Consider the following 60,948-nt stretch of genomic DNA (forward strand, 5'->3'; position numbering starts at 1 on the left):
CAGGCATTGGTCCCGGTAGATCTTCATTCAATAACGATGGGCGAATTCAAAGCAGGTGGAATTAGTCGTAGAAATGTTTGTGAAACGTGCAGTTCAATACTTCTGGGCACATTCAATACAGGGTCAATCTAAAATTTGAACCTCCCTGATTAACCTCCCACAAGGGTCCTTGTCAAAGGCCTTTCTAAAGTCCATGTAGACAACATCCACAGCTTTTCCTTCATCAACTTTCCTGGTAGCCTCCTTGAAAAACTCCATAAGATTGGTTAAACACACCAAAGCTTTAATTTCTCTAACTAAATTAGATATATGCAAGATTGCAGTTGACGTTTTCAGGAGGTCAAATCATGGACAGACTCTTCAGGCACACTTTTGTAAAAAAAATTTATAAATTTACCTTTCCCTAGCACCTTTAAACCACCCTCTCTAATGATACAGCCAATCAATAACCAAAGGACCAACTATAGCATTGCTTCTGACATGAACCTGAGAAAGTTTTGATCAACTTTTAAATGTGCAAAAGTATCTTTAACACATTGCTAACTCTGTTCCTTTCCACGAGTTTCTGGTTTGACTTAAGATTTAAAATAAAGGCAGCATTTTGCTTTTGTATCTAACTGGTTACTTGGTTGAGTCCTTCCAAATTCAACTATTGCATCCAGTGCTCCCATTGTGGTCCCCTCTTCATTGGAGAAACTGGGCACTGTTACGTACACAACAGCAGAGATAAAGATGAACCCAGACGGGGTTATATTTAAAATAATATTTTTAATTATTAATCAAAAATTATAACCATATAACCACTTACAGCACAGAACAGGCCAGTTCGGCCCTACTAGTCCATGCCGTAACAAATCCCTACCCTCCTAGACCCACTGACCATCACCCGGTCCATACCCCTCCAGTCCTCTCCTATCCATGTAACGATCCAGTCTTTCCTTAAATGTAACCAATGATCCCGCCTCGACCACGTCTGCCAGAAGCTCATTCCACATCCCCACCACCCTCTGCGTAAAGAAATTTCCCCTCATGTTCCCCTTATAATTTCCCCCTTCAATCTTAAACCATGCCCTCTAGTTTGAATCTCCCCCACTCTTAATTGAAAAAGCCTATCCACATCTACTCTGTCTGTCCCTTTTAAAATCTTAAACACCTCTATCAAGTCCCCCCTCAATCTTCTACGCTCCAGAGAAAAAAGCCCTAGTCTGCACAACCTTTCCCTGTAACTCAGACCTTGAAATCCTGTCAACATTCTCGTGAACCTTCTCTGCACTCTCTCTATTTTGTTTATATCTTTCCTATAATTTGGTGACCAAAACTGTACACAGTACTCCAAATTTGGCCTCACCAATGCCTTGTACAATTTCATCATAACCTCCCTACTCTTGAATTCAATACTCCGATTTATGAAGGCCAACATTGCAAATGCCTTCTTCACCACACCATCTACCTGAGTATCAGCTTTGAGGGTACTATTTACCATCACTCCTCAATCCCTTTGTTGCTCTGCACATCTCAATAGCCTACCATTTAATGCATATGACCTATTTTGATTTGCCTTTCCAAAATGTAACTCCTCACACTTATCTGTATTAAATTCCATCAGCCAATTCTCAGCCCACACCTCCAGCCTTCCTAAATCACCTTTTAATCTACAGTAATCTTCCTCACTGTCCACAACACTACCAATCTTTGTATCATCCACAAACTTGCTTACCCAACTCTCCACCCCTACTTCCAGATCGTTAATATATATAACAAGCAATAGTGGACCCAGGACCGATCACTGAGGAACTCCACTAGTCACCGGCCTCCAATTGGACAAACAATTTTCTACCACTACTCTCTGACACCTCCCATCCAACCATTGCTGAATCCATTTCACTACCTCCTTATTTATACCTAATGCCTCCACCTTTTTTCCTAACCTCTTGTGGGGAACTTTATCAAAAGCTTTACTAAAGTCTAAATAGACAACATCTACAGCTTTCCCTTCATCAACCTTTTTTGTAACCCCCTCGAAGAACTCAATCAGATTTGTCAAGCATGATCTACCCCTGACAAAACCATGCTGATTACTCCCTATCAATCCCTGTACCTCCAAATATTTGTAAATACCATCCCTCAGAACACATTCCATCAACTTGCCTACCACAGACGTCAGACTCACGGGCCTACAATTCCTAGGTTTACATTTGGACCCTTTCTTAAACAGCGGAACCACATGCGCAACCCTCCAATCCTTTGGCACTACCCCCGTGGCTAGTGACATCCTAAATATCTCTGTTAATGGCCCCACTATCTGTCTACAAGCCTCCCTGAGTGTCCTTGGGAATATTTTGTGCAGTCCCGGAGATTTATCCACCTTTATCTTATTCAACACAACCATCACTACCTCCTTGGTTATCCTTATATGCTTCATGACCTCCCCACTATTTTTCTTTACTTCAACTGGTTCAATATTTTTTTCCCTAGTGAATACCGAGGCAAAGAAATCATTCAAAATTTCCCCCATTTCCTCTGACTTCTCACTCAGCCTACCCTCGCTATCTACAAGGGGTCCAATTTTATCCCTCACTAATCTTTTACTTTTAATGTACCTATAGAAACCCTTTGGATTTATTTTTACTCTGTCTGCCAAAACCTCTTCGTGCCTTTTTTTGGCCTTTCTAATTTCTGTTCTACACTCCTTGTAGTCCTCCTTCAAATTCTCAGCTCCCTGCTCTTTATACCTCTTGTACACCTCCCTTTTTCTCCTAACCAAATTTCCAATATTCTTCAAAAACCAAGCCTCCCTAGGATTTCCAACCTTTCCTTTGATCCTCACTGGGACATATCTGCTCTGTACCCTCAAAATTTCTTTTTTGAATATCCTCCATTTTTCATTTACATCCTTACCTGAAAATATCCTGTCCCACTCAATACTCCCCAAATCCCTTCTTATTCCTTCAAAATTTGCTCTTCTCCAATCCAGAACCTCAACTTTAGGCTCCTCTTTGCTCTTCCCTAAAACTAACCGAAAACTAACAGAGTTATGATCACTAGACCCAAGTTGTTCCCCAACATTAATGTCCCATACCTGACCTAGCTCGTTCCCTAACAGGAGATCCAGTATTACACCGTCCCAAGTCGGTTCTTCTACTAACTGATCCAGAAAACAATCTTGAACACACTTAACGAACTCCAGCCCATCCAGACCTCTAACTGTATGGGTATCCCAATCAATGTAAGGGAAGTTAAAATCTCCCATGAACACTACCTTATGATTCTCACACATACACGTTATCTCCCTACAAATTTGTTCCTCTAATTCTCTTGGCCCATTTGGCGGTCTGTAATACACCCCTATTAGCACCCTCATGCCTCCTTCACCCCTCAATTCCACCCAAACAGCCTCACTGGACGATCCCTCCAGACCATCCTGCCACCTCACGGCAGTAATGTCCTCCTTAACAAGAAGAGCAACTCCTCCCCCTTTTCACCCCCTGATCTATCACATCTGGAATATTAAGTTGCCAGTCCTGCCCCTCCTATAGCCAGGTCTCACTATTTGCCACAATATCATGACCCCAAGTATCTGTCCATGCTCTAAGCTCATCTACCTTATTCACTATGCTTCTTGCATTAAAATATATGCATTTCAGAGAATGAACCCCACATATATTCTCTTTTCTACCTTTTACCCTAATCTCCATCCTACCTATTTTATTGTTATTATTCCTATCTAGGGGGGATTCCATCCATACCTGCTGCTTTGCCACTTTTCAGAGGTCTGGAAGGCTGGCGGCAAAACTCTGCATGCCAAACTGCATGAGTTTTTCAAGCTTTGCTGGGACCAAGGAAAACTGCCTCAGGACCTTCGTGATGCCATCATCATCACCCTGTACAAAAACAAAGGCGAGAAATCAGACTGCTCAAACTACAGGGGAATCACGCTGCTCTCCATTGCAGGCAAAATCTTCGCTGGGATTCTCCTAAATAGAATAATACCTAGCGTCGCCGAGAATGTTCTCCCAGAATCACAGTGCAGCTTTCGCGCAAACAGAGGAACTACTGACATGGTCTTTGCCCTCAGACAGCTCCAAGAAAAGTGCAAAGGACAAAACAAAGGACTCTACATCACCTTTGTTGACCTCACCAAAGCCTTCGACACCGTGAGCAGGAAAGGGCTTTGGCAAATACTAGAGCGCATCGGATGTCCCCCAAAGTTCCTCAACATGGTTATCCAACTGCACGAAAACCAACAAGGTCGGGTCAGATACAGCAATGAGCTCTCTGAACCCTTCTCCATTAACAATGGCGTGAAGCAAGGCTGCGTTCTTGCACCAACCCTCTTTTCAATCTTCTTCAGCATGATGCTGAACCAAGCCATGAAAGACCTCAACAATGAAGACGCTGTTAACATCCGGTACCGCACGGATGGCAGTCTCTTCAATCTGAGGCGCCTGCAAGGTCACACCAAGACACAAGAGCAACTTGTCCGTGAACTACTCTTTGCAGACGATGCCGCTTTAGTTGCCTATTTAGAGCCAGGTATTCAGCGCTTGACGTCCTGTTTTGCAGAAACTGCCAAAATGTTTGGCCTGGAAGTCAGCCTGAAGAAGACTGAGGTCCTCCATCAGCCCCCCACCATGACTATCAGCCCCCCCCCCCCACATCTCCATCGGGCACACAAAACTCAAAACGGTCAACCAGTTTACCTATCTCGGCTACACCATTTCATCAGATGGAAGGATCGACAACGAGATAGACAACAGACTCACCAAGGCAAATAGCGCCTTTGGAAGGCTACACAAAAGAGTCTGGAAAAACAACCAACTGAAAAACCTCACAAAGATAAGCGTATACAGAGCCGTTGTCATACCCACACTCCTGTTCGGCTCCGAATCATGGGTCCTCTACCGGCATCACCTACGGCTCCTAGAACGCTGCCACCAGCGTTGTCTCCACTCCATCCTCAACATTCATTGGAGCGACTTCATCCCTAACATCGAAGTACTCGAGATGGCAGAGTCCGACAGCATCGAATCCACGCTGTTGAAGATCCAACTGCGCTGGGTGGGTCACGTCTCCAGAATGGAGGACCATCGCCTTCCCAAGATCGTGTTATATGGCGAGCTCTCCACTGGCCATCGTGTCAGAGGTGCACCAAAGAAGAGGTACAAGGACTGCCTAAAGAAATCTCTTGGTGCCTGCCACATTGACCACCACCAGTCGGCTGATATTGCCTCAAACCATACATCTTGGCGCCTTACAGTCCGGCAGGCAGCAACCTCCTTTGAAGAAGACCTCAGAGCCCACCTCACTGACAAAAGACAAAGGAGGAAAAACCCAACACCCAACCCCAACCAACAAATTTTCCCCTGCAACCGCTGCAACCGTGTCTGCCTGTCCCGCATTGGACTTGTCAGCCACAAACGAGCCTGCAGCTGACGTGGACATTTACCCCTCCAAAAATCTTCGTCCGTGAAGCCAAGCCAAAGATTCCTATCTAGGTGGCCATGTTCCCTTGACACTGCTCTCACACTCTGATCCCCACCCCCCTGCCAAACTAGTTTAAACCTTCCCCCACAGCTCTAGCAAATCTGCTTGCCAGCACATTGGTCCCCCTCCAGTTCAAGTGGAGTCCGTCCCTTTTGTACAGGTCCAACCTTCCCCAGAAGAGATCCCAATGATCCAGAAATCTTATCCCTTGCCCCCTGCACCATCTCTTTAGCCACACATTCATCCTCCACATCCTCCTATTTCTACCCTCTCTAGTGCGTGGCACCGGCAGCAATCCAGAGATTACTACCTTGGAGGTCCTGTTTTTTAACTTCCTTCCTAATTCCACATAATCCTGTTTCAGGACCTCATCCCCACTTCTAACTAAGTCATTAGTCCCTACATGGACCACGACTTCTGGCTGTTCTCCTTCCCCTTGCAGAATGCCATGAACTCGATCAGAGATATCCCTGACCCTGGCACCAGGGAGGCAACAGACCAACCTGGATCCCCGATCTCATCCCACAAACCTTCTATCTGTCCCTCTGACTAATGAGTCCCCAACTACATATCCTGTTCTTATCCCTTCTTCCCTTCTGAACCTCAGGGGCAGCCCCTGTGCCAGAGATCTGACCCCCACAACTCCTCCCCATTAGGCTGTTCCCCCCCAGCAGTATCCAATGCCGAATACATGTTGCTGAGCGGCACTTCCACAGGGGTACACTGCACAGGCACTCTCCCTCCTTTCCTCACAGTCACCCAATTCCCTGACTCCTGCCTTCTAGGGGTGACTGTCTCCCTGTAACTCCTTTCTATCAGTGCCTCTGCTTCCCTTATGATCCTCAGTTCATCCAACTGCAGCTCAAACTCCCTAACACGGCCACTCATTATATGCAATTGGATGCACCTTTTGCAGGTGTAGTCATCAGAAACAGCTGTGCTACATCCCACAACTGGAGCACTTGACTACCCCAACTGACTCCATTTCCTCCTTTCTTACTAATATATAACACCTAATCTAATTTAACTAACTTATCTAAACTAAATTTAAATACAGTTATCTAACTTAAACTCTAACTGTACACAAAAATATTGGTGTGTGTGGAATACCCACTACATCTTAAGGCTCAATTCTTAAAAGGCAGTTCAAAGTTCAGAAATTCAGTGATGACACATGGGCTTGAGATTGATGCGACACGCAGGATTTAAATGGTTGAGACACATCAGCCTTACATGGTGAGACATGCAGGCTTTAAATGGTGAGGTACACAGGCCTTAGATGGTGAGACGTGCGGGCTTTAAATGGTGAGGTACACAGGCCTTAGATGGTGAGACGTGCGGGCTTTAAATGGTGAGGTACACAGGCCTTAGATGGTGAGACGTGCGGGCTTTAAATGGTGAGGTACACAGGCCTTAGATGGTGAGACGTTCGGGATTTAAATGGTGAGGTACACAGGCCTTAGATGGTGAGACGTGCAGGCTTTAAATGGTGAGGTACACAGGCCTTAGATGGTGAGATGTGCAGGCTTTAAATGGTGAGATACACAGGCCTTAGATGGTGAGACATGCAGGCTTTAAATGATGAGGTACACAGGCCTTAGATGGTGAGACGTGCAGGCTTTAAATGGTGAGGTACACGGCCTTAGATGGTGAGACGTGCAGGCTTTAAATGGTGAGGTACACAGGCCTTAGATGGTGAGACGTGCAGGCTTTAAATGGTGAGGTACACAGGCCTTAGATGGTGAGACATGCAGGCTTTAAATGGTGAGGTACACAGGCCTTAGATGGTGAGACGTGCAGGCTTTAAATGGTGAGGTACACAGGCCTTAGATGGTGAGACGTGCAGGCTGTAAATGGTGAGGTACACAGGCCTTAGATGGTGAGAGATGCAGGCTTTAAATGGTGAGGTACACAGGCCTTAGATGGTGAGACACGCACTTAAATAGAAGGAGCAGTTCATGAAGTGGGTGAAAGAGACCGGAATGATAGAAGGTTGATTAATTCATGAAAAACCCTTGTTTCGGGTGCTTCAGAGATGTCCTTTTTTAGACAAGTGCCTTCTTTTGCAGTTAGAACCCTTTTTACAGGTCAGTCAAAGTGGAGTGCAGTATTTCTTCAGTAACTTTTAAAACCCTATTGTGGTGGCGGGGTCAGTCGAAATGGTTTCTCATCTCTCGGTAAGCAAAATGAGATCAGACATTTCTGTCTATAACCACACAAAGAGGCCAATCCCACAAAGAGATGTTTCTTTTGTGCTGCCTTCTTAAAATGGCCTTCAGCCACTCCCATGTATTCTGTCTTAATCTGTTGTTCAGAGGTACTCTGCTTCAGAACTTCTCCAGGGCTGCTTCCCTTCTCTCTGTTTCTTCGAAGCTAGTTCATAGTCACTTTCCAAAGCCTGCAGGCGGTTTGTTTAATCTGTTCTCGTAAAGAGACAGTCCCACACAAATAAAATGAACTGGAAAATGGGGGGCGGGGGGGGATCGTCATAGGCACAAACTGGGAGATCGCTTCGTTGACCTCCGGCTCTGAACGCTGCAATAGTGTGGATCTCCCAGTGGCCACCAATTTCAGTTCGCTACCTACTCCCTTGCTGACATGTCGTCCATGGTCTCATGCAGTGCCAGTCCGAGACCACCTGCAAATTGGAGGAAAAACGCCTCGTCTTTTGTCTGCACACCCTCCAACCGGATGGCATTTACATCGACTTCTCCAGTTTCCATTAAACCCCACACCCCATCTCTGTCCACCTGTCTCCTTTCCTCAACTTATCTCTCTCCCTCTCCTCCCCCTTCGCTGTCTCCTTTCACAGAGCCAAAATTAATTCTCACCTCTCCTCTTATATCCATTAATGCTTTTTATTCGATGGTCTGCACTCCTCTCCCATTCTTTCACTTTCTCTCTCAGTCTTTATTGAGAAGTCTCCTTGCCTTTTGCTTATATCTTGATGAAGGTAATATTGGTAACATTGGTAATATATGTTTACCTCTTATGGACGCTGCGAGACTGACTGAGTTCCTCCAGCATTTACCGTGTGTTTTTATTTTTAAGTGTACAGTTTATTTATGTAGTTTACATTTACAATTAAGCTGATTATTAAAATTCACTCTAAAATGATCAAGGAAATCATTCCACAATTGCACAAATTAACTTTCTCAGCTGAAGATGTAAAGTAAAATTTTCCACTGCAACACAATCCCTAGTCATGAGAAGCAACCATCAATCTTCCTTAAGTCGGAAATTCCTCCCCAATCTGTCAACTGCAATGATGTGCTGTGCCAGATCATGTCGGGGGGGGAGGGGGGGGTGGTGGGGCATCCCCATGGTGTCAAGATTCTTTGCTCGTGCGCAGGCAGTGTTTTGTGCTTGCTATTACGTGCTGCGAGGTGAGTCAGGCTTTTCATTCTACTTGCACACACAGAGCAATACACTGCAAGGAAATAAACTGCTAGAGGAATTCTGGCAGGGCAGCAATAGCATCTGTGGAGATAAAGAAATAGTGATATTTTGGGTTGAGACCCTGCATCAAGATTTTTTGTTATAAACACGTATAATGTACAGATTCAATAAAAGTCATGCTTACTGCACCTTCCACATAAAATATGTAGGCATATCACAAATAGAAGGAAAAACAATTATTCACAGCTAAAATAAATAAATAAATAATGTTACAGGTTGAATGACTGAGGAATGATTGTAGAGAGGAGATGGTGGGGAGAGGTGAGAGGGGGCAGTGAAGCGAGGGCTAGCAGGTGATAGGTGGAATACAGGGAGGAAGGAGGTGATGGGGTGGTGGGTGCAAGCATAAGGAGAAAGAAAAAGGTAGGTCACGTGGAGCCAGGTTGGGGGGAGGGGAGAGCACTCTGCTGTCCTCAAGCACTAAAAAGGGGAGTGCTGGCACAAGGATTGTGGAAGGCAGCGGTGCGGCTCGGAAAAGCTTGCGATCTCACAGTTTCTGCGAACTGGGCTAAATCCCAACCTCTGGAGCAAAACTTTGCACATTCTCCTGTGACCGTGTGGGTTTCCCCTGGGTGCTCCAGTTTCCTCCCTCATTCCAAATATATGTGGGTCAGTGGGTTCAAAGCTCAGATTTATGGTCAAGAGTACACACCTGACATCACATACCACCCTGAGATTCATTTTCCTACGGGAAAATTTCTACTTATTGGTAATGTAAAACAAAACTACTCAAGAAAAGAAAATATAGAAAAGAATATGTGGGTGGAAAGAAAAAGTTTGAAAACCACTGTTTTAATTGTACCTAATTGACTCGTTATGTGCAAGGTTTCCTAATTCCAAAGGAAATGGGCCCATGACAATTTCTCTCAAGCAAAATATTTCAGGAACAATTGGGTCTAGAGCAGTGATTATCAACCTTTCCTTTCTACTCACACGCCACCTTACGCAATCCCTTACTCATCACTGAGCACCGATGGCCTAGGGATTACTTAAAGTGGGATGTGAGTGGAAAGAAAAAGGTCAAGAACCACTGAATTAAATGTTATCATAGAATGTGACTTAAAGTAAAAGGCTTTATATATTCGTACATGTGAAGTTTATTCAGTGTATGTAGTATTTTTCTCTTTTAAAGTGTTCTTAATGTAGGTGTATTAGTTAGGCATTGTAAGAGCAAGGCTCAAGCAACCAGAAAATGCATTTTACCAATCCCAATAGGTTCCGGATACCAGGGATTTCGCTGTAGAACAAAAGTAGCCAACCTAAAACTGCCATCTTTCTCTTCAATTTTCCAACTGATAAAGACAAGTACGCCTGATTTCCCACATTCTTGACGAAGGGCTTAGGCCCGAAACATCGATGCTTCCCTGCTGAATTTCTCCAGCCCTTTGTATACTGGATTAATAATATTATGTGCGACTATTTCGTAAGGAGCATTTCCTCATCTTCCTAGCAATTCAATAAGTTGAGATAACCACCCTTTCCTGTTTGTGCCATAATTACATCCACCGTGTAACATTAAAATACTTTCTCCAGAGGCATCAAAATGATCTGCTGAATATTTCCAGCATTTGCTTTACTTTCAGATTCTCTGCAACTGTTGGGTCCTGCATTTCACAATTCCAACCCGTCCTTTTGCTTTATATATACAGAAACGCGAGGAGCATGGATGTGCTAAGTAGTCATAGCCTATTCCCCAGGGTAGGGGAGTCTAAACCTACAAAGCACAGTCCAAGGAGAGAGGGGAAAGTCCTGAGGGGGAACTTTTTAAAAAGAAACATACACAGGGTGGAGGATATGAGGGAATAAAGTTTATTTTCCACGACATAGTTCAGACAGCGAGAAGGGTTCTTCTGCAAACAGACCAACGGGTCATTTCTAACATTTACAGAGCATAAATTAAAGAGCAGAGGATTACAATGAAAAGAAAGATCATCAATTAGCACAATAATAATGTTGTCAGGGAGTTCTTTCCGATACTACATTGCTGCCGGGAAAATACCTGTCTTTAAGCAGGCAGGTGGAACGAGCTTGGGTGGACATCCAGTCTGCATGGACAAGTTGGGCGTTGCAAAACTTGAACTGACCCCAACTGCTCTCATTCATCTTCGAAGAGGGCACTAAAAACCCTTGAGGACCCTTACCACCCAAGCACAGCATCTTTCAGCTACTCCCATCAGGAAATAGACACAGGAAGAGCCAGAACCACCGGGTTGAGAAAAAGCTTCTTCCCACAGGCAGGGAGTCTGCTGAATGACTGAATGAACTGTTTACACTAACCCTCCGAGATTGTACTATTTGTTAAGCAACATCTATCTATTTATTTATATGTACAGCATATGTATCAGTATGTGTGTTTGCATGTTCGTAGGACCAGAGAATCAGATGAAAATAACCTTGAATTTGAACTTGAGGCCTATTCTTAAACTCACCTCTAACATTGCAAGGAAACATGATAGGCTTGGGAGCACGTGATTGATAAGAGGGCTATTGATTACATGACGCTGATTGATTGATTGATCCAAAAGAATGTTTCATTGTGATTAAATACTGACCAGAAACAGATGTTTCATTTCTGATTGGTCTAGAATTAACATGTATGAATTAGGTTTGGGTGATGCTGGTCATGCGTAATTATACATAGAATAAAATAATCTCTGTATGTATTGAGATTTTTTTTAAATAACTCATCTTGGAACTCTGGGACTTCCTTGCATAAACTCTAATAAGCCAGTGAGCAAGGAACTTAAATTCAGTTGATTATTACAGGAAATGATACCTCGCAACAGATGTCACCAACTTTGTAAGTATGATTTAGTAAGTTTGCAGATGACATGAAACTGGTGATGTGTTAATAGTGGGGAGGGTCTCAGAGACTAACGGTGATATTGATAAATTGGCAAAGTGGTCAGAGCTATAAGAGATGTAATTCAATCCTGAGAAGTGGAATACTATTAAAGTTGGGACAAATATATGGATATGAGTACTGAGGAACAGAGAGGCCTTGGTGTACTCATCCAAGGATTCCTGAAGATGTCCACACAGATAGACAAGGCCGTGAAGAAGGTATACAGGATACTTGCCTATGTTTTGTATACCACCATCCTCTGAGTGGTAAAGGTGCCCTTGAGGCCAGATTTAATTATTTTCCCTCTCGCCTTAAATCTATCCTCTCTGGTCTTCCCCGACATGGAAAATAAAGAGCAGGGAGGTTAAGATACAACTTCCAAGAACATTAGTTGGGTCATAACTGGAGAACTGTGCACAGATCTGGTCTCCACACTATAAGAAAGACAACCATTTACTGGAGAGGGTGCAGGAGAGATTTACCAAGATGTTGTTTGGGATGGGGCATTTCAGTTATGTGGTGAGAAGGGATGTTTTTCTTCTGCATGACTCTGATTCTAATTTGGCGCAAAACCAAGGAACCAACTATCCAACAGGACACCCTTGCACCAGCACCACACCCTGGCCTGTTTCAAATGAACAAGGCATCTGGCAAGAACACTTCCTCAAGGCAACCATTCCTGGAATCCCCTCCCCACCCAGCAGCTGTTTCCAATTAGTTAGCTACCTCGTTAATGACGAGAAGATTATGATTGATGTTGTATTCTGACTTGTTAGATTGTCTCAGTTGACATATCTATTATTGCTTTGAAGAATGAGACAGATGTTCACTCTCGTGTACGTTTATATTGCTACGATTTTTAATTCCTGATAATTGAGAGTGACCGGTTTCAAAAACCCACAGTAAATCAAAAAGTAGAGAATGTATGACTGAAAGTGAAAACAGAGTGCTGGAGAAACTCACCAGGTCAAAACTATGTACTTTAGATAGCAAAGATAAAGATGCGTAAATAATGCCTCAGGCTTGAGTCCTTCATGGTATGAGTGACTAAGGTTCAGAGACCTACCAACATTTTCTTCATACCTTCCTCAAGCCTGAAATGTCGGATATTTATCTTTATCTTTACTACCTAAAGTACATTGTTTGACCAGCTGAGTTTTTCCAGTATTCTGTTTTTACATAGAACCCTGAGATTCTTCTTCCCTGCGAGTGAGGCAGAATTATTACTTACTGGTAAGCGCAACAACAAAAAACTGTACTAAGAAAAATATTCCTTTGCTCCACTAATTGTTAGCACTGGGGGTTGGATGTTTTGCTGATTAAATGACAGCTGTAGGAAGATGATTAGCACCAAGGATGTTTTGCCCAAGACGTGTGCCCTACATCATTCCAAGAACAAGATTGACAGGCAGAGTGAGATAGAGAGGGAGAAGGTTTCCTCAGCTTTACAAAGGGCCATTTCGTGCATTTGACCTTCAGAAAAGCATTAATCACGTTTTTTTTTCAGTCAATGCCAAAGGAAAATGAAGAATAAACAAAAAGTGCTGAAATACTCAATGGGTCCAGCAGGATCTGTGTAAAGAGAGTAAAGCATGCACAGAAATACTGGAGGAACTCGGTCGGTCTTGCAGCATCTATGGGAGGTGCAGATATATTACCGATGTTTCTGGCCTGAGCCCTTCTTCAAGGTATAAGCCAAAAGCTGAGAGGTGTCTCAATTAAGCCTGAGAGAGAAAGGGGGGGGGGGGGGGGGGAGGGGTTCAGATCAGCAAGCAAGAGATGTGAATAGGATATGATAAAAGGAAAGGTGAAAATTGATTTTGGTTCTGTGAAAAGGGAGAGGAAGAGAGAACTAGCGGAAAGGAGACACGTGGATGGGCTGGGGTTTAATGGAAATCGGAGAAGTCCATGTTAATGTCATCCAGTTGGAGGTTGCCCAGATGGAAGATGGGGTGTTTTTCCCTCCAGTTTCTGGGTGGTCTCAGTCTGGCAGTGCATGAGACCATGGACAGACATGTTACAGGGAATTGAAATGGGTGGCCACTGGGAGATCCACGCTATTGCGGGAGACAGAGCCGAGGTGCTCAATGAAACCTTCTCCCAGGCTGCACCCAGTCCAATGTAGAGGAGTCCACAACAGGAGCACTGGATGCAGTAGATGACCCCTGTAGATTTATCAGTGAAGTGTTAGTTCACTTGGAAGGACAGTTTGGGGCCCCGAATGGAGATGGAGGAAAAGATATGGGAACAGGTGGAGCATCTCCTCATCACAGGGTTAAGTGCCAAGGGGACAATTGATGGGGAGAGAGGAGCGGACGAGGGAGTTACGGAGGGAGTGGTCCCTGCAGAAGGCAGAGAGGAGAATATGTGTCTGGTGGTGGGATCACGAAGGAGGTGGCTGAAATAGCGGAGGAGGATATATTGGACACGGAGGTTGGTGGGATGGTAGGTGAGAACAAAGGGGAATCCTGTCATTAGTGCACATAGAGTCAGATGGGGCCAGGGCAGATGTGCTGGTAATGGAGCATAGGTGTGTGAGGGCCGAGTTAAGGGAGGTAGAGGGAAAGCCAGGTTTATTGAAAGAGGAGGACACATGATGATCTGGGATGGAGGCCCTCATCCTGGGAAGAGATGCAACTGAGATGGAGGAATTGAGAGAAAGGAATGGATTCCTTGCAGGGGAAAGGGTGAGAAATAGTGTAGTCGAGGTAGCTGTGTAGCCTATAAAAAGTTGACAGGATTGTGTCTAGTGGTCTTGCCTAATTCAATCTTCTCAGAAAATGCAGTCGCTTTTGTGCCTTCCTGATAAAAGAAGAGTTGTGTGTCCAGGACAGGTCACTTCTTAAGTGGTCTCCGAGGAACTTGGTGCTCTCTACTCTCTCCACTACCGAGCTATTAATGTGTAGTGGAGGGTGGTCCTGGGTCCTCCTGAAGTCCACAATAATCTCCTCTGATGCAGTCCTGGATCAGCAGTGCAAACAGGAGTGGGCTGAGCACCAGTCCTCAGGTGCACCAGTGCTCAGCGTGACAATACATGAGGATCTACTTCCATCCTAGAGAGACTGTGGTCTTTCCGTTCACAAGTCCAGCATCCAGTTACAGAGAGGGGTGTTGTGACCCAGCAAGGGCAGCTTCTCCACCAGCCTCTGGGAATGATTAGATGAAACACTAAGCTGAAGTCAATGAACAGCAGCCTGGCACATGAGATGTCGTTCTCCAGGTGGGTCAGCACAGAGTGGAGGGACGAGGCTATAGCATCATCAGTGGAACAAATTTAATGGGGCCAATGTCTCTGGGAGATGTGTTTTGATGCTCGAAACATTTCATAATGGTGAGGTCAGTGCCACAAGGTGGTAAGTAGTTTGTACGTTTTGGTGACCTCCGTGGGTTTTCCTCAAGTGCTCTGGTACCCTCCCACCCTCCAAAAAATGTGTGTGGTTGGTAGGTTAAGGGTGGCGCAGTTGGTGTAACAGCGAATGCTATTACAACGCCAATGACCAAGGTTCAAATCCAGTGCTCTCTGTAAGGAGTTTGCAAGTTCTCCCTGTGTCTGCATGGGTTTCCTTCGAGTGCTCTGGTTTCCTCCCACCCTTCAAAAGACATACTGTCATAGGTAATTGGGTTGTTGGGCAGCATGTGCTCATAAAATGGAAGTGCCAGTTACTGGACTGTATATCTAAATTAGAAATGTAAAAGAAAACAAAAAATCAAATTCCAGAGTGTATCCTCAATGATCAGATCCAGGCTTAATCTAAGAGCCACATATGAACTTTAATGCTTACATTGCAAGCTGCCACCAAGTGCCACAAATATACAAGGTCACTGATGACACACTGAATTTTGAATTTCAAGAATTAAAGAAAACTCACCAAAGCCAAAAAGAAATCTTATGGAAACAATCAGCTCATCAGTGAAACAGAATTAATGTATCAGGTCAATGAGAAAATGAGTTTTATTTCAGCTTTCTAACATTTGCAATTGTTTCCCAATACCCCAAGTGTTGGAATGCGTCAACACAACAGGGGCAGGGGTCAATAATGGAAAGAAGACACATACACGAGGAGTCGAAGTCGAAGCCTGATTTATTACACTGGCAGCTCTGCTTGTATTCTCTCCCCGCTGCTGACGACAGGAGAGACATCATGGCAGCGCCAATTTCCGATTGAGCGGCGTTCCCACTGTTGCTCGTTATTCCCCGCCGTGCAGGTGATCACCTGGGTCGAAGGTTGTTGGCCCCCGTGGGGTCTGCGCGGCCATTTTGTGTACCGGGTCGCATCGTGGTAGCAGGCTGACACACTATTTAAATTCTTCTGCATACCTGCAAGAATGAACAGAAGACAAAACATTATTTATTTCTAGCAGGGGAACAAGAGTTTTGAATATATTAAAGTTGGAGGTGGATAGGTTCTTAATATGCAAAGGGGTGAAAAGATGCATTTGGGAATGTGGAGTTGAGGTCACAGACAGATCAGCCATAAAATCACTGAGTGACAGAAGTGGCTTGTCGGGCAGAATAGCCTCATCCTAATGAGTTTTATGTTCATACATCCCATTCCAGGAACAGTAATAATGTGGCAATTATTAAGGCTTGATCTTACATTTTAATGGCTTCAGTATGTTACGGAATCTGAGCCATCTCATTCCCAGTAATAGGATTTTAATATTTTGTTGATTTTTTAAAAATAAACATAACTGCTTTATAGAATTAGTTCTCCATTTGTACCTCTGCATTCATAGTCAGCTAGCTAAAGGAAAGATATTAATCTGTGCAGGATGCAATAAAGATTTACAAGACTATTTCCCTCTCTGGCAGGCTTGAGTTACAAGGAGAGGTTGGATAGGCTGGGACATTTCTCCCTGGAGCAGAGAAGATTTTCAGAGTTCACTTAGATTGTCAGAGTACATGCAGGACATCACATACAACGCTAAGATTCTTTTTCCCGTGGGCGTGACAGAATTGCCACTTATTGGTTGTGCAAAAAAAATCTGTACACAATGCACACCTGTAAACAAATAAAGAAATGTAAACAAACTAACTGTGCAATACAAAACTATATAGTGCAAAAATAAGAGTCCTTAAGTGAGTCTCTGATTGAGTTTGTGGTTGAGGTTCTGATGGTGGAGGGGGAGCAGCTGTTGCTGAACCTGGTGGGGCGAGTCTTGTGGCACCGATACCTCTTTCCTGATAGCATAGGAACATAGGAAGTAGGAACAGGAGTAGGCCAAAAATGGCCCATCGAGCCTGGTCCGCCATTCAATACGATCATGGCTGATCTAATTTATGACCTAACTCCACCTACCCTGCCTCTCCCCATATCCCCTAATTCCTCTATCGTGTAAAAATTTATCTAACCAAATTTTAATTATGTTTAATGAGGCAGCCTCAACCACTTCCCTGGTTAGAAAATTCCAAACATTCACTACAGACTGGCAGCAGCGAGAACAGAGTATGTGCTGGGTGGCGTGGTTCCTTGATGATTACTGCTGCTCTCCAATGGCAGTGTTCCCTGTAGATGTTCTCGATGGTGGGGAAGTTTTTGCCTGGGATGTCCTGGACTACCTTTTGCAGGGCTTTGTGCTCAGGGGTATCGGTGTCCCCATGCCAGACCGTGATGCAGCCAGTCAGCACACTTTCCACCACACGTCTGGAGAAATTTGCCAGATGTCATATTGAACCACCGCAAATTCCTGAGGAAGTAGAGGTGCTGACGTGCTTTCTTCACGATGCCACTGGTGTGTTGGGCCCAGGAAAGATCCTTTGAGATAGTGGCCACTAGGGGGGGCACCTTATAGAATTTTATACTAGTATGAGGGCCATAGATAAGGTAAATAGTCACGGTGCTTTTTTTCTCCAGGGAAGTCCGAAACTGGAAGACATAGATTTAAGGTGAGAGGAGAAAGATTTAAGGGGGTGGTGGGGGGGGGGGGGGGGGGGGAGGAAGTCAGCAGGACTTCCTTCGCACAGAGAATGGAGGGTATATGAATTAGAGTTTAAGATTTATTGTCATGAACATGTCACAAAATTGTTGTTTTGCAGCAGCGTCATGGTGTAAATATTGTGATGCATCACATGTCAAAAATAAATCATGCAAGAAAGTGAGGTAACGTCTGGTTCATTGTCCATTCTGAAATTTAATGGTAGAAGGGAAGAAACTGTCCTTCAAACATTGGGGGCCGCAGCGGTCATTACAACGTTAAAAGACATTTGGACTAATGTGTGGATAGAAAGTTTGAGGGATATGGGCCAGAGACAGACAAATGAGACTACTTGGGTAGCTGGGCTCAGGGGTCTGTTTTGGTGCTATGTCAATCAATGAGTTTATGACTCTAAAGCTGAACATCACAAACCTTTAGTCAATTCTTCAACAACTTTAGAATAAACTTTTGGACTATGGATTTACTATTTCCCTTTCTGACAAATAAAACCTTTTTTATTTCCTAAATGGACATTTACAGATTTCCTGATGTTTGTCAAAAGTTGTGCAATTGAAATTTTAAAAAGGAGTTGGTGCCTCGAAAAAAGTACTTGGGGTTTTACTGTACTTTAAGTTTTGTCTGCCTTAAGGCAAACAAAGAGTTGCCTTGAGCATTACCTTGTGTCCCTAAGAAAAGGAGAAGGAGAAGCAAAAGGGTCCCTTCAGGGACACGGAGTGTCCGTGCATTCATCTCCAGTGCTTCTGCAGCCACACAGACTCCAGTTCAAACTCCAGATCCAAACCTCCGATACAATCAGGAAGCCTTCAATACTCAAGGCCTTTGGAGCACCTTTTTGCCCTCGGCACCCTCTCAAATCCTGGTTCCAATACCTTTTTTATTGTAATAGATCATCTATCACTTCATCTGCTGAATCCTGCATTTCACTTTCATAAGGAGAGGGCATTCAGACCTTTAGATATTCACTTTTGGATGACATTGTTCCTTCCTGCTGCAGTTGACCAGCGGATAAAAATAACCAAGAGTTCATGGAGATGAGCGAGCCATAGCACAACAAAGAATTTTGATCTTAACTACACTGTTTAAAAATAGGATGGTCTCTCTGCACCGTTCAGCACAGTAGATAGTCTTCTACCTCCATTATTAGAATCTCTTGTTGTTCCTGGCCTCTGAAGCCTCCAGTAGGCCTCCAGAGCTGATAATTGGCAGCTAAAGATTCCATTTATTGTCATACACCAAAAATGTTTTCCTTTGTTTTGCCCAGTGAAGACACATTAGTGCTTGGGCAGCACGGCTACTAGAGTGGATACAGTGCCAACAACCTGGATTCAAATCTGATGCTGCCTTTAAGGAGTTTTTACGTTCTCCCCGTGATCTCCTTGTGCTTTTGCCAGAGGCTCTGGTTTCCTCCTACTCTCCGAAGACACATGGGGTTGGTAGGTTGATTGGATGTAATTCAGTGCATGGTTGTAGAGGTAGTCCTCGATTTCCGACCCATGTGAGAAACGTCCACCCACACATAGGACTGAATTCTTTTTTAAAATACATGTAGCGCTATATAGGGCCATGTGCGCAGTCGCCATTCTGTAGGCGCGCTAGAAACATATCCCTTGTTGACAGAACTGCTACGAGACTGAGAAAAACCATAACTTTTGGAGGTCAAAATGAAAGCCATCAACCAATGTGACGAAGGTAGCAAGGTCAATGATTGCACACAGTTGTCGCATTCTACCGTGTCGACAATTTTAAAGGATGCAGAAAGAATACGCAAGCCTGTAAGAGGATTTGTAAGTTTGAAGAGCACAATTTTAACTAAGCAACAGCGAGGGCCCATTGACGAGATGAAGAAGTTATTAATGGTGTGGTTGGAAGACCTGATTCAGGAACGCATACCACTGAAGTTAAGGATGATCCAGACAAAGGCTAGAAGTCTTTTTGAGGCATTGAAGGAGCAAGCAGGAGAGGAGTACATTGGGAGCTTCACTGCAAGTGGTTTAACAGATTTAAAAGAAGGTACAGCTTGCACAACCCATGAGTCTCAGGTGAAGCAGCAAGTGCTGATGAAGGAGTCGCCAAAAGGTTCATTGAAAGTCTGGATGAGTCAATCTGCGATGGCGGTTATCAATGGGATATTTTTGGAAGAAGTTGCCAGAATGAACGTATATCCATAAAGAAGCTTGCACGATGCATTTAAGGATCAAGTGACCATGTTACTGGGAAGTAATGAAAGCTGGTTTTAAGCTGAAGCCTTTCCTGATTTACCACTCCGAGAACCCACGTGCATTCAAATACATTAACAAGCCCACCCTGCCTGTCCACTACAGATCCAACCCCCAAAGCCTGGATGACTATGGCCTTGCTTGAAGACTGATTTGCTAACTGTTTCATTCCAAATGTTTAGCAATATTGTTTAGAAAATAGTTTCACTTTCAAGATTCTATTAATCTTGGATAATATTCCTGCACATTCCCCTCATTTGTCGGACCTTAATCCTGATGTTAACGTGATATTTCTTCCACCAAACTTCTATCATATGGACCAAGGGGTAATTGCAACTTTTAAAGCTCATTACTTTCGCTGAACATTTGTGCAGGCCATAACAGCAACCAACAATGATCAAACATTGTTACATGACTTTTGGAAAAGTCACAGCATTCCTAATTGCATGAAGAACATTGTGGCAGCATGGGAGAATGTTACAGGGAGATGCATGAATGGAATTTGGGGGAAACTGTCTCAAACATTACATTAACACAAGCTTAAATTAGAAGGATGGACTTGACGAGATTAGAGGAACATTTTCAAGGACTACCTGCATAAAAAGTCCAGTGCCTCTATCAAGACAAGAAAGAGAGTCCCTCCAAAGACATCATGTGTCCATGGATCCCATCACTTTCTCCTGTGCCCCCCATGACCTCCATAGCCACAGGTACTGAAAATAAAACAAAATGGGAAGCAGAACTTTAAAAAAAACATACCACACGGTAACTGGCCCTTCCAGTCCATGAGCCCGTGTCACCCAAACACCCCAATTAACCTACTGACCCATTTCCCATTTTCCCTCTGTCTTTCCTCCAGCCCTCCACTCCCTTCTGTCTCCATTCACAGACCCTCCCCTTGATTGCTGGTGTGCCTTCCTTGCCTTATCCACTATTACCTCCAGCCTGTGGGACTGTGCTCCTCCCCCTGCCATTTTGCTCCTCCCCCTGCCCCTTTGCTCTCCCACCCCCCACCATTTTGTTCAGGCAACTGCTTACATTTTGCTCGTACCTTGATGAAAGGCTCAAGCCTGAAATAATGGTTATGTATCTTTTTACTTTTGCTATCTGAAGGACACTGTTTGACCTGCTGAATTTCTCCAGCCTTGTGTTTTCCTTCTATCAGAAAGTCTGCAGACTTTCATATTTTACTTCTCTCTAACCTACAGACCCTGTATGTTTTTGAAGTGAAAGCAGAAAGTGCTGGAAACGTAGGCGGAGATTTCTCTGCATTAAGCCAAGCTTGTCACTGAAGCACATAGGGCAGCGTGGTTAGTGTTGTGGTTAATGCAACACTGTTACAGCACCAGCGATCAAGGAATTGGTATGTTCTCTCTGTGTCTGTGTGGGTTTCCTCTGGGTGCTCTGGTTTCCTCTCCCCTTTCAAAATATACCAGGGGTTGTAGGTCTTTTGGGTATAATTGGGCAGAACGGGCTTATGGGCCAAAAGGGCCTGTTACTGTGCTTCATGTCTAAATTTAAAGTTAAAATATAGTCAACATGCCCCTGAAAACACTTACTGTATGCTTTAGTGAATGCTGGATGTTCAATTTCAATGCCATACATAGTGCCAAGACCATCTGGTCAGTACATAGAGACTAAACACGCCCGCCATTGACCTCTGGGCTACTACATTGTGAGTCTTTCTCCCAGACACACAGAACTCATTGTCATGACGCCAGTGAGATATCTTGTGACCCCCTTGGGCGATGAGGGGTTTCTAATCGTGTCAGAGATTCGGATCTGGAGCTTGGATTGCCAATGGTTTGGACTGAAATCTGTAGTTCCAGATGCTGTGGGAGTGACTCTTGCTTCCTTTCTCCAACTGTAAAGGGTGTCGGGCAATTTCTGCTGATGGTGAATCTTTGTCTGCCTTTACTAAAGGAAATTTTGTGAAATATCACATTTTCTGTTTTATTACATAAGAAAAGAATCTTCAATCTGAAAAACTTAAAAGGTTGGTCTTGATTAGATTATTTTCACAAAGTGGTTGAAGAAGTGACCAATCCATTTTGGTGATGGATAAGATTGCCATCTGCTTGCAACTCAGATATCTAATATGGAATCAGATCTTTAAAATCAAGTAACTGAAAATGAAGAAAATCTGAAATAAAATAGAAAACACTCAGGAACTTTGACAGTGTTTGTGGATCGGAAAACTGAGGTAATATTTCAGATCAAAAGCCATTTCTCAGAATACCTCAGATCAAAGACCTGAACTCTGTTTTTTCTCTCTGATGCTGCCTGGCCTGCTGAGTTTCCAGCATTTTCCATGGCCTTATGTACTATCTCACCAAGACCTGCCATAGATTGGAGGAACAGCACTTGATTTTCCATCTGGGGACTCTCTGGCTGGATGGCATTAATATCGACCTCTCCGGTTTCTGCTGCCTAGCACTCCATTTCCCTTTGTCTTCTTTCCTCCATCTCTCCATCCTCTTTCCCTCTCCATTCACAGAGCCATCCCTCCTCCCCCTGCTTGCTAGTGTGCTCTCCCTCATCCGCCTTTAACCTCTTGCCTGTGGGTTTGTGGGCTCTTCCCCCTGCCCCTCCCTCCACCATTTTGTTCAAGCACCTACCTACATTTTCTCCATACCTTGATGAAGGGCTCATGCCCAAAACATTGGTTCTTGTCAGATCAGTTTCTCCAGCATTGTATTTTTACTCCAGTATTTTCTGTTTTTGTTCGTAACATCTTTGCTTAGCATTAAATCCCACTCCCAATTTCTTCCAGGAAAACTCTGGTCACATTCATCCAGTGGATAATTTTACCATCCAGGAAACTTACTTATGACTTGCTTATGAGATTATTCAATCCCTTAGATCAAATCAGCTCACAGCCGCCCATTTCCATTATTCCACTCCCCTCTCACGTTCCTCTTTGATTCTCTTTGTAATTTTCCACCACTAAGGAATCCTTCAGTCACCGATTAATCGCAATCAAAATAACCTTGGCATGGAGAGGGAGGTCACCCGCAACTCGCCCTAATATGTTTCTAAAGTTGGGTCAAAGACCCTGCTTCCAAATTGTAAAAACTCTTTTCTTTGCCTTCTGTTAAATTATTTAACTAATGAGCACAGTCTTTGATTAATTCATCTATGGAATTCTTTACTATTGTGAGGTCTTTCAGTTCTTTTCTCAGTTTTTGAGACTGGGCTTCATATCTAATAGGTAGCTTCCCAACCTCTTTCCTCTGCCGCCCCCTTTTAAACAGAAAAATAAGCTGTGAGAAGGTTAGAACCAAAGAAAAATCTCAGAAATATATTTTGCCTCTGACATGTTAAAAAAAAATTTATGTACCCTTGACAGTTGCAGAGTTGGCTCCCTTCAGATGGTGCGACCGAAAGGGTTATTTGTGGCTGTCATTGTTTGCATTCTGTGGTGGATGGTCTGCGGTGAATGTCAATGCAATCACCGAGAAGGCTCCCCTGCAGCTATACTTTGTAAGGAGTTTGAGGAGATTTGGGATGTCACCAAAGACCCATGCATATTTGTACAGATGTAATGTGGAGAGCCTTCTGCCTGATTGTATCACTAGGAAAAAGCTCCAGAGAGTTGTTAACTTGGACAGTGACATCTTTTCTTTTTCAACCCTTTTAATTAGTTTAATAGGAAATGCAATAAAATGAAGAAATGGGAACGAAACTGAAAATACATGATCACATTTGTATATATTAATATAAAACTTCAAACACTATAAACTAGATCCTCCCCCCCAGCAATGGGAGAAAATGAAAAATAAAATCAAAAGTATTGTATAAGACAAAACCACCTAATCTACTCTAATAAAAAAAAACAGCTGAGCATCTTATCCTGAGGGTTACTTAGGTTTTGTAGTTTTTGATTCCTACTGCAAATCAAAAAATTCAAAGGTCAAACTATAGCTTTCATTGCCTGTTCTCTGGTGGGTCACCAGTGGTTCCGCACTCACATGTCTCTCCATGGCCTTATTCTACTAATTTATTAGGTAACCTTCATTAGAGGGAGGGGATAGATTAGATTTTATTGGTTTTTTCCTTTATACAAATTATTTCAACAAATGGGTTGAACATGGTCGAATAAATCATTTCAGTTAGATGTTTCTGACATATAAGCAATTATTGATGTCGTTTTATCTACTTTTTTATTGTGCGTGTTTACTTGTATACAAATGAATTATAACGTAATTGTCAATTCTGTATTTATGCTTGTATTTATGCTGTATTTATGCTTACAGCAATGAGCTCTCTGAACCCTTCTCCATTAACAATGGCGTGAAGCAAGGCTGTGTTCTGGCACCAACCCTCTTTTCAATCTTCTTCAGCATGATGCTGAACCAAGCCATGAAAGACCCCAACAATGAAGACGCTGTTTACATCCGGTACCGCACGGATGGCAGTCTCTTCAATCTGAGGCGCCTGCAAGCTCACACCAAGACACAAGAGAAACTTGTCCATGAACTACTCTTTGCAGATGATGCCGCTTTAGTTGCCCATTCAGAGCCAGCTCTTCAGCGCTTGACGTCCTGCTTTGCGGAAACTGCCAAAATGTTTGGCCTGGAAGTCAGCCTGAAGAAAACTGAGGTCCTCCATCAGCCATCTCCCCACCATGACTACCAGCCCCCCCACATCTCCATCGGGCACACAAAACTCAAAACGGTCAACCAGTTTACCTATCTCGGCTGCACCATTTCATCAGATGCAAGGATCGACAATGAGATAGACAACAGACTCGCCAAGGCAAATAGCGCCTTTGGAAGACTACACAAAAGAGTCTGGAAAAACAACCAACTGAAAAACCTCACAAAGATAAGCGTATACAGAGCCGTTGTCATACCCACACTCCTGTTCGGCTCCGAATCATGGGTCCTCTACCGGCACCACCTACGGCTCCTAGAACGCTTCCACCAGCGTTGTCTCCGCTCCATCCTCAACATCCATTGGAGCGCTTACACCCCTAACGTCGAAGTACTCGAGATGGCAGAGGTCGACAGCATCGAGTCCATGCTTATGAAGATCCAGCTGCGATGGATGGGTCACGTCTCCAGAATGGAGGACCATCGCCTTCCCAAGATCGTATTATATGGCGAGCTCTCCACTGGCCACCGTGACAGAGGTGCACCAAAGAAAAGGTACAAGGACTGCCTAAAGAAATCTCTTGGTGCCTGCCACATTGACCTCCGCCAGTGGGCTGATAACGCCTCAAACCGTGCATCTTGGCGCCTCACAGTTTGGCGGGCAGCAACCTCCTTTGAAGAAGACCGCAGAGCCCACCTCACTGACAAAAGGCAAAGGAGGAAAAACCCAACACCCAACCCCAACCAACCAATTTTCCCTTGCAACCGCTGCAATCGTGTCTGCCTGTCCCGCATCGGACTTGTCAGCCACAAACGAGCCTGCAGCTGACGTGGACTTTTTACCCCCTCCATAAATCTTCGTCCGCGAAGTCAAGCCAAAGAAAATTTATGCTTGTAAGTATATTTTTAAAAGAAACTATATCTCATTTGGAAGAGTGAGTACATCTAATCACATGAGAAACATTTACATCATATGAAAATAAGACATTAAAGGTCATCGTGTATCTTCAACTTTCACCGATGAATCAAATACACGATATCTAATTTTTTTTCTAAACTTAGACAAGACATAATATGAGAAAACCCTTGAATCACTTGTTGGAGGTCTAGAGTCTTTCCATTGGAATAGGATGGCTCTTCCAGACAACAATATAGAGAAGGCCACAAACTGTTGAACATGTACAGAAAAGCTCCCTATGTCTGGGTCAATAACACCGAAAACAGCAGTTATTGGATTGGGTCGTAGCTCCAACTGGACTATAGTTGAAAAGATATTAGAAGGGGGGAGGGGTGTGGCGAGGCAGAAGATGATAGGTGGAGAAAGGAGGGAGGGAACAGCAGCATTGAGGGAGAGGAGGGATGGCTGGGTGGGTGGAAGAGCTGGAAAGACAGGAAAGGGAGAGTGGAAAGAAAAGACAAGCAGGTTTAGTGGAAAGCAGTAAAGTCAATGTTCATGCCTTCTGGCTGGAGGGTGCCCAGACAGAAAATAAGGTGTTGTTCCTCCAATCTATGGGTGGTCGGGATGGGATTGTACACAAGGCCACGGAGAGACATGTGACCGCAGGAATGTGACTCAGAATTGAAATGGATGGCTACTGGGAGGTCGGTGTTGCGAACAGAGCGGAGGTGCTGAGCGAAGCGATCTCTCAATCTGCGACCAGTCTCTCCAATGTAGAGAAGGCCAAAAAGGATGCACCAGATGTAGTAGAGAAGTCCTCTGGATGTACAGGTGAAGTGTTGCTTCACTTGAAAGGCCTGTTTGGAGCCCTGGACCATGGTGAGGGAGGAGGAGTGAGCGAATAATCAATAATGCACCACCTGAGGGAACATCCCTCCCCACCCATCTCATCCCCAGCACCTTTCCCTGTGCTCGCAGGTGCAACGCTTGCGCCCACACCTCCTCCCTCACCACGATCTGGGGCCCCAGAGAGGCCTTACAAGTGAAGCAACACTTCATATACATCCAGAGGACTTATTTACTACATCCGGTGCTCCCTTTGTGGCCTTCTCTACATCTCTACAGTCGCAGATTGGGAGATCGCTTTGCTCAACACCTCCATTCCATTCACACAACAGCAACTTCCCAGTAGCCAAACATTTCAATTCTGGGTCACGCTCCTGCACTCACATGTCTCTCCGTGGCCTTGTATACTATCCTACCCTGACCACCCGCAGATTGGAGGAACAACACCTTATTTTCCGTCTGGGGGCGCTCCAGCCAGATGGCATGAACATTAACTTTACTGCTTTCCACTAAACCTGCTTGCCTTTTCTTTCCACTCCCCTTTCTTGTCTTTCCAGCTCTTCCACCCACCCAGCCACCCCTCCTCCCCCTCATTGATGCTATCCCCTCCCTCCTTTCTTCACCTCTCACCTGCTGCCTTTGCCACTCCCCCTTTCCTCCTTCTCACTCTTTTGTTCGGATGCCTGCTGGCATTTTCTCATACTTTGGTTATGTACCTTTACCTTTGCTACATAAAGGACTCTGCTTGACCTACTGAATTTCTCCAGCATTTTTTGTTTTTACTTCTTGTCTTTTTAAGTCATCTGTCAGGGTGCATCACTGCATGGGACAGGAAATGCTCTGCCCAGGGCCACAAGAAACAGCAGTGGGTTGTGAAGGTAGAAGATGCAACACTTGTGCCCACACATCCTCCCTCATCATGGTCTGGGGCCCCAAACAGGCCTTTCAAGTGAAGCAACACATACATCCAGAGAACTTATTTACTGCATCCTGTGCTCCCTGGCCATCGCAAGCACCTCCCCTCCGCCTTGGAAGAGCAGACAACTTTGTAGAAGATTCATCTTGCCCCAGCCACATTTCCCCTTTCCCTTCTCCCTTCAGAAAGAAAATTCAGGAGTCTGAGATCATGCATCGCCTGACTTAGGAACCATTTCCTTCCTACTGTTATCAGAATCCTGAATGAAACTCACACCAGTAAAAGTTATGTTGTCTTTGCTCTATCCGAACTGATCTCCTTCCCTGTAACTCTGCACATATGTACTGTGTTTTACTTGCTGTACTATGTATGGAATGTCTAGCTGGATTGCTCGCCAATCGAACATTTTACTGCACTTTGCACTTTAAATTTCAAGATTGCTGCCTATAAAGTCTTTTGTACGGAGGAGGAATCACCAGGTGGTTAACTCTACTCAATACATCTCTGAGAAAAATTCCATTTGCAAGAACTCAAAGCAGATTTAAGATTTCCAGGTAACACTGGGTGCTCTTCTACCCTTAGAGATAAAGTAGCCAGTAGATCCATCATAATAAAAATCAAAGAAGGGTCTCGGAAAAATATATATGTGAACAGTTAAGGTACATTGAGAATAGTAACCCCTTACCAATATCCCGTCTCAGGCATGGCATTCATTTTATAACCAGGTCACAGTGAGTGCAATTACACTTTATTCACTGACTAACTCCACCTGTAGAAATGCTTGTCTGGAATCTGACTTTACTTCTCCCACTCCCACACATAAAATATAGGAGAAAATAGACCATTCAGCCCATCAAATCGCTCTGCTATTCCATCATGAGCTGATCTATTCTCTAACTCAGCCCCGCTCCCCTACCTTCTCTCTATAACCTTTGATACCCAGATAATTCAGATTCCTATCCATCTCTTCCTTAAGGTGGCAGATACAGGGGCGTTTTGCTATATTAAAATTTTGCACAGATCGGAGTTTTGAATACTTGAGTGTTAGTAACTTTTCAGCTTGGTTTTCTCCTTGTAGGCATTTGACAGCTTCCTGTATTTCTTTTATTGTGGAGGGTAGAATAGGACTCTTTCTGGTGATAGACTTCAGATGAAGGTTGTTCTGGTTATACCACCTATCCTGTATTGTTTTGGGGGTAGGCATGGTTGGCTTAGCAGTTAGTGCAATGCCTTTACTGCCCCAGCGATCGGAACCGGGGTTCAAATCTTGCGCTGTCTGGAAGGAGTTTGTACATTCTACATGGGTTTTTTCCCGGGGGCTTCGGTTTCCTCCTACCCTTCAAAATGTACTGGGGGTGTAGGTTGATTGGGTGTAAATTGGGCGGCACAGACTCGTGGGCCGAAATGTCCTGTTACTGTGCTGTATGTCTAAAGTTCAATTTAAAATATAAATAACATTCTTGGCCTCCAGAGGTTCACTCTCTGGCTAATGTAATTCCTCTGCATCTCTGGATGCCCTTCAATCCTGAAATTGTGCCCTCTTGTCCTAGACATCCCCACTATGGGAAACCACTTTGCCACATCTATTCCATTCAGACCTTTCAACACTCAAAATGCTTCTCTGAGATCCCCTCTCATTTCTCTGAACTCCCAAGAGTCCAGTCCAAGAGCTGTCAAACTTTTCTCCTGTGCTACTCCCTTCATTCCAGGAATCATTATTGTAAATCTTCTTTGAACCCTCTCCAGTGCTAGCACATCCTTTTGTAAATGAGGAGCCCATATCTGTAGCCTGTACTCCAAGTGAGGCCTCATCAGTGCCTGATAAAGCCTCAACATCATATCCCTTCTCTGAAATGCTATTCCTCTAGATATGAATGCCAACAATGCATTTGCCTTCTGGGATTGATGCCTAGAGAAGACCAACTCCTTCATCAACACCAACCCTTGGTTTTAACACCCCACTCCTCCTACTGCTATCAGACTGGGTTAAAATAAAAACACATTGCTGGAGAAACTCAGCAGGTCAGAGAGTAGCCCCTTTTAAATTACAGCACCTGAGTGGCCCTCCTGGGACCCAAGGGCGATTACTAGGGGAAAGGTGACGGAAGCATCTTTTAAATCGCAGGGGGAATGGACCCATTAAATTGCCAACCCTGTGATTTAAGGAGGATTCTGCCCCTGCAATGACACATCACGCACTCACTGGAAGTACTGCCAGATGTATTGACGTCACCAGACTAACCAGGTCGGCCATTTTTGTTTTCAAATCGGTCGGGGACGAGAGCTAGGTAAGTTTTACTTGGTTCCCTGACTACCTCTAAAGTAGGTCATGGGTCCGGTTGGGTCCGACAAGGTTGACCCAGTTGGGCCTTTTCTAACTGCCTCGTAACTGGGGCACTAACTGGGCAAATTGCCCGGTTGACCCTATTTTACACAGCAGTTTGAAAGAGCCTAATGTACTTTATATAGTAAAGATGCATAATAAATTATACTTTTTACACAGCCCGGAAATTATTACCATTATCCCGGAACGCCATCTGTGTAAAATGGGAATAAGGACTTGTTCCGACATTTTACCTCCTCAACCCCTAGTTATTTTCAATGATCGCCTGCAGTCTAAACTGAACTGCAGGTGATCCATGAACAACGGGCTAATGAATAGGATGCCCAGCCTCCTTAAATATCGCACTTCAGGTATTCTGTCTAAATTCGGGATGTGATACGGATATTTGGAGTTTTGGTTGTTCCTGTGTGAACGGCCACTCCTGGAAAGTAGGGAGACACTTCAGAACGGAAAAACCTTGCAAGTTCTATGTTAAAAAAAAACATAAATGTTTCGGGCTTGAGCCCTTCATCAAGGTGTGAGCAAAATGCAGACAGGTTCATGGTTTGATGAAGAGCTCAAACCCAAAACACTGGTTATGGCACCTGCCTGTATTTTGCTCATAACCTTAATGAAGGGATCAAACCTGAAACATTGGTCATGTATCTTTATCTTTGTTACATAAAGTACCCTGTCTGACCAGCTGGGTTTCTCCAGCATTCGTGTTTTGACTTCAATCACAGACTTTTGTGTTTTAGTCTGGGATAAAATGACTGGCTTGATGTTTACTGCTTGGTCAGTGTTCTGGATCATTTACATTACTTGTCCCACTATGGTGATTGGCGTTCTGCAGCTAAATGTTGCAGCTTTAGCACTTCACAAGATGTAAACTTCGTGTCCAGGAAAAGTAGCAGTCACCATTTCATCATCCACTGCTCAGCGTTTGCTTTAACTTCACAGTTTTGCAATTGTTAGATTTATCTCTGTTCTATGGATGCTCCAACTTCTGATGTGTCCACCCCAAAATAAGATCTGAACAACTGAGGGAACCGGGTTTTGTCAGGCACTGAAAAGTTCAATATTTATAGAAGTTTTTCATCATAGGGATTTATTGGTTTGATCTATTTGAACAGGCTGAACTTTCTCTGTTGTGAGAAAGACGGCAACAATTCAATGACGTCAAGACGTGGTGATCACAATCCGTCAAGTGTTGTGCAAGCAGATGTGTGGCTCAGTAGGATTCATTTGGTTTTATTTATCAGTCAAAAAAGTGTTCATAAATGGCTGCATTTCACCAACTGTTACATACATGCCAGCAGTGATCAAAATTAACCCAGTCGGTGTTGGGTTTAAAATAATATGTTTAATCATTAATCAACAATTATATAACACCTACTCTAATTTAACTAACTCATCTAAACTTAACTAAATTTATATACAACTACCTAACTCTAACTGTGCATGAATATATCAGTGTGTGTGGAACACAACAAACCACTACAGCTCAAGGCTCAATTCTTGAAAGGCAGTTCAGTTTCAGAAATTCTCTGAGGGACACGTGGGTTTGAAATTGATGCGAAACGCAGGCTTTAAGATGGGTGAGACATGCAGGCCTTCGGATGAAATTAGCAGTTCATGTATTGGGTGACAGAATGTTGATTACTCACGACACCCTTGCTGAGGTACTTCAGAGAAATGTCCTTTTCAGGTGAATGCCTTCTTCTGCAGTTAGAATCTTTTTCATGGGTCAGTTGAGTAGGTTGCAGTATTTTTTCTGCAAGTAGAACCCTTTTTGTGGGTCAGTCGAAGTGGTCTCTCATTCCTCTATAAGCAAAAGGAGACGAGAGAGACGGCAGCATGATTCAGGTGGGTGGGGGAGAGAGAGAGAGACGGCAGAGCGACTCGGGCGGCAGGGGTTGAGAGATGGCAGCACGACTCGGGAGGGTGGAGGGGAGAGAGATGGCAGCACGACTCGGGTGGGCGGGGGAGAGAATTGGCAGCATGACTTGGGTGGGCGGGGGGGTGGGGGAGAGAGACAGCAGCGTGACCTGAATGGGCGGGGGGGGGGGGGAGAGACAGCAGCATGACCTGGGTGGGCGGCATGGGAGGAGAGAGACAGCAGCGTGACCTGAATGGGCGGGGGGGGGGAGAGAGACATCAGCGTGACCTTGGTGGGCGGAGTGGGAGGAGAGAGACAGCAGCGCGACTCAGGTGGGCGGAGGGGGGAGAGAGATGGCAATGCAACTCGGGTGGGCTGGCGGGGAGAGACGGCAGCGTAACTTGGGTTGGCTAGGGGGGAGAGACGGCAGCGTAACTTGGGTGGGCTAGGGGGAGAGAGACGCCAGCACGACTGGAAGGGGCTGGATACAGCAGCACAATTCGGGTGGGCTTAAATCAGGGGCAGCTGGCTTTTGTTCTGAAATCTGGTAAAATCCAAAATTTGAAACCCTAAGGGTTCTGGTTAAAGGATTGTGTACCTGTATTACCGACGTTTCAGTCCTGAGCCCTTCCTCAAGGTTACCTTCAAGGCTCTGGCCCGAAACACCGATCATATTTCTTTACCTCCTGTGGACACTGGGGGGACTGGCTAAGTTCCTCCTGAATTTCTGTGTTCTTTTACTAAAATCACCCTGTCTGCAGACTTCCGTTTCACAATGGCAATGAAGCGCATTGCGACTGTAGTGAAAAGTCCTTCAGAAGCAAGGCACAAATTATTGTAAATAAAGTGACAGAAATTGACCAAAATTCCTGTCCCACGATGTCTGAACTTTTCATACGTTCTGGAAGATGTAAAGGAAACATGAAATAATAAATGTAAACATACTAATCAATCTGGATCTTGGAATGTGGCAAGGTCACCAAAGGTCATAGTTAAAACATGTGATAAAGATGGTGCCAGGAATCCTTTGCTCCCATAAGCAGCTGGAAGTGAAAATGTCCGAATTTTTTTGAAGAAAAACATGAGCTCAAATTCTGACCCGTAATCCAGATTCCAGCAAACAGGGTAAAGAATATGAAATCAAAAGGGAAGCTTGTGTCTATCAAATAGTCACAAGTCTGATTTTTGGATTAAATATAGACATACAGCATAGTAACAGGCCCTTCTGACCCATGAGCCCATGCTGCCCAATGACACCCTATTGACCTACAACGCGTGGTATGTTTTGAAAGGTGGGAGGAAACTGGAGCACCCAGAGGATGGGGAGGCGTGGGGAGAGCATGCAAACTCCTTGCTGGATTTAAACCTAGGTTGCTGGCCCTGTAACAGCGTGGTGCTAATGGTGCCGCCCAAGGAAGGGTGGTGAAAAGCTTTTACCAGCTTATCCGAAGCAGTGGATAGGATTGTGCTCCAATTTGATTAATCATCAGGGTGTACCAACAAATGCCAGGACTGCTATATCAGCAGCGCGCCACTGGTGTGGACCCAAGAGACCAGAGTATAGAGACACAGTGCTGCACTGCAGGTGTCAACTGCCTGGTTCCAATGCTCCATACAGACTTTAAACGGATTGATAATGGAGTCGACGGTGTTTTATTTTAAATCCTGTCTTTATAGAAACATAGAAACATAGAAGATAGGAGCAGGAGTAGGTCATTCAACCCTTCGAGCCTGCTCCGCCATTCAACGAGATCATGGCTGATCTTAAAGTTCAGTACCCCGTCTCCGCCTTCTCTCCGTAACCTTTAATACCCTTATACTGAAGAAATAGATCTAATTCCCTCTTAAATATATTTAATGAACCTGCCTCCACTGCCCTCTGTGGCAATGAATTCCACAGATTCACCATCCTCTGGGTAAAGAAATTCCTCCTCATCTCGGTCCTAAATGGTTTGCCTATTATCCTCAAACCATGGCCCCAGGTTCTGGATTTTCCCATCATTGGGAACATCCCATCTGCATCCACTCTGTCCAGTCCTGCCAGAATTTTATAGGTCTCTATGAGATCCCCTCTCAATCTTCTAAACTCCAGGGAGTACAATCCCAATTTGCGCAATATTTCCTCATAAGTCATTCCTGCCATTCCAGGGATCAGCCTGGTGAATCGCCTCTGCACTCCCTCCATTGCAAGAACATCCTTCCTTAGATAAGGTGACCAAAACTGCACACAATACTCCAGGTGGGGTCTCACCATGGCCCTGTACAGTTGCAGTAAGGTATCCTTGTTCCTATACTCAAACCCTCTTGATATGAAGGCCAACATACCATTTGCCTTTTTAACCGCCTGCTGTACCCGCATGCTCGCCTTCAGAGACTGGTGTACAAGTACCCCTAGGTCTCTCTGCACTTCCCCATCTCTTAATCTATTGCCATTCAAATAGTAATCTGCCCTCCGGTTTGTATTACCAAAGTGGATAACCTCACATTTATCCACATTGTAGTGCATTTGCCATGTATCTCAATTTATCCAAATCACACTGGAGCTTCCTGACTCCCTCTTCCGTGCACACAACCCCTCCTAGCTTAGTGTCATCTGCAAATTTGGAGATATTACATCAAATCCCCTCATCCAGATCATTAATGTAAATTGTGAACAGCTGGGGTCCCAGTACAGATCCCTGTGGCACCCCACTGGTCACCGCCTGCCACTCAGAAAACGAGCCATTTATCCCAACTCTCTGTCTTCTACCTGCCAGCCAGTTCTCAATCCACATCAATACTTTGCCCCCAATCCCATGAGCCTTGATTTTGGAAGCCAGTCGTTTATGCGGGACCTTATCGAAGGCCTTTTGGAAGTCCAGGTACACCACATCCACTGGCTGTCCCCCATCTATTTTACCTGTCACCATCTCAATGAATTCCAATAGATTTGTATAGCACGATTTACCTTTTGTAAATCCATGTTGACTCTGTCCGATCCCTTCTCTGCTAGTCATATGCTCCGCTATTACATCCTTAATAATGGATTCCATCATTTTGCCCACTACTGATGTAAGGCTCACCAGCCTATAATTCCCCGCTTTTTCTCTACCCCCCTTTTTAAATAGTGGGGTAACATTAGCTACCCTCCAATCCATGGGTACTGATCCTGAGTCTATCGAGTTCTGGAAAATAATTCTTAAAGCATCTGCTATCTGAATGGCCATTTCCTTAAGTACCCTAGGATGTAGATTATCAGGCCCTTGGGATTTATCTGCCTTCAATCCCATCAATTTCCCCAAGACCATATCCTTAGAGATACTGATTTCTTTCAGTTTCTCCCTTGCATTAGTCTCTATGTTTCCCAACATCCTTGGGAGGTTATTTGTATCCTCTCTTGTAAAAACAGAACTAAAGTTAGAATTTAATTGGTCTGCCATTTCCTTATTCCCCATTATATATTCCCCTGATTCCGACTGCAAGGGACCTACTCTGGATTTCACCAATCTTTTCCTCTTGACATATTTATAAAAGCTTTTGCAGTCGGTTTTTATATTTGCTGCAAGCTTACTTTCGTAATTTATTTTTGCTCTCTTGATTAATCCCTTTGGTGCATCTTGAACTGCTCCCAGTCTTCAGTTGTGGTACTTTTTTTGGCCAATTGATATGCTCTCTCTTTGGACCTAATGCTGTCTCTAATTTCCCTTGTTATCCACGGTTGAGTCACTTTTTTTGGTTTATTTTTATGCCAAACCAGTATAAACGATTTTTGCAATTTCTCCATTAGATCTGTGAATGCTTTCCATTGTCTATCCACAGTCAACTCCCCCCATAAACACCACCTAATCAATCTTACTCAACTCCTGTCATAATTCCCTTTATTTAAATTCAGGACCTTAGTCTCGGTTTTAATTTCATCACTCTCCATGTTGAGTGAGAATTCGATCATATTGTGATCACTCCTACCCAAAGGGCCTCGTACAACAAGATTGTTGATTAGCCCCTTATCATTGCATAATAGCCTATCTAAGATGGCCTGCTCCCGAGTTGGTTCCTCGACATATTGGTCTAGATAACCGTCCCGTAAACATTCAAGGAATTCCTCCTCCTCAATATTTTTACTAATTTGGCTAGTCCAATCTATATGCAAATTAAAGTCTCCCATGATGACAGCTGTTCCCTTATTGCATGCTTTTCTAATTTCTCTTTTAATGCCTTCCCTCACCTCTACACTATTATTTGGAGGCCTAAATACCACCCCCACTAACGTTTTCCGCCCCTTGCTATTCCTCAGTTCTACCCTTATAGATTCCGCATCTTCCGAGTTGATATCCTTTCTGTCAATCGTGTCGGTCCCTTCTCTCACCATCAATACTACCCCACCCCCTTTTCTTTCTTGCCGATCGCTCCTAAATATCGTATACCCCGGGATGTTAAGTTCCCAGGCTTGCCCACCCTGCAGCCATGTTTCTGTAATCTCAATCAAATCATATTTGTTTATCTCAATTTCCACAGCTAATTCATCTACCTTGTTCCGAATGCTTCTTGCATTAAGATATAAAGCCTTCAGATTTGCTTTTTTCACCCTCCTTGCTCTTTTTGATTTTTTTACTTTTGCTGCCAAACCTAACTTTTCCTGTTTTATCTTTTCTGTCCTTTGCCCTATCATACAGGTTCCCACCCCCCTGCCAAATTAGTTTAAACCCCACCCGACGGCTGTACCAAACCTAGCTGCCAATATATTGACCCCTTTTGGGTTTAGGTGTAACCCATCCTTCTTGTAGAGGTCATGCCTTCCCCAAAAGAGATCCCAATGATCCAAGAATCCAAAACCCTGTCCTTTACACCAGCCCCTCAGCCACACATTCATTTTTCTTAACCTTCCATTTTTGTCCTCAGTTGCACTTGGCACAGGTAGCAAACCAGAGATCACCACCCTGGCTGTCCTATTTCTTAGTTTCTGTCCTAGCTCTCTGTAATCCTTTTTCAGTACTTCCTCCTTCTTTTTATCTATGTCATTGGTACCCACATGTACCAAGACATCAGGCTGTTCGCCTTCCCCTTTTAGAATACCCTGGACCCGATTTGAGATATCCCACACCCTTGCACCAGGGAGGCAGCACACCATGCGGGCATACCTATCTGGCTCACAGAATCTCCTGTCTGTATTTCTGACAATGGAGTTCCCAATGACCACTGCATTCCTCTTTACCTTTTGGTCCACCATGCCAGGCTCAGTGCCAGTGACCTGGTCACTGCTGCCAGCTTCAGTCAGCTCATCTCCCTCAACAGCATCCAACAAAATATACCTGTTACTGAGAGGGATATTCACAGGTGTGCTCTCCATTTTCCTGGTATTTTTCTTCCCTCCCCTGACATTTACCCACTTACCTGACACATCTGGTCTTGGGGTAACTATGTCCCTGAAAGTTGAATCTATCAACTCCTCACTCTCCCTTACCAGCCGTAGGTCCTCAAGTTGCAGCTCCAGTTCCCCAACTCGGTCCTTAAGGAACTGCATCTCGGTGCACCTGACACAGATGTGGCTATTTGGGAGGGTGGGACTCACCCATGGTTCCCACATCTGACATCCAGTACAAAGCACTAACCCCATAGGCATGACTGAGCTAAAATAATGTCACTTACCTTTCTCCTCGCCTGCTTTTGCCTAAGCCTGTTGAGCCAAAGGCTGGAAGTCCCACTCCTTCAGTGCCCCACTCACTCAGGGCGCCGCTCCTCGCTGGCCACTCCCTCCCCTTTTACTCCTTTTACTGGCCCCTTGACCAATTAACCCAGTCACTCTCTCCAAGCTCCTGCTCCTCTGACTCACAGCTCAAACTCCAGCTGCTGCCTCCTCAGGCTCCCAGCCTGATTTGAGTAGGCCCAAGCCCCAGTAAGCCCTTGTATTTAACTGCTTACCTCCACGTCACTCTCTCCGAGCTTCTCCTCCTTCGACTCCCAGCTCGAATTTACATATAGATTGGACTAACCAAATTAGTAAGTCCAGCTATTTATTCTACTCACCCTCTGATGCCGTCTCTTGGCTCCTCCTCCTCTCACCCGACACCAGGCACTGACTCACTGTCTCCTCCGACCCCGAGTCTGACCTTTCTGAGCCCAAGCCCCGTTAAGTCCAGCTATTTATTCTACTCACCCTCTGATGCCGTCTCTTGGCTCCTCCTCCTCTCACCCGACACCAGGCGCTGACTCACTGTCTCCTCCGACCCCGAGTCTGACCTTTTCCCAAGATATGACAGTGCCTGTGCCCCACAGTGTACCACGAGGGGTTGCAGCAGACCAGAAGTGGGGAGAGCGCCCTCTGTTAAGAAGAAGCAGAAAAGATGACCCTGCGGGACAGTGACCATGGCGGCGGACCAGCGAGGAGTACAGTGGCTGAGGGACCCTCACAGGCTGCGGGCAACTTGCTTCCTCCATAAAGCTACTAAGGGAAATAGGGAAATGGTGGGTAAGTCACATGCAGGCAAGATCTGAGTGAATGTTGGAACCTATTCCAAAAACATATATGCCTGTTTTCCAGGAAAGGAAATAAAATTGGGTTTGTTTTATTTTTTTAATTAACTGTCTAATCCAGAGTCCAAAGCTAATAAATAGCTCCATGCATCAAGAAACTAGTTACTTGATGTTTTATCAGTAGGATTTTCTTTGATTATTGATGACAATCATTGGTTCGGAAAAATTTCTTCTTGCCAGGAGACAAAATCCAGGAACGGGTCAGATCTGACTGCTAAACAGTGATAAGAAAGAGCTGAGTGAAAGAAAGATACAGAACAGAGAAAACCCTTTAGATTTAAGATTTACTTAAGATTTAAAGTTATTTTGTTGTCATGTAATAAAACAGAAAAAGTGATGTTTCACAAAACGTCTGTAAGGCAGACAAAGATTTTCTCTTAGCTAAATTTGTCCAGTGCCCCTCACAGCCAGAGGAAGAGAAGCAAAAGAAAGTACCCACCCCCCACCCGGGTCACCAAATGTCCATGCTGCTCCACAGTCATCTGCACCTGGTTTCAATATCTAGTTCCCCATCAGCCGGACGAGAGCTGATCAATGGGACTAGGCAGAACTATGGTTTGGCATGAACTAGATGGACTGAAGGGCCTGCTTCTGTGCTGCAGTGTTCTCTGGTTCTATGCAATTCTTTGGCAAATCTCAAAAGTCTAATAAACACAGTAAGTGAGTGTTTTTAAGTACTTGACTTATCTTGAGTGAATAAATACTAAAATATGTTATCTGTTTTGGGCAACGGTTATTACAGGAATATAACAGATCAAATGCTTTCTGGAAACAAGCAGTAACAGCTTTATCCAATTTGAAAAGAAATTTGGAAATTTCCAAGTATCCAAGAGTGCTCAAATTGTGGAACTGAAGTTCACATAAAGAAAGGGATCTTATGGAGCAGTTGTTGGGACCCTGAGGGTGAAAGGAGGAGAAATGGATCTCAAGTTAGTACAGAGCGTAGCGGCCCGCTAAATGGGACGCGACTCGGTACACAAAATGAGAGTTTTCAAGAATTCCGGATTCTTGTGGGGGTGAGTCCTGAATTTTGGACTTTGACTTCAACATAAATTATAATTTAACAAAAAACACAGCTTGGTCAGGGAGTAAAGGATTTGGGTTATGTATGAGATTCAGACACAGGCATCCAGACTCTTCTTGATGAAGGGTCTTGATATGAAATGTAGACAATTCCTTGTCATTCCCCAGACCACTCCCCCCACCACCATAGATGTTACTTCCCTTCCAGATTTCAACATCTGCAGATTCTTATGTCTCCATGATGAAGAAGATTTGTCCACTAATCTCTTTCCTAAGAACACAGCTGTGTTCTTAGCCCTCTGCTCTACTCACTGTGTAGCTTGGTATGACAATAACACCATCTACAAATTTGCCAATGACAGCTTGGTAGAGGGTTGTATAAAGGAAGGGGGTGAGTCAGCGTACAGGATGGAGATTGAAAATTTGGCTGAATGGTGCAACAACACCACCCTTGCACTCAATATCACCAGAACCAAGGAGCTGATTGTTTACGTCAGGAAAGGAAATCCAGAGGTATATAATCCAGTGATCAGTGGGGGATCAGAGTAAGTTCTTGGGAGTCACTATCTCGGAGGATCTTTCCTGGACTCAACAAACCAATGGCATCGTTAAAAAAGCAGGTCAGCGCCTCTACTTCCTCAGGAGATTGCAGAGGTTTGGTATGACACCAGAAACCCTGGCAAATTTCTACAGGGGTGTGGTGGAAAGTATGCAGACCAGCTGCATCACAGTCTTGCATAGGAACACCCATAGCCCTGAGCGTAAATCCCACCAAAAGGTATAGTAGTGGACACAGCTCAGGACATCACAGGTGAAACCCTCCCCACTAACGAGTACATCTACAGGGAACGCTGCCATCGGAGAGCAGCAGCAATCATCAGATCCTTACCACCCAGCGCACACTCTGTTCTCGCTGCTGCCATCAGGAAAGAGGTCTAGGTGCCACAAGACTCGCCCCACCAGGTTCAGGAACAGCTGTTGCCCCTCCACCATCAGACTCCTCAATGACAAACTCAATCAGGGACTCATTTAAGGACTCTTACTTGTGCACTTTATTAATTTTCTTTTTGTTCCCTCTGTATTGCACAGTTTGTTTACATTCATTATGTTTATATGTTTACAGTTTATTTTTTGCTCTACCAATTGGTGGTAATTCTGCCGCGCCCGCAGGAGAAAGGAATCTCAGGGTTGTATGTGATGTCATGCATGTACTCCGACAATAAACCTGAAATCTGAATCTGAAATCCTGATATTTGCAAACTCTTGTATCTCTCAAGGAGTTTCTACACTGATAGATAAAGAGTGACTAGGGTCATCATGGTAATTTAGCCCCTATCAAGTATCTTAATTAGCTCAATCCATCAACTAGTCTTTCATCAATCTTTTATCTTCAGGTGTATGCTTTATCCTATAGAATTCTTCCTTAAACCAGTCCATCTCCTTTAAGATTTTTCTTAAAACCCACCTCCTTTGCCATCTTATTGTCCTTCCCCCACATCACCTCCATCCCCATGCAACAGTTCCCTCTTTGCTTCATTATCCATGCTCTCGGCTTCCTGCCTGGCCTGTGCTTCATAAAAATCAAACACAAAACTGTCAGCACTGGAAATCTGTAACAAATCCCAGAACGTTCAGGAAATACTCGGCAAGTCCGGCAACATCAGTGGTCAGAAAGAAAACCAGAGTTAACGGCGATGTAGGGAGGCGCAGTTTGCGTAGCGGTGAGAACAATGCTGTTACAGTGCCTGCGATCGGGGATCGAACCCGGCGCTCTATATAAGGAGTTTGTACACTTTCCCTGTGTCTGCATGGGATTCCTCCAGATGCTCTGGTATCCAGCCACTGTTCAAAAATGTACCAAGAGTAGCACGGGCTCGTGGGCCAAAAGGGCCTGTTACGTTTTACAACCACAAAATGTAATATGTGGTTGTTAAAGTGTTGAGGTCAAGATCTGGTATAAGTGAGTTACTGGAACCTACAAAGCTGTGCACCACCCAAGAGAGGCGATGAATCCCAGCAATTTCTGCAACTCTTCCTCTGAGGTTATATAGATGAAACTTAAGGTTCAAGATTCCTTTATTGTCATGTAATAAAATTGACTTTAGTCTGCCATAAGGAAGACAAAGATTCGCCATCAGGAGAAATTGCCGACACCCCTTACAGTCAGAGAAAGAGAGACCTCCAGAGTCACTGAGTATCCGTGTATTCGCCTCCAGCGCTCCCGCAGCCTCCACAGCCACAAAGACTTCAGCCCAAACCTTTGGCCGTCTGAGCTCTCAATCCAGACCTCCAACACGAACACCTCCTTCAGCATCGCTTAGCACCCTCTTGCATCCTGTTTCCAATACCTGGTACCACCTTCAGCCAGTCTCAAGCAGTCCACAGCCTGGGATAAGTCCTGTGTCTGCAGATGCCAGAAACCTGCGTGGGTTCCTTGCTTCAAGTCGCTGTCACCGCCGCCTGCGTGTTCTTCAGCCTCCGAGGCCCTGACTGACCCGCCGATTGGCCACCACCCCATAGTCTCCTCTGCTTCTCCCCCTCAAATGAAGGGTGTTTTCTGGTGCCCTAATTCCCCACAATCTGCAACCCCTCACGGCCATTTTCAGTAGAGGGCACTGTCATCTTGGGCACAGACCCCGAGGTTGGCTCCTTTAATAGGCCTCATCAAGCCTGTACAGAGCTGTCAGTAGTTGGACTGGCCCGTAGAATGCTGCAGAGGATCCACTCCCTACTCTTCCTGGGTCTGCATCAGTGGCACACTGCCATGACCAGCAGCTCTGGGAGAACCGCCATAGTGCGTCTTTAAAACCTTAAGAAGAAGAGCGAAGATGGATAAGGCTGGCATAACAGATGAACATTGGCCAACATGTTTACCCAGGGCTTGGAAATTTTGGATAGGAGTTTCCAGGTGGCGCTCATGGAGTGAACACGTTTTGGTTTTTGCTCCATAAAATATACTATTTTTAACCTGTATCCACCTTTGAACTAACTTCACAGAAGTCAGAAAGATCTTTATTATTTCTCTAATTATACTTGAGTCTGAAAATTTTGAAGAAATGACTGAAGGAAAAGCTACACGAGCTAAAACCGGGCAGAAGAACAACCAGACATTAAACTAAGTGAGATGACCTTCACTGACTTTTTAAAATTCTTTCGTGATGAATTCAAAGATGTTTGTCGAAATTTTGGATACTCATTCTGTAGATTTTTTTTAGATATACAGCACAGTAACAGTAATGGGCCCTTCTGGCCCTCGAGCCCGTACTGCCCTATTAACCTATAATCCCTGTACATTTGAAAGGTGGGAGGAAACTAGGGCGCCCGGAGGAAATCGACGTAGACACGGAGAGAACATACAAACTCTTCACAGACAGCACCGAATTTGAACCCTGGTTGCTGGCGCTATAATAATGTCACGCTATTGCCATGCCGCTAACCGTGCTGCTCTGTCCTGTGCTGCAACCTTGTTCAGAGACAGTAAGATGCATGGTGTGATGCAGGAAAATCGTTAGGAAATTGGTAGCACCCCGGCTACAGCCTCTTGAAAATTTCCCCTTTCTTCATTCGCTACAATAACAAACTCAGCCCACCTAGGGCTGAAAACAAGAACATTGCTGACAATAGACAGGAAAAAAAAATCAGTTACTTCAATATCAGTCCAAACATCACTACAAGAACGTTGCCCCAAAAACCAGCACCGAACCTCAAGCAGGACAACTTTACCTCACGGTACCTCAGTGCAGAGATATAATGTTCAACTTTCTTTTGAATCTGGCAGCATGTTAAACATGCACCGGCTGCACCACTGACCACAAGAGTCACATTTTTGATACCTTGAAGAAGGACTCAGATCAGAAATGTTGGTCATGTATCTTTACCTCCTATTGATGTTACAGGACCTGCTGAGTTTTCTCCAGCGCTTCTGTGTTTTTACCACAATAATAGGGTCTGCAGACTTTCGTGTTTCACAAGAGTCACATTCAAATGACACAGTTTGCAGGCACCATTTCAGTCTCTTCCATCAGAATCCGTGGACATGTTCTGTTCCCCGCTGCTGGAGAAGCCCCCCAGGCCTTAACAGTACGTTTTCTCTTTAACACATTTGTTTTTATTTTGCACTGTATGCAAAGGTTGACTTGTCTGCATAACATCCAAAGCAAAGTTGATCACAGTATCTTGGTGCACATAACAAAAAAATGATTCAATATTAGACTGAGAGACAAAGGATTATCTCTGGAGTCTTCAAAGTTGGCTCTTGACAACATAATGACCAATCAAACACATCACGGTGAAATATCTTCTGATAAGCATTTACTGTACTTCCCTTCTCTCAAATGCTGAGTCAACACTCTTCAACTTAATGCCAGAAGCAAGGGCATAGAATGTACTCCAGTTGACGATTTCAATGAACTTTGCCAAGAGGTTTTCGGTAGAATCACTTCTAGATGAGGTGGCCAAACCCGCATTGACAGGTGTCAGATTTGGAGAGTGGCATGCAATGAGAATTAAAAATTGAAAAGCCACAGTCACTAGAAAAACAGAAAATGCTGGAAACATTGAACAGGTCGGACGGGATCTGTGGGGAGAGAATCAGAGTTGATGTTTCAGGATTAAGGCTCTTCAATCAGTTGCTGAGTTTAAAGTTGCTGAGATGGTCCCTCACCACTTTCTCATCCCCCAATTAGAGAAAAGCAATGTTATCTTTTAATTAAAAAAAAATGAGAATCCTTATTCTCGAAAGCAGATGAAAGTTACACTTCCTTTTCAGAAAGGATGACTTGCTTGGATAGAACGCAAAACAAAGATTTTCATGGTACCTCGATCCAGTTGACAATAAGCAAAACAATACATCCCTTTGTGGTCATCTGAAGAGCATCCCTGAACCATTATTCCAACTCTTTTAACGAGGGGACACTAATCCCCAAACTTTTCCCAGTTCCAACCTTGTGATGAATTGTCCCCAGTAGATCTTGAACATTGCTCTTGGATGTGAGTTCTGGAGGATACTAATATCTGGGCCCATACTGTTGAACATTTGCTTGTGGTCAGTTGGACAGCTGGTGCATGTTTAGCATGTTGCCAGATTTAATAGAAAAGTGAATACTTCATCGTGGTGACTCTCCCTTGGGTCAAGGATGATGGACTTCGTTCCATTTTCCACAGAGCAAAGTTCCCTGTGTGTGTATTTGTTTAACGGGCACTTGATGTTGCACTCCTAGAAGAACACGATACTTCACAAATCAATCAACCAATTCCAATGGCATGGAAACCACGACGTTTGAAACTGATGGATTTGTTGCAGCCTTCGTCCGCCTTCACAGCCATTGAGATTGAAGTAACTTCATCTGCCTGTTCCACCGTTGAGGTTTTGGTTGAGTTGCTCTTTGTCAGGGACCTCATCCTTGACCATGGGTGGCCCTACCAGGAGCATAGCTCTAGACAGAATCATTCTCGGGATCTCAGGTCCACACAAGCTTCTCCACCACAACAAGGTGACAATCCACGGAGAAAAGCTGAATACTATTTCTTTGCAATAAGAGGTAAAGTTGTTACTCGAAGTTTCTGGGAAACCGGTCTTGTTATGATGTTTTCACTGATATTGTTCAGTTCTAGTTTGAGGTGGCTGATTATTACTGCATGTGAAGTATCTGACTGCTAACATGAAAAAGAAACTTCTTTAATGAATCATTTAGAATTTGCTCATTTTCACATTCATCATATCAACTCACTTAGGTGGAAGATAAATAATTTCATAAGCTTCAGATGAGTCTAGTTACTAAGTTCCTATTGATGATGGATAACAATTGTTTTGGATGCATATTCAGTGAACTATGTTTTGAGTCATTCTTTGCATGAAAAGCTTCTGTTGGAGCGAGCGTCTATATAATCCTGTCACCTGTTGCATAGCCTGTCGTTAGAGAAAAGACATCTGCAGTAATAATCAGCCACCTCAAACCAGAACTGAACTTCACGCTTGATCTTAGCCAAAAGGCCGAGAAGAGATAAGAACTGAGCTTCCATGTCGATGCAGGCGTCACCACAAGAACGTTGGCTCAGAAACCAGCGCTGAACCTCAAGAGTAATAACTTTACCTCTTACTGCAGAGGTGCAGCATTTAATTTTCTATTGAACCTGGCAGCATGTTAAATGAGCACCAGATGTCCCACTGACCACAAGGAAATGATCAACATTGTGGGGCCCAGATATCTGTATCCTCCAGAACTTGCATCCAAGAGGAACGTTCAAGATTGAATGGGAGGTTGATATGGGAAAAGTTTGGGGATGAGTGTCCCCTCATTAAAAGAGTTGGAATAATGGTTCAGGGATGAGCATCCAGGGATATACTGTTTTGCTTATTATTTACTTCTTATTGTCAACTACACAGAGGTACCATGTAATGCTTTGCTTTGCTTTCTATCCAGACAAGTCAACCTATACTTCAGTGCAAAAGAAAGCAAATGCGCACAGTGTAGGGTTACAGAGAAAATGTTCAGTTATAAAAAGTGCAAAGCTATCATCATTTTACTATTTAGTGGATCACTCATTTGTAAAATAATGTTTCCTTTATGCTGTTCAGAACTGAACTTTCTCTCTGTGCTGCTAGACCTTGTACTTTTGTTTATTGTGTAACACTGCCTGTTAAATTTTAGTAAGCGTTGACCTGCCTGGATAGCACACGAATCAAAGCTTTTCAATTTTTTTTTTTAGTACCTTCAACTGCACTGCTGGAGAAGATCACTGTCCTTCTCATTTGGTGGCGAAGTGGACTACTAAATTGCTGGAGACACAGGAAGTTGAGATATGATGGTGAAGTTGTACGAGACATTGGTAAGGCCAAATTTGGAGTGTTGGGGGCAGTTTTGGTCATTGAAAGAGATGAAAGATGTAAACAGGAGGTATAAACCAGAGGACATGGGCTAAGGGTGAAAGGGGAAAAGTTTAGGGGGAACATCAGAGGGAATTTCTTCACACAGAGGGTGGTGGGAGAGTGAGCAGGTACATGGATGGGAGGAGTATGGAGGGGAATGGAATGTGTGAAGGTTAGTGGGACTAGACAGGATAATTGTTCAGCACAGAAAAGAAGGGCCTGTTTCTGTGCTGTAATGTTTTAAAGTTCTACAGTTCTGAGTGTTGACGATTCATTCCCCCCCCCCCCCCCGCCACAACAGACGCTGCTCAACTCGCTGAGTTCCTCCAGCAGATTATTTTTGCTCCAAATATATTGCAATCATTAACAGAGTTAAGGGGGTGGGGGGGGCGGGTGGTGATAGTACAGGATACTATCACCAATGTATATATTTGAATATATTTACATATAGTAGTAGTGATTGGCTGAGAACTATAGCCATGCCTACTGGCAGGTCATAAAGGGCTGTTCCTAACCAGACCCAGGTCAGTCTGGACTGGATGACCTCAATGTACTACACTCCAGTCTTTTGTTAATAAAAGCCTTGGTTTGAGTCAACAAGTCTTTGAGTCATTCGACACGCTACAGGGGACCAGTCTCAACTTCTCAGGTTGTATTAAGCAGACAGGATCACGTTGATGTGATTGGGATTTTCTCTGTGGTATAGCACAGCAGTCTACAGGCATTAGTCTTGTCAATTAATACATTAATCTTATAGAATAGCCATTCTCAATCTTTATTTGGCTATGGACACCCACTCTCCCCCCCACTCCCCACCAGGACTCTGCTCAGAGAATATGAGCCCCCTTCCCTATAGATCAGTCAAGTTTTCATTTCTTTTATACTTCTTTCCTACCGACTACATAAAAAATGTTAAAAAAAATACCTTGATGAAGGGCTCAAGCCCAAAATGTTGGAAATGTATCTTTACATAAAGGCAATGTTTGACCTGCTGTGTTTTTCCACTTAACCACGGTGTCAACAATCCTCTTAAAAAAAAATACTTAATGTTACACGAGGTGAAGAAACAAGGATTTTACTAAAATATGCTGTGGGCCCTGGGAGGTGGGGGTGGGGGTGGGAGGGGGGTCATAGGGCCCCCATTGAGAATGGCTGATTTGAACAGTATAGCACAAGAACAGGCCCTTCGGCCCATGACGACTGTACCAAAATCAAGACCAAATTAAATATCTTTGTCCTCGTGTGATCCACATCCCTCTTTTCTCTGCATCTTCATGTGTCCACCTGAAAGCCTCAATCCAGGCACCTACCACTCTGTGTAATTAAACTTGCCCCACCCATCTTTAAACTTTCAGAAAAAGTTTATTATCATCCAATTGTACAAATACAATAGCCTTGGTGCAAAATCATCCAGACATAACATACATACATAAAAAAATAAATAAATATTGTTAAATAAATAGTGGAGCCTCGGAGGGTTTGTATCAGCTGTTCATTAGTGATTCAGCACTCTTTCTACCCGTGGGAAGAAGCTGTTTCTCAGCCTGTTAATTCTGGTTCTGATACTCACGCATCTCTTTCCCGACAGGAACAACTGAAAGATGCTGCGTGCGGGGAGCTTGGGGTCCTCAATGATTTTGTGAGCCCTCTTCAGACAATGATCATGGTTGATCATGTTCGTGGGGGGGCGGGGTGGGGGGAGAAGTCCAAAAGAGAGCGCTCTTTCCCCCTATTTACGATAGGGTTATACGATTAGCATTTTAAACATCGAATTCGCACCACTAATTCATATTTACTCCAATAATTCTTTTTTGTTTTTACCATTACTAGTTATTATGGTTAAATGGAATTTGAACTAGAGTTTAATTAATCAAGTTCTGTTTCACTCCTTTTTTTAAACACCACTAAAAGCTTTGCTCTGACCTCTGATGAAGTTTAAAGCAACATATTTCATGTTTCAGTCCACTAACCTCATCATGAAAACATGTCACAGAGTTACTACAACATCTGTCATTACCCTGGGAAAATTTGGGTCTGAAATATTGTCATCACCCTGAGACACTCCTTAGCAGGGAGCTACTCCCACACATGTGGCAGACTGAAGAAGTCTTCAAAGATGAGAAATTTACACAGAGCAGTACAACAGAGGAACTGCCCCTCTGCCTGCAATGTCTGTGTTCAACATACCAATCCAAACTAATCCGGGTGTATGACCGAGTTGATCATTGTGGAGTCAGAGGTGGAGAGGGTGAGCAACTTCAAATTCCTGGGTGTTATTGTCTCGGAGGAACTGTCCTGCACCCATCATGTAACTACTATTACGAGGAAGGCACATCAGCACCTCTGCATCCTCCGGAGTCTGTGGGAGGTTCAGTATGTCATCGGAAACCTTGGCAAAATTCTACGGATGTGTGGTGGAAAGTGTGCTGACCGGCTGTGTCACCATTTGGTATGGGACCACCAATAACTCTGAGCAAAAATTCTCGCACAAGGTAGTGGACATAGTCCAGGACGTCATGGGAAAAACCCTCCCCACCATTGAGAAGATCTATATGGAACATTGCCGTTGGAGAGCAGCAGGATCGTCAAAGATCCACACCACCTGTTCTCACTGCTGCCATCAGGAGGTAGATACAGGTGCCACAAGACTCGTACCACCAGGTTCAGGAACAGTTGCCACCCCACAACTATTAGCCTCAAAAACAATAGGGGATTATTTTCTCTGGACTATTGGAGGCTGATAGAAAGATGTTAAATGATGAGAGCCGTTGGTAAAGTAGAAAGTCAGTCATTTTCTCAGACGTGTACTGGAGGCTCTCCCCGACTTGCGACCTACGTGACTTACGACCATCTGTACATACGACCGATAAAAAATGGCTGAGTGCGTATGATAGTGATGTAAGCAAGGTAAGCTCACCAAAGAAGATGACGAGCCAACATATTTCCAACTTGAGTCCATTTCAAGATCCAACCCATCAGTCAGAGCAGAACTCGGGTGTATGTCAGTTTATTTATTTGGAGACTCAAATAAGGACTGATAGGCTCATGATATATTTATATTTACATCCACATTTGCACAGTTTGCTTACAGTTTACAGTTACTGGCATAGAAATTGGTAAGCCTGGCTAAAGGAAAGAATCTCAGGTTTGTATGTGATGTCATCAGTGTACTCTGACAATAAATTTGAACTTTGAACTTAATCCCACCTCCCTGCACATGCTCTATATCCCTCCATGCTCGCGTACCTGCTCAAATGCCTCATGAACTTTGCTATTGTACCTGCTTCTACCACCTCCTCTGGCAGCCCGTTCCAGTCTCTCAGTACAAAGTAAACTTGCCTCTCACATCTCCTTTAAACTTCCCGCCTCCCACCTTCAAATGAAGCCCTCCAGTACATGACTTTTCTACCCTGAGTAAATGACCGGCTTTCTACCCTACCTACGGCTCTCATGGTTTAGTATCAGGCTCCAATACTCCAGAGAAAATCATCCAAGTGCATCTCCTGATTGTTAATTCTCCTTCAAAATGCAGATGCACAGGAGGGACATTTGAAACCAATGAGATGTTGAGAACAAAATAAAAGAGCTGAAGGAGTGTGAGAGGAAATATGCCATTGATCGGAAAATCTGAAGGAAAGTCCATCTCAGGGGCAAAACCAAGGATAAGGAAGACTGCTTTCCTTGGTTTGGTGACTCTCAGTTGGAACATTGGAAGGGATTCAATTCCACTGATGTTCTTTCTTTAAAGACAGACTCTTCATTGGTGTATATAAGCACAGGGTTTTTCACATTCTCAATTCAACCTTCTTTGAAGCAACTATAACACTAAGGGATTCAGATGCTACAGCCATCAATGTTTTTACTCTGGGGCCAGATATGTTGCCATGGAAACAATGATAATCCACAAACTAAACAGTGGGACCTATATTTGTAAATTTAAATTTAAATTTTAAGTTTATATTTAGACATATGGGACGAGAACAGATCCTTCTGGGTCACAAACCCATGCCATCCAATTACACCAAATTTTTTTAAGGGTGGGAGGAAACCAGAGCACCCGGAGGGTGGTGATGATGACATGGGGAGAACATACAACGCCAGATTCGAAACCTAGTTGCTGGTGCTCTAGCAGCGTCGTGCTAAGCACTACGTTAACCGTCCACCCTCATCCAAAATACCTCAGATTTCAGATGTCAAGTCACCTTTATTTATCATTCATACCATGCTTGCACAGTAAAGACAAGATAGCATTTCTCCAGGACAACGTAGCTTATTTACATAAATATAAGTTAGAACAGAAGTTAAACACATTAAAATAGTAAAATATTAAGATGTAAAATTCCCAGTACATGATCCACGTATGTTCTGGGAATTCAGGAGCCTGATGGCTTGGGGGGAAAAAAAACTTGTTTCCCAATCTGGACGTAAAGGCCCAAGTGCTACGGTACCTCCTACCAGATGGCAGAAGGAGAACAGTTTACGTGAGGGATATTAGGAGTCCTTCACAATGTTTATTGCCTTTCGCCTGCATCGAGTATTGTAGATGTACTTCATGGTAGGAAGAGAGCCCCCGCTGACTTCACTATCCTCTGCAGGGTCTTACGGTCCGAGGTGGTGCAGCTTTCAAACTAGGTGGTAATGCAGTTGCACAGGATGCTCTCAATACATCCTCTGTAGAATGTAGTGAGGATGGAGGGTGGGAAATGAACTTTCTTCAACCTTCGAAGGAAGGAGAGGCACTGCTGAGCTTTCTTGGCTATGGAGCTGCTGTTAAGGAACCATGTGCAAGGAACTTGATACTCTTGATGACCTCAAAGGTCGAGCCACCAATGGTCAGTGGAGCGTGGTCCCTCCGGGCCCTCCTGAAGTCAACATTATTAGCGTTCAGATACAGGTTGTTGGCTCTGCACCAGTCCGTTAGCGACTGCACCTCATTTCTGTACACTGGCTCCTCATTCTTACTGATCAGGCCCACCACGGTCATGTCGTCAGCCAACTTGATGATGTGGTTTGAGCCATGTTTAGCCGCACAGTCGTGGGTCAGCAGAGTGAACAGCAATGGGCTAAGCATGCAGCCCTGGGGGGGCCTCGTGCTCAATATGATGGTCTTGGAGGTGCTGTTACCGATCCCAACTGCTTGAGGTCTCCCAGATAGGAAGTCAGAAATCCAATTACAGAGGGAAGTGTTTAGACCCAGCAGGCTCAACTTCCCTATCAAGTACTGAGGTATGATTGTGTTGAATGCTGAACTGAAGTCAAACATACGTGTCCTTATTTTCCATTTGGCTGAGGGCGAGATGGAGGGTGGTGATGATTGCATCATCTGTAGAGCAGTGAACTGCAGGGGGTCCAGTGACAGGGGGGGCGGGGGGGGGGAATAGGAGCTTGGTGTGTCCCATGACGAGCCTCTCAAAGCACTTCACGAAAATGGGCATCTGTGCGACAGGGTGGTAATCATTGAGGCAGGACTCAGACAACTTCTTCGGCAAGGAACAATGATGGTGGCTTTGAAGCACGATGGGACCACGGCGCTTCTCGGGGAGATGTTATAGATGTCGGTGAGAACTCCTGCTAGCGGCGCCGCACATCCCCAAGCACTCTGCTGGGAATATTATCCAGTCCAGCAGCTTTCCGTGGGTTGACTTTGCCTAATTCACATCGGCCATTGAAAGACACAGCACCTGCCACATCATTTATCACCTCAGAATGCATGTAGAAGTTGTTTAGTGCATCTGAGAGAGAGGCATCACCAGCAAAGGCAAATGGTGTAGTCTTGTGGTTGGTGATGTCTTGGATCCCCTTCCACATGGTCGCAAATCCTTGCTGTCGAGGAAGTGACTATGAATCCACTGGGCATGCCCACGCTTCACTCCCCTAATGGCCTTAGACAGCTTGGCTCTTGCAATAGCTAGGGCTACCTTGTTGTCCGCTCTGAAGGCAGCATCTCAGTTCCTGAGCAGCACACGTACCTCCGCAAACAACAATCCAAATAGATCACATCAATGGGGAGGATAGAGACTCCAGTGACCCTCTCTGCCTCTTTTATGGTCCTGTGGATTGACCTCCATTCCATTTGTCTGCAGCAACCATACCACACTGTGATGCAGCCAGCTAAGATGCTCTCAATATTGGAGGCTGGTAGCCTTGCCTGGTTCAGTCTTCTCAAGAAGTGAAGTCGTTGTTGCACCTCCCTGTCTTACGAGGAGATGCGTATCCACAATAGGTCACCAGTTAAGTGAACTCCAAGGATCTTGGTACTCTGCCCTCTCTCCACTACAGAGTTTCTGATGTGAAGTGGAAGGTGGTCAAGCCCTTGCAATATCCTTGAGCAAGTGATATACTGAATCATATTAGACCCTCAGAGGAATGGGTACTGAAGGCTGGGCACATTGCTGGGGTGGGTCGGAGTGGGGGAGTAGTGTGTGGGAGAGTTTGTTTGATCTGGACAGACAAGAGCAACTGCTTTCGTAGAGAGTCAAAAGGGAGCTGTCCAATATTTTACTCAAAGCCACCTCAACTCCACATCTTCAGGACTGCAGAATCTCAGTGTCAAATTGAAGCATTGTCCTGTCTCTCCCAGTCCTCGAGCAACGTGTGACTATAAACCAGCCAAACCCCCACCCCTCCTACACCTACAGAGGGGGTGAGTTCATATACCCTGAAAATACAGGTTCAGCAAAAGGTAGATGGATTGACCTCCCCGTTTTTATATCAGGACCTACAGAACAGCGAATGACTGCAGACACTTGATTGAAAGGTGGAAGATTTTCTCCATGCTTATTTTGTTGGCTAACTTTGTTTGTTTCTCTTCCCCAATTTTGATGAAGGATCTTTGACCTGAAACATTAACTGTTGCTCTTGCCACAGATTCTGCCTGCCCTGCTAAGTACTTCCAGCACTTGAAATGCAAGAGGCTCTTGTATAAATACAAGGTACAAAGCCAGCAGAATATTCACCAAGCCCTTTATGAGGCGGTACCGGATGGTACCGCACGGATGGCAGTCTCTTCAATCTGAGGCGCCTGCAAGCTCACACCAAGACACAAGAGAAACTTGTCCGTGAACTACTCTTGGCAGACGATGCCGCTTTAGTTGCCCATTCAGAGCCAGCTCTTCAGCGCTTGACGTCCTGCTTTGCGGAAACTGCCAAAGTGTTTGGCCTGGAAGTCAGCCTGAAGAAAACTGAGGTCCTCCATCAGCCAGCTCCCCACCATGACTACCAGCCCCCCCACATCTCCATCGGGCACACAAAACTCAAAACGGTCAACAAGTTTACCTATCTCGGCTGCACCATATCATCAGATGCAAGGATCGACAATGAGATAGACAACAGACTCGCCAAGGCAAATAGCGCCTTTGGAAGACTACACAAAAGAGTCTGGAAAAAGAACCAACTGAAAAACTTCACAAAGACAAGCGTATACAGAGCCGTTGTCATAACCACACTCCTGTTCGGCTCCAAATCATGGGTCCTCTACCGGCATCACCTACGGCTCCTAGAACGCTTCCACCAGCGTTGTCTCCGCTCCATCCTCAACATCCATTGGAGCGCTTTCATCCCTAACGTCGAAGTACTCGAGATGGCAGAGGTCGACAGCATCGAGTCCACGCTGCTGAAGATCCAGCTGCGCTGGATGGGTCACGTCTCCAGAATGGAGGACCATCGCCTTCCCAAGATCGTGTTATATGGCGAGCTCTCCACTGGCCACCGTGACAGAGGTGCACCAAAGAAAAGGTACAAGGACTGCCTAAAGAAATCTCTTGGTGCCTGCCACATTGACCACCGCCAGTGGGCTGATATCGCCTCAAACCGTGCATCTTGGCGCCTCACAGTTTGGCGGGCAGCAACCTCCTTTGAAGAAGACCACAGAGCCCACCTCACTGACAAAAGGCAAAGGAGGAAAAACCCAACACCCAACCCCAACCAACCATTTTTCCCCTGCAGCTGCTGCAACCGTGTCTGCCTGTCCCGCATCAGACTTGTCAGCCACAAACGAGCCTGCAGCTGACGTGGACTTTTACCCCCTCCATAAATCTTCGTCCACGAAGCCAAGCCAAAGATATGAGGCACGTTGATGTGCTGCAAAAAAATTACAATTAATGAACCAAACTCAAAATAATTACCCTGACAGATGGAATCATATCGTTCTGCAATCCGTTCAACAATGCAGAAAAGTAGATATTGCTTCTGAACCTAATTATTTTGATAAAAACAGCCACACTAATTATTGTGCATGTTGCAGGTGCCTGGGATGCCTTGTCAGGGGATGGTGGTGGAGGCTGAATTACGAGAGGCATTTTTAAGAGATTCTTAGACAGGCACTTTGACAGAAGTAAAATAGAGGAACATGAGGTAGGAAGCTTTTAGTTTTTTTTGTGGAAATATATAGGTCTGCACAAAATCGAGGGCCGAAGGGTCTCTACTGTGCTGAAATGTTCTATGTTTATTGCAGTGACATCAGCTATTTTATAATTTAGTCTGATTCATGTATGCTTGATTCAGTGGCATTATGTTCTCCCTGAGGAAGTTTAATTGCCAGATTTCAATTTTTTTTACGTGAATTATGATGCATTTCCTTGCATTTTTTAGTGTGTTTATGGATCTCGAGCATTCCTTTATAATTGTAACCAGATCTTTGCCCTCCATACCAAGCAGAGGGCAGTTTAGTATAGGAAGTAATATTCTGTGTTGTACAGCAGGAAAGATGTGGAGAAAACCGAGTTATAATGACAGGAATCCGTCTCGTTTCTATATGAAGGCATTAAGAGAAAGGCGGACAGGGAGGGAGAAATTAATAGAAAATCACAATCAGGGATTCAGATAAAGAGCCATTTAGTCATTACAGCATGCAACGGGCCCTTTGGCCCATCAAGCCTGGACTGGCCATCAACTGCCCATTTCAAAGTTCAGATTTATTGTCAGGGTGCATACATGACATCACATACAACCCTGAGATTCTATTTCCTGCAATATATCTTTACTTTTTATGGACGCTGAAAGACTGGGAGTTCCTCCAGCATTTCAGTGTGTTTTAACTACAATCATAGTGTCTGCAGACTTTCGTGCTTCACTTCTTTTTCCTGTGAGCCAGGAGGAATTTCTACTTAACAATAGTGCAAAAAACTATACTCAAGACAAGATACGTATACAAAAGAGAGAAATGTAAACAAAATAAGAAGTGCAAACAAACTGTGCAATATAGAAAATAAATACTCAATAATAAAATACCATAATATGTAAAGTAGGAGTCTCGGAGTTTGTTGCTGAAGAGTGTGATGGTGGAGGGGTAGCAACTGTTCCTGAACCTGCTGGTCCGAGTCTTGTGGAGCACAATGTGAGGTTATCCACTTTGGAAGGAAAATTGATTATTATTTAAATGGCAAGAGATTGCAGCATATAACCATGCAGAAGGGCATGGGAGTGCATGTGCATGAATTGCAAAAGATCGGTATGCCTGTGCAGTGGGCAATCAAGAAAGCAAATAGTATGTTGGTCTTCATTATTGGAGGAATTGAGTTTAGGAACAAGGAGGTTAAGCTGCAACTGGTACTGGCGAGGCTGCATCTGGAGTACTGCATGCAGTTCTGGTCTCCATACTGGAGGAAGGATACACTGGCTTTGGAGGCAGTTCAGAGAAGGTTCACCAGGTTGATTCCAATGATGAAGGGGTTGGCCAATAAGGAGAGATTGAGTCATCTGGAACTGGACTCGCTAGAATTTAGAAACATAGGCATAGATAAGATAGAGATGGGTAGGTTGTTCCCATTGGTAGGGGAGACCAGAACTAGGGGACACAGCCTCAAGATTCAGGGTAGTAGATTTAGGATGGAGTTGAGGAACTGCTTTTCCCATAGAGTGGTGAATCTATAGAATTTGCTGACCACTGAAGCAGTGGAGGCTATCACAGTAAATATATTTAAGGCAAAGATGGATAAATTTTTATATTTTTATGGAATATAGGGAAAAGGCAGGTAGGTGGAGATGAGTTATCCTCAGATCAGCCATGATCTCATTGAATGGCAGAGCAGGCTTGATGGGTTGAATGGCCAACTCCTCGTCCTATTTCATTTGCTCTTATGTCCTTATGATACTCTGTCCCAGCCCTCTGGCTTGGCCCATGGGGTTAAATGGCCATGTTCATACATTCCAGGAAGGACTAATGTTTCTTATGTCACCAACCCTGTATATAAAGATTTGTGTGTTAATATTCGCAAATTGATATGATTGCTGGCAACCAGAATCATATTCACCACATTCAACATGTCCCATCTGTCTTTTTACAACTTTGACCATCAGTAGCATCCCAGTGTGGGGCAGGAACTACTGCCCCCAAGTTCAGAAGATGGTGAATGCAGCTCAGAACATCACCCAAACCTCCCTCCCCACCATTCACCCTATCTATACTACCTGCTGTGGCAGACAGGCAGACAACAAGCTGAAGGACCCATCCCGCCCAGGCCATAGGTTAATATCTTTTTTAAAGTTTCAAGAATGTGAAATTACACACCACCTTTGAAGATAGTTCCCTACAACCATCTGGCTCCTGAATGAACCTCACATCAGTGATCTCATGCTGCCCTTGCTCTGCACTGACTGATATTTCACTTCAACACCGATAATGTGCAGACTTTAATGAGGGGCTCCAGCTGCAACGTTGATAATTCCTTTTTCTCCCACTGATACTGCTCGACCCCCTGAGTTCCTCTATCAGTGGGTGTGTTCATCCAGATTCTGGCAGTCTCCTGTGTGTCTGCACTATAATTGCTCTTCTACTTTGTTCTATTTGTATGCATGTTGAAGTTGACCCGCTGAACTACTTGCTAAGCGAACCCTGTGCAAAGTGACAATAAACTTAAAACTGGAAACTTGAACTTGTTCTTTCAGAAATGGAGGGGACCATCTCAAACAAAGAATCCAAAGCATCTTTTACCTAATATGTAAAGACAAGAGGTGGCACATTAATGTGTTGTAGCACCAGTGACCATGTTCGAATCTGGTGCTGTCTGTACATTCTTCCCCATGTCTGAGTGGGTTTCCTCCGAGTACTCCAGTTTCCTCCCACATCCCAAAGACATATGGGGTTAGTAGATAAATTGGTCACAGGAATGTATTTGGGCAGAGTGGTCTCCTGGGCCAGTAATTATTCTGTATATCCACATTCAAAAAATAAACTAAAATTAAATTTAAAAATTAAATAAATCTGCTCTGGTTTCTTTCACATACTGATGCAGAGAATACTTCTTCAAAGTCTTGTGGCTGCCTTCATCCCTTTTTTCCCCCCACCTGCTGACACACTATTCAGCATCAGAAGGTGACTATTGAGACCTCAGTGACCTATCTGTCCGCCACAATTAAAGGAGGAGAGAACACAAGTTCCTGGGCTACTTCTGAGTTCCTGCCCAGTTAAACTTCCAGCAGAATAGATGCCAATCTTCAAACATATGCATTCGTCAGAATACAGCCATCCCATTAGACCATCTGCGTCACTGACATTTCTGCCCAGTCACCGTCACAGGAAGCATGAGGGCAGCGAGACTTCATCGCCACGTGAACCAAGCCGCAGATGCAGAAAACTGAACAGAGGGTTTTAATGTGTATCTTACATGGCAGATGTTTCAGGATTTCGTGCTAACGGAGAGAAGTTGAATTTACATTGTGTGAAAAACAAACTGCTGGAGGAAGTCAGCAGATCAGACAGCGTCTATAGAGGGAAAGATAAATGTTTCATTCGAGACTCTGCATCAGAATCGAAAAAGGTGAGATGCCCAGTGTAAAGAGGAGAAGGGGTGGGATGAGGCAGGTTGGCAAATGATAGGTGGATTCAAGTGAGGACGTGTTGATTGCCAGGTGGACCCAGGTGAGGGATGAAAGGGTGGAGATAGTGACAGAGGCTAGAAGGTGACATGCGGAGATGACAGAGAGCTGCAGATTATGGAATCCGATCAGAAAGGAAGGCGATGGGTGGAACCAGATAAGGGAGGGACTTTAGGCAGATGAGGATGGGGGGGGCGGGGTGCAATAGGGGAACCGGTGGGAGGAGCGTGTGGGTGATGGACAGGTGGAGCTAGGTGGAAATGGGGGATGGAACTAGGTAACAGGGATGGGGAGGAGGAATTGGAAAGAAGGATGGAGGGGTTGAGAGGACCTGGGTGGATCAGAAGGAGAGAGGGATCCGGAGGGATGTAGGTTATCTTGAATTGGAGGATTCACTCTTCATGGCCTTGGGTTGTGTAGTATAAGATGCTGTTCCTCTAACATGCTCAGTCTCACCCAGGGAGTGGAGGAAACTAAGGATGGACTGGTCAGTATGAGAATGGGGAGAGGAGTTAAAATAGCTGACAGCCGAGAGCTGTGGACGGCTATTGCCGACAGAGTGTAGGTGCTTGGCAAAGCAATGCATTATCCTTGCTTGGTCTCAAAGCTGTCAACAGTGAGGTGGAGACTCACCATAAGACCATAAGATATAGAAACAGAAATAGGCTATTCAGCCCATCGTCTCTTCCCCCCCATTTAATCATAAGCTGGTCCATTTTCCCACTCCACTCCACTGCCCAGCCTACTTCCCATAACCATGCCCATCCCTCCTTCTGTAAACCTTTCCTGTCCCTACAACCCTCCTTATCTCTGTGACCCCCCTCCCCTTCATTAGTTCATTCCTTTCTTCTCTCCCCTACCCCATTAGTCTAGCTCCTAATTCCCACCTCCTTTGCTTCTGCTCCCCCATTCATTTTTCCCTGCCTCATTCTTTCCTCAAGTCCAGTGCCCCAATAATCATCCTCTTCCCCTCCATCAATCCCTGCCCATTCACTGCTCTTGCCAATGCGTTCTCACCCATGGTGTCTGCTACCAAGGAGGACAAGATGCTAGGGAACCCCACAGCCAAGAGGTTCCTCTCTCATCTGCACACCACCCTGGTTCTGAAATACAATGATGCTTCTTCTTTATCACTGGGTCGATATTTTGGAGTTCCCTCCTCAACAACAATTTGGAATGCCTCCAACAGAGGACAAAACTAGTTGAGGATGGTAGCTCGCCACCATCACCTTCTCAAATGCAGTCACCGACAGCCCGTAAGTGGTGGTCTTTGTGGCACGATCAATGACCACCCACGCACATGAAGCAAGTAGTCAAGGATTTTATTAACCAGAAAACTTCGGCCTGCTACTGGCTCACACCCAAGGCAGGTATGGAGGGAGGAGACGAGGGCTCTCAGCCTTTATTAGGGATCTTATGGGGAGGAGCTACAGGTACAAAAGGTGGGCCAGCCTGTTCAGTCCAGCGAGGACATGCCTGCAGAACCACGTTCCACCACAGTCTTCCAACAATTCTCAGATCCCCAGAATAAAATGTAAAGAACCAACCATCATGAGGAAACAAAGCCGAGAGGAATTGGACATATAAATTCACACTCATCACCAGCTGCATTCTTTCTATGTCCAGACTATTTGCACAGACTATTTAAAGATTATAAAAGTAAATAATTTTTTTTTAACATCACTGACTTGAGATAACAGGATTAGATAATAACATGGTTTTACGGAAAATGGAACACAGAACATCACAGCCCATGATGTTAATGTAAATCTGCTCCACGACCATCTGATTTTTCCCTATCTCACACCTCTGTTCTTCTTTAAATGAGTTGATGTGTGCTATTGTCTATTAAATGCATGCCTTGCGTTTATCAGTAGAAATTCTTTTGCTGTCTCCAGGAGCACCATGAATCGTTCTCAGGAACTTCCGTCAGCAGAGGTTGCCTGTCATATGAGGCAATGTTGACAAGCACTAGGATTTTTCTTTTTGGAGCAAAGAAGAATAAGAAGAGACTTAATAGAGGTGTTTAAGATTACGAGGGACTTAGGATAGACAGCCAACACCTTTGTCCTGGGGTGAAGATAGCAAATACCAGAGGACATCTGTTTGAGGTGAGTGTAAGAACGTTTAGGCAGATGTCAGAGGTAGTTTCTTATGCAGAGTGATGGGTGCCTGGAATGATACAGACAATATGGACATTCAAAAGGCTCTTAGATAGGCACACAGATGTGAGAAAAATAGAGGGTTATATGGGTCTGAGGTAAGGGAAATTAAATTGATTTGGGGTTGGTTTACATATGTTGGCAAAACATTGTGGGTTGCAGGGCAACAAACGAGCCTGCAGCTGACGTGGACTTTTTACCCCCTCCATAAATCTTCGTCCGCGAAGCCAAGCCAAAGTAATCTATGTTCTATGATTAAGAAACAATTAATTGGAAATTAATTGCATTGGACTTTACTCACTGAGGTTTATGCAATTACATTATTATACAAATTCTCGGTTACCTTCACCAATGTCTCAGCTATGTGCAGGAACCTCTTCCAAATGGCCAGTTTTTCAAATGGCCAGTGCTGGCAGGTTCTGCGACGATCAGAAATTGCCCAATTTCCAGCAGCGAACCTTGCCAAGGTGTGTGTCACCTGGAAGAAGCTTTCCTTTGGGTTCTGGACAACAGGAAACAGGAAGGGTGAGTGAAGATGATTAGGATCTGGAGGAAGGGGCTCCCCAGGCAGGGAACACATCCACCTTCCTCCCTATCTCCACCTTCCCCTTATCCTTGCACCAAATTAAACTAAAATCTCTTCTGTCTTCACATTATAGAGCAGCACAATTAAGATATTTATCAGATTTTTATCAAACGAGGGAAAAACCAGATTGGACCAGGATAGAGATAAATAGAATAGGGGAGAAGGTACCAGAACATATACTTTATGTGGGATGAAAATCTAGTGCAACATGGAAGTTCACCAGTACTGCACCATCTGCTCAACATTTGGAAGAAGATTCACATAGAAAGGAAAAAAGCAAATTACCAACTACCAAAATTATTATTGATGCAAAATAAACTAATCCCTTTCTCCTTTTGAGAATGGGAGAGAAAAGGGATTAAAAGAATAGAAAATTGTTTTTTGGGAAATAATTTATTATCATTTGAACAAATGAAGTACAAATATGGAATAACTCACGGTACAACATTTGCATTCCACCAACTGGGGGGAGAGAGAGATGTTAGTGGATCTTTCCCTGTCTTTGGTATTACTGTAATTATTGCTGTTTTACATGAATCTGGCAAGTTTTGTGTTTCTTCTATCTGGTTCATTACTTCCAGGAGAGG

General features: G+C 44.4%; 1 long non-coding RNA gene across 1 annotated transcript; it reads right to left on the reverse strand.

The window, feature by feature from the left end:
• Positions 1–15,722: 15,722 nt before the first annotated feature.
• On the reverse strand, positions 15,723–37,529 carry LOC138756535 (uncharacterized). Its single transcript, XR_011353138.1, has 3 exons — positions 37,402–37,529; positions 31,187–31,343; positions 15,723–16,106 (listed from the first exon to the last, which is right to left on the reverse strand). It is a non-coding gene; the product is annotated as an uncharacterized lncRNA (long non-coding RNA).
• Between the last annotated feature and the right edge of the window lie 23,419 nt (positions 37,530–60,948).

The sequence above is a fragment of the Narcine bancroftii genome, chromosome 3 (genome assembly GCF_036971445.1).
Source record: "Narcine bancroftii isolate sNarBan1 chromosome 3, sNarBan1.hap1, whole genome shotgun sequence".
Classification (NCBI taxonomy): Eukaryota; Metazoa; Chordata; class Chondrichthyes; order Torpediniformes; family Narcinidae; genus Narcine; species Narcine bancroftii.